At 46.5% G+C, this 71,236-nt stretch overlaps 3 protein-coding genes and 1 pseudogene across 4 annotated transcripts; 2 read left to right on the top strand and 2 right to left on the bottom strand.

Annotated features, from left to right (window-relative positions):
* Positions 1 to 19,934: 19,934 nt before the first annotated feature.
* On the top strand, positions 19,935 to 23,054 carry LOC136529157 (transcription factor LRL3-like). The gene is made up of 7 exons (XM_066522229.1): positions 19,935 to 20,433; positions 20,536 to 20,607; positions 20,694 to 20,861; positions 21,341 to 21,406; positions 22,095 to 22,160; positions 22,283 to 22,354; positions 22,523 to 23,054. Exons 1-7 carry the CDS (start codon positions 19,996 to 19,998, stop codon positions 22,925 to 22,927), a joined length of 1,287 nt encoding a protein of 428 aa, XP_066378326.1. The 5' UTR covers positions 19,935 to 19,995; the 3' UTR covers positions 22,928 to 23,054.
* Positions 23,055 to 35,503: 12,449 nt separating this feature from the next.
* Positions 35,504 to 55,674, bottom strand: LOC136529158 (uncharacterized). Of its 2 annotated transcripts, XM_066522231.1 has the most exons (4): positions 54,912 to 55,674; positions 36,750 to 36,847; positions 36,390 to 36,452; positions 35,504 to 35,551 (listed from the first exon to the last, which is right to left on the bottom strand). In XM_066522231.1, exons 1-3 carry the CDS (start codon positions 55,397 to 55,399, stop codon positions 36,403 to 36,405), a joined length of 636 nt encoding a protein of 211 aa, XP_066378328.1. In that variant the 5' UTR covers positions 55,400 to 55,674; the 3' UTR covers positions 35,504 to 35,551; positions 36,390 to 36,402. The 2 variants fall into 2 exon arrangements, with proteins under 2 accessions (XP_066378328.1, XP_066378327.1); XM_066522230.1 differs by lacking the exon at positions 35,504 to 35,551 and having other exon boundaries at positions 36,250 to 36,452.
* A 1,106-nt stretch (positions 55,675 to 56,780) lies between these two features.
* LOC136529693 (replication termination factor 2-like) lies at positions 56,781 to 57,777 on the top strand (annotated as a pseudogene).
* A 10,908-nt stretch (positions 57,778 to 68,685) lies between these two features.
* On the bottom strand, positions 68,686 to 69,345 carry LOC136525711 (uncharacterized). Its single transcript, XM_066518602.1, has one exon. It carries the CDS (start codon positions 69,343 to 69,345, stop codon positions 68,686 to 68,688), a length of 660 nt encoding a protein of 219 aa, XP_066374699.1.
* Positions 69,346 to 71,236: the final 1,891 nt, after the last annotated feature.

Here is a 71,236-nt window from a genome sequence, read left to right as displayed (position 1 = left end):
ATGGGTAGCATATGCTTGATCTAAGTCTAGGTAATTGACGGATATGATATGAGATGGTCTGAGCTATTGTTTATCATATTCCAAGTGACACTAAACCTCTGGAGATTTATCTTTTGAAAAACACAAAAAATGCTTTATCTTTTGAGGAATAAGAAATTACAACATTATTACTATTCTAAGCTAGGTACTTGAAAGAAATTACAACAGAGCAACTATTCATCATTTCCATTTAAGAGATTATTCAGAGTCCTCTTTATTTTATTTAGCTCTCAAAAACAAATTAAAGCAAACTAGACACACCTTTTTATTTTGTTTTTAATTTTACTAGATCACACATTATTACTATAGCTATATATATTTATTATAAAGATAACTTTTATTTTGTTTCATTTACCAATTTTTTTAACTATTGAAAAGAAACTAAAATTAAGACAAAAAGGGGAAAGAATACTTAGCTGAATACACGGGAGTGCTTCTCCCCCAAGCTAGCTCTTTCGGTGAGGGTTCGGTGTTGTAAGTCCTTCAATCCGGACTTCTCCTTGTGAAGTTCATTGATCAAGTAACTCGGTTCGCTCTGAAAATAAGGATTCTTGTGGTGGTTCCTCTAATGGTGATGTCACCATTTTTGCCAAACCCGTCTTGGTTTTGAGTTTTGATTTTGGCTTAGCAGGTTCAGAACCTTCACTTGTAGAAATTTGGGAATCGGCTGTCTTCCCCTATACTTTGCTTGAAGTGTGTCCTGCTCATTAAGACAAGGTAAAGATCAAGTGCCTAGGCTCTATTGGTGAGAAAACACAAACACAACCAAAACTTTACTTATTCTTCTCTAGCCTTAGGCACATTGAACAAGATGAAGTTAATGTTATGTGTTTTGTTCAATTACAACATGGGTGATAAGATCAAAAGATTAAGTATGAATGTAGCATTTAAGTTCTTTTGGCAGAAAGGGTTGAATTGCTTAACCCATGGAAGGATTGCCTATCTTTACATAATGTATCAAACTTTACATGATTATGACTATCATCTTCCAGAGATAGGATGTGCAATATTTTAGCTCAATTGGTTAAGACTATGAGATCAAGAAAGTGGTGCTAGGTACAAGCTTGAAAACATGTTGAGTTAATCAGGTTGGATCAAGTAAATTTGTAGCTCAAACATGTTTGATTCTTATTTTTATTATGTGTACTTTTTTAAAAATGGTCATTTACCTTAGGATGTTACCTTCGCCATTGAAGCATGATGACACCACATGACGAATGGTAGATGACTTGTAATGGTTCTTTTCTTTTGCTTGAAGTTTTCCTTGTTCGGCTGGCCTCACAATTATGAACTTCTTGTCGCCTAAATTGCACCCTTTCTTTCTTATCCTTTTGTCATGGCATTTTTCTGCTCTTTAATCTTTTGACACCTTGTTAGACCTTCCGCCTCACTCATTGTTTTATGCCTACAAAGGATTAGTGGGCAACACGTACCCAAAGAAAAATACAATTTTGAAACACGGGTTGTTTATCTAGAATTTTGTAATTTCCCTCTATGCTAATGAAAAGATAGTGTTGAATTATTTTAGCATAGTTTTTGTTTATCATGTTCTATGCAAGCATGGCTTCACGGCAAAGATAACTTGCAGCTAAAGACAAAGTGAATGATCTTTGATACTTATAGTTCTTTCATCCATGATGAATGAGTTGTGTCTTTTCTGCACCATGTTATTGGAGTTCATCATGTCCCTTGCTTCATCTTCGATTTGAATTTATCTCGTGACTTAACCAAATTGAATTGAGAGTTTTCTACTGGGGTTAGTCCAACAAAATATCTAGTATCCACTAAAGCAATTTTTAGTTTAATAACCAAACTGGACTGCATGTCTAATTTGATTAAGGAAGGCATTTTAACCTAAGCACCACGCTTAATTAAAAAAACCTTTGGAAGTATGTTGAGTACTTCCAATCCAAAACTTACTATGGTAGACAAAGGTAACATGAAAGCACTATAGAGATTTACTCAAATGGAGATGAAAGAACACGATTGTTATTTAGCAAATTAAGCATGTCTTAAAAGTAGAGATAATCAAAAAAATTTAGTAACATGGCAAGAGATATTTTTTAGGGAAGTATATCCCCTAGCTTGAATTTTGTAGAAAAATCAAGTTTGTACTTAAATGTTGCATGATAAATGGTTGGACATATCTTGGGTCATCATTCTTCATTTTTTTGCTTCAGACCTGGAATGGTTAGTGACCAAAAATACCCGAAGGAATATTTTTACAATTATATTTCTATTCTCATTTCACAAGGGCATCACAGGAAAAGGTGAAATCTCGTGTTATCTCCCGAAAGTGCTTCTTTTAGGACAGAAGCTCATCCTTGGAAACCCTTCGAATTGTGTTTTAAATTAGTGAAGTGGTTTCCCCTCCAATACCAACCTTCGTGTGCCTATCTCAAGATTCATGCCAACGAGATTTGCAATATATGTGATAAACATATGCATCTACAACCACCCTTTCAACAATTTTATGAATAGGAAGCATGAGGAAGTTAAAGATCTCGTGTGTGGCAATATTGGAGAGACCAATTAATTCAGGAGATTTCTCATGTGAGCATGGATTTGATGAGGTGCTCATGAAATAACTTCCATGCTCGTCGACGTCATCTTCCCGCTCCAAGGTTGTTTCTTCATGAATGTTTATAGGTGGAAACATTGTCTCCATCATTCCATGCCTATGACATTCATTGGTCATTTTGTTGTTCAAGATTTCCTATGGGTTGGTAGCTCTCAGGTTGATCTTATCTAAAGCCTCGTCCATCCATTCAATGGCAACGACACATAAGTTCTTAATATCCTCCAGCCATTATTGTTGCTCTTCTTGGTCATCCTTTTGGTCTTCATGACTTCTATGCTTCGGTTGTCTTAATGGATTTCAAGGGTCATCATGAGACTTAGTAGAAAGAGCATAAGAGGGATCATCGGGGTCAAGGATGGGTTGAGAGTTGGTTCAGATGAGACATCTAATATGGGTATAGAAGGAGAGAGAATAGGAATGGCTATTAGATAGCTTGGGTCTCCTTCTATGGTTTCACTAGACATGCCACCCTTGTGTTCTTCCCAATGTCTTATATGGGAATAAGGACACTTTCTAAGAGATCCCTTCTTGAGAGGATTTGAATTATGTTTGCTCGAATGTCTCTTGTGGAACTAGAAGTTTAAGCTTTTTCCAAAATCAGCATCTAAAAGATCGTCCTCATAAGAAATTTTAAAAGGTTAAATTTCTTCTTCCCTTGGAGGATTTTGGTGTAGTGATGGTTTGGCATTAACAACTAAATCTTGGGGTTGGAGTGGTTGTGATTTGGCTATCAAAACTCCCTCTTCTTGTTTGAGAGATGATGCCTTCTCTTCCTTGGGGAGTTCATTATAAATGCTAGTGCAGAGAGTCTTTCCACGAATTCTATCAAGCATAGATCTTGCTTCACTAACAGACAAATGAAGGAAAGCTCCTCTATAGGCTTGATCAAGGGTTTGGATAGAATCCTTCCTAAGACCCATATAAAAATGTTGAAGGAGCATTGGGTCTGAAATAGCAAGGTCCGGGCCAGTGATGATGAGGTCATTAAAACAATCCCATGATGTGTCAAGAAATTCTTCTTCTAGTTGTCTAAAATTTAGAACCCCTTTTCAAAGGCTGACTACTTTAGAGATGGGAAAGAAACATAAACAAAATTTAGAGCATAACGTTTTCTAATCTCCTTGCATACTTTCTATGGTTTGGCTATAACATTGTTTAGCTCTTTTTGTTAAAGAGAACAGAAACAACTTTCATCTTAAGGTCTTGTCAGACATGCCAGCGATACGCAAGCATGTACAGGTCTGTCTAAACTCTTGTAGGTGCGAGTATGGGTTTTCGTTGCCTTCTTCCAAAAAGGATTGATCCCGAATTAGTTTTATAAAACACAGGCATAGCTCGTAGCCAGGTGTTAGGATAGGCTCTCAAGATTTTGTTAGCTTTAGGCACGTGCTCATAGGTGCAACATATTGATAGATAGGAGTGGAATCCATAGTGAAAAGGAAAAACAAAAGAAAGAATACAAGATAAAATGTTAAGCTAGGCTTGTAGTTAATTCAACAACTGTTTCCCCGACAACGGCGCTAGAAAGCTTGTTGGTATATTTAACACACACAGATAAATTTGCAAGCGCACGGATACCATTGTAGCTTTCATCTGAAAGTATTCCAAATATCATATCCATAGGAAAACATGTGAGACTAACTACGATCTAACTTAACAAGGAGTAGCGACTAGGTTAAGGTTTAACTTAACTAGGAGTAGTAACAAGGCTAAGGATAAATAGGAGTGTAGAGAGGATAACTAAGGTTCTCTAATTCTAACTTGGGTAAGCTATGCCTTCTACTATCCAACTAGGGACATTACTAGGGAAACACACCAGTAGGGGATGCTTTTCTTCGCAACCGCGTCCTACGTGTGCCTACAAATGGGAGGTGGACTACAAAGGATCAACGAATCTATATAGTACAGGCTATATAAAACCTATGTCACTCACGTGATCTACCACCTTCTAGAATGCAGGGTGTATCCATGATTAACCCAAGTCTAAGCACTAAGCTTACACTTATGATTAATACTTTACTCCCCCTATTTAGAGAATAAAGCACTCAAAAGAGTCGCAAACCTGATGAACAATATAAACAAGATGCTTACTTGAATCAGAACTTGATTACTAGAGAAATCTAAGAAGCAAGCTCAGATAGAACTTGAATCTACCAAGGTACAAGCCATAGAGAGAGCACCCACAGACCGTCACCTCCTCCAAACTCTTCCCTCACTCTTTATCTCACTATTTCTATTTATAAGACAAGATTCTATGAAGGACTAATCTTCTCTTGATAGCTAGCTCTAATCCTCATGATATGAATTAGGGTTTTCGGGATCTACCTAGGAAGGGGGTATAGGGCTGTTTATATAGGTCAGAGCGTCCATCGTGAGCCCTCGTATCAAACCGACAAAAAAGGACGGCGTAGATGCAACCTAGGAGGAGGTGGGGAACTGACCTAGCAATGAGGGGCTGACTAGTGGACCCCAGGGGTCGGGCGACCTGCATGTGGGGCCGGTCGACCCCACATGTCAGTGTCTTAGGTTCTGCTTTGGTGGAGAGCCTCCTGGAGTCTTCTAGAGTCTTCCCACTTCGGTTATGCTATGGAATTACGCGATTTTCTTTGACGAATAGGTCCCCCTTGACAGTTTTCTAGATAAACCCTGCTAAAAACACAGATTCATCAAAACTCGTGGAATTTATTAGTTTAAACCCCTATGCCTATGTTTGGTGATGGAATTAAATATAAATATAGGTTATGTTGACGGTTTATAATTGATGTTAGTGACCGTCAACAGCATTGCAAGTGTGCTCTAGCTTTCTCCCTACTTATGAACTCCACATAAGCCTTAGTAGTAGGAAGAGAAAAGACATAACATCTTTATTGCCTTGGTGAGGATCTGCAAATACCACATATATTGAGAGACTTGAGAGTGTCATACAATGGAATCTCTGAGTTTTATTTTGAAAACTTATAAAAACTCTAGAACAACGGTGAAACAAAGGACTTGAGACATAGTGCTTGACTTGATCGTTCTATCTTTCAATTGTTCAAGACCCAAGTGAAGGTTAAGAAGCCCCATGGTTGAAGGTAATATGGGTAAGTTTGAAAGTCAGATTAGTTTATTCTAATCATGAGGAGAATTTTTGATTGAACGCATGTGTACTTTTGAGACGTGAAAAGCATTGTAGCAACACCTGATCCATTGTTGAGTTTAGCTTTGCTCAGGGACTAGCAAAGGTTAAGCTTGGGGGAGCTTGTTGACGGTCACTAACACCAATTATAAACCATCAACATAACCTGCATTTATACTTAATTCCATCACCAAACATAGGTATAGGGGTTTGAACTAATAAATTCCATGAGTTTTGGTGAATCTGTGTTTTCGGCACGGTTTATCTAGAAAACCATCAAGGGAAACCTATTCGTCAAAGGAAATTATGGAATTCCGCCGTGTAAACAGCGAGGGAAGATTCTAGAAGACTCTAGGAGGCTCTCCACTGATGCAGACCTCGAGGGGCTACCATGTGGGGCTGGCCAGCCCCACCTACAGGCCGGCCGACCTATGGATCCCACTAGTCAGCCTTTGCTTTGAAAGTCAGTTTCCCACTGCCATTGAGATCCAGTCTTCGCCATTTATTCAAATCAGTTTGATCTGACCTCTCAGGATTGATGCTACAACCTATATATCAGCCCCTACCCCCCTCCCTCAGTAGATCATTGAAACCGTAATTCATATCTTTAGGATCAGAGCCAACTATCAAGAGAATATTAGTCCTCCATAGGATATAGTCTTGTAAATAATAGTGAGATAGAGAGTGAGGAAAGAGTTTGGAGGAGATGCTGGCCTATCGGTGCCCTCTCTACGGCTTATACCTTGGTGGATCCAAGTTCTATTTGAGCTTGCCTCTGAGATTTCTCTAGTAATCAACTTTTGATTCAAGTAAGCTTCTTGTTTATATTGTTCATCAGGTTCACAACTCGTTTGAGTGCTTTATTCTTTATCTAGAAAGAGTAAAGTAGTAATTGTAGTGTAAGCGTGGTGCTTAGACTCTGGTTACTTGTGGATGCATCCTGCATTCTAGATTGGTGGTAGCTCACGAGGGTGACTCTTATAGCCTCATTGAATTCTCTGTAGTCCACCTCCTATTTGTATGGTAAGTAGGACGCAGTTACTATGGAAAGCATCCTTTGCTGGTGTCTTTCCTTAAGTAATGTCCCTAGTTGAATAGTAGAAGACATAGCTTACTCAAGTCAGAACTAGAGAACCTTAGTTTTCCTCTCTACGCTCCTATTTATCTCAACCTTGTTTCTACCCCTAGTTAAGTTAGATCATAGTTAGTCTCACATGTTTTCTTGTGGATACGAAACTTGGAATACTTCCGGGTGAAAGCTACAGTGATATCCATGAGCTTGCAGATTTATCTGTGTGCATTAAATATACCAACACACCCCAACCACATTCCACAACCGAGACACTTTCCCCTTGTTGTTGACCCGATCATTGGCCAAACCCGCCTATCTCGAGTCTGCATGGATGGTGGGAGCAGCCTCAACCTTCTCTATGTAGAGGCCTATGACGCCATGGGACTTTCACGGGCAGTGATACGACCATCTGGAGCCCCATTCCATGGAGTCATACCTAGGCTTCAGGCCATTCCCCTCAGGCAGGTCGACTTACCCGTAACATTCGGAGGCCGAGCCAATTTCCTCACGAAAACGCTTACCTTTGAAATAGCGGATTTTCACGACGCCTACCATGCCATCCTAGGCTGATTGTGCTACGCCAAGTTCATGGTTGTCCCCAACTACACTGTAAGGAAAATGGACCCTTAGCCTATTTACTTTGGATTTTGGTGTTTGATGACCAACACAACCAAATTGGACTAATAAATTTGCAAGTGTTTGTTTTGTAGTTCAATAGGGTGCAAGACGTAACTTGGACGAAGGCAACGTGATGATCCGATGATCAACACCTTAAGCAAGACCTTAGGAGCACAAGAGAAGACCCAAGAGATCAAGCAAAGTCCAAGCATAAAGATTAGAACCAAGCCGTACACAAGATCGTGAAGAAACGAGCTCATAGAGGCGACCGGACGCTGGACTAGACGTTGGTGGCTCGACAGTCGGGACAACCGAACGTGGGCGGCAAAACCGACCAGACGCAGGGAAGTAGCGTCCAATCAAGTACAGAGAGGTTCCAAAGCGGCAAATCTACGACCGGACACTGGCCAGCGTCCGATCAGCACATTGCCGGCTCAACGGTCGGGACGACTGGACGCGTCCGGTCAGGACGATTCAGCATCCGGTCAATAGCAGAATTACGGGAGTTTGACCCCAACGGCTACTTTCTCAGTGGGGCTTATAAATACAACCCCCAACCGGACATTTGAGGAGTGTGGAGCTGAGGAAACATACCAAGGGTGTTGATACACCATTTTAGTGATCTCCACTTGCATAGTGCTTAGTGATTCATCAGGTGATTAGCGTAGGTGCTTTGCGAAGTGCTCAGGTTGATTAGACCACCACTTATGTGCTTGCTCTAGGTTTAGGCCTAGTGTTTAGTGAGGTTTGCATACCTCTTACCACTCAGTGCTTGCGAGCACCATTGTTGTACATCGAAGGGGCTTGAAGTCTTACGAGATCACACCAACCGCGTTTGTGGTGTGGCTGTCACTATGTACCGGAGGGAACAAGGCCCATGACATTTCGGCCAGAAGCTCGATAGTGAAGACGACGGAGAGCATCCAAGAGAGGCTTGCCGAAAGGCACGTCGGAGACCCACTTGCGCATGGGGAAGGCTCGAGGCTATCCATGGAGTTACCCGACTAGGAGCTTGGCCCTTGTGAGGGATTTCTTGCGAGAGGCTCCAACGAGGACTAGGGGGAAGCTTGCGCGCTTCTCGATACCTCGGTAAAAATACCAGATTCATCGACGAGAGTTTGCATATCTCTACCTTGCTCTTTAGCTTCCGCATTTACATTGTTTACATTACTTGTTTTGCGGTAGAGATAGCAACTCACTAGCAAAACCGTAGTTGCACATTTAGATAGTTCATCTATTGCATAGGTTTTGCTAGAGTTAGAAAAAGATGCCATAGTTTTGGAGTTAGAATTTTAAGTTGCCTAATTCACCCTCCCCCCTCTTAGGCATCATGGTCCCTTCAATTGGTATCAGAGCCAGTTGGCTCATTTTGGACCTTTGGCTTAACCTCCGTTGAGCCGACGCTATTTAGAGTGGTTGGGATGGATACTGCTAGGCCTCCACACTTTGACGGCACTAACTTCCCTTACTATAAAGCTAGAATGGCTTGCCACCTTGAGACGGTTGATTTGGGTGTATGGAGAGTCACTCTTGACGGGATGAAACCCATCAAGAATCCCAAAAAACCCACAAAGAGTGATGAAAAAGAAATACACTTCAATGCTAGAGCTAAAAATTGCTTGTTTGAATCACTTAGTATGGATATTTTTAACCAAGTATTCACTTTAAATACGGCACACGAAATTTGGTTAAAACTCCAAGAGCTCCATGATGGCACAAGCAATGTCCGTGAGCAAAAACATTGTCTAGCAAAGCAAAACTATGATTCCTTTACTATAAATGATGATGAGCTTGTTCGTGATATGTATTCTCGTTTGAATCTAATTATCAATGAGCTCCATTCTATAGGATTATTAAAGCTAGATGATGCGGACATCGTGAGGAAGATCATCTCCGTGCTACCACAAAAAAAATATGCAAGCATCATCACTATCCTTCACAACATGGAGGACTTGAGCAACATGAATCCGGGCATATCCATTGGCAAGTTAGTGGCATATGAAATGTCACGTAAGATGGGTCAAGAAGAAGCTTCTTCATCAAGCAAAGGCAAAGCTCTCGCTTGTAGCAAGAAAAAGAAGATGAAGGGCAAGCAAGTTGAGACAAGCTCAAGCTCAAGTTCCTCAAGTGAAGATGAAGAAGAAGATGAGGACAATGATGATGATGATGAAGATTCAAGTGATGATCAATCTTCCTCCTCCACCTCCGATCTTGATGAAGAATCAATCAAAGTGATCAACAAGGTGGAGAAGATGATCCAAAGGCTCAATGTCAAGGGTGTGCCCATCCAAATTCAAGATTTCATTTTCACAAATCAAAGAAAGGAGCAAAGAAAGAGAAGAAAGAGAGGATGCTATGGATGTGGAGAGTTGGGGCACTTTGTGGAAGTTTGTCCAAACAAGCCCAAACCCAAGACAAAGAAGAAGGCATGCAAGAACCAAGCCCTCACATCAATAAGATCATGGGATAATTCTTCAAGTGAAAAAGAACCCCATCACAAGAGGCGAGGCCACAAGCACTCATCATCAAGCTCTTCCCGTGTGTGCCTTATGGCATGAGGTAACGAAAGCTCTTCCTCTAGTGAGAGTGATAGTGATGATGATATGCCTTCTTATCATGAACTTGTGCAAGAAAATCTTAATTATGCTAAAGCTTGCACTAGTCAACAAAAGAAGCTCAAAAGTTTAAAAGAAAAGCTAGATAGTTCACAAAAAGCATACAAAATCTTGCTTGAACAATATGAGAACTTTGCTAATCTCAATGTTGAACTATCTACTAAAATTGAGAAACTTGAGACTAGCGCAACAACAAATGCATGCACAATCAATGATGAGCAACTCTTAAAGAAAAATGAAAAATTAAAAGAAAAGTTAGCTAGCTCACAAGAAGCATATAATAGTTTGTTTGCTAAAATGGAAACCATGTGCAAACATTGTGATGAGCTAACTAATAAAGTTGCCAATCTTGAAGCCGTTAGCACAACCCCCACCAAGGCATCTAAAAAGAAAAGTTATATCTTTAACATGTCTAAAAAGGATGCCTCTACTTCTTGTAATGATTTATGTTTAGACTCACCTTTGTGCAACCAAGTTTGTGTTGAGAAAGTTGTTGTAGATACATGCACACAAAAGGTTGCAAAGGAGAATGAGCAACTCAAGCAAGAAGTAGCTCGCCTCACCATGGACTTGACTCAAGTGAAAGGTAAGGCGAAGCAAACCCAACTTCATCAAGATAACACCATCAAGGGAGTGAAGAAGCTTGATGAAGGACAAACCGTGGTTTGTTACGTATGCCACAAGGAAGGTCACAAGTCCTATGAGTGCAAGGTGAAGAATGGGGGAGGAGCAAAGAAGAAGGAGAAAAAGCAAACAAGCAAGCTCTCCAACACCTACACCAACAAGGTGGACAAGAAGGCCTCCACACCTTATCTCTTGAAGAAGAAGAAAAATGACAAGGTGGTGGCCATCAAGGTGAACAAGCAAGCCAACAATGGGGTCAAACGCTTTTGGGTGCCAAAGGAAATCATTTCAAACATGAAGAGCACCAAGAAGGATTGGATCCCGAAAGGGAAGTGAGAAGTTCGTCGGACTACGGGGAATTTGGAGACTTGGCAAAGTGTGGGTGCATTTCATGGGGTGCATCATGATGGACAAAATCATTGCCAAGTGGGTTATTGAATACTATGGACCCAAATTCCCCTTTCCATGTTAGGTAACTAGATGTTATTACTTTTTAATTGGTACATCTTGCAATTAGATTTTTCTACAATTGGTATCTTTAAGCATCTAGTTACTCTTCATGCCTAGGTTTGCATTTGCATGTTTTTTCTTTTGTCATGCATACACTAGATATTTCATATGGTAGGCTTGCTCGGTTACATTCTTATTCCTTGAAGCAATCCTACATGGTTTAAAACTGTTTAGGAGCATGGCACATAGCTTGTCTTACTATTGTTCATCTAATATGTGCCAATTGTAGATAATCTCTTCCGGATATCTCTTTGAAAATGATTCTCACATTCATGAGATGTCATCTTTCAAGTTGTATTTTTTATTCTAAAATCAATGTGCATGACTTCTACTAAGTATTCTACATTTGTGTGCACATATTTAGGGGGAGTAATTCTACAACTTGGATGCTTTGAGACTAACACTTTTTTCAAATGGTATCAATTTTTCAAACCTATCACATGTGTAGTAGTCTCATTGTTAGGAAATTGGAGTCTCCGGAGTTAAGCATCATTCTTCAATTGGCATAATTATGTTGATTTCATTTTATATTTATATGCTTTCTCTATGCATTATATAGATTAAACTCTCTTGTGCAATAAATTGCTAATTATGCATATGCTTTGCTTTCTACCATATGTATGCATACATTTAGGGGGAGCTTAGTCTATATAATGTGAGAGTCAAATTTTGTGATCCATTTCACTCTATACACAAAGGATCACAAAATTTGACCCTCCCTTGTGCTACTAATGTCTTCCTTTTCGGTGTTTGATGCCAAAAGGGGAGAATTTGAAGGACCAAAGACAAGCATCAAGTTGATGTCTACAAGTGGTAATGGTCTGAGAAAGGGAGGAAAGTGGATTATGGATTAGTCTAAGTAATGGTAAAATTTGTAGGAATCCATAATGCCACATGGGGATTTTTGCAAGGGCAAGATAACCTTTCATTTAGTTTTAATTGGTATTTTACAATTGATTTCAATTGGTATCCCTTAATATCATATATGATTTCAATTGGTATCTTTAAGTATCAAATAAACTTGCCCTTTGCATTTGCATCCTAGCAAGTAGGTAGTTTTTAACCTCCAAATTCTTATTATTTGCTTGCTTTGGTCATGTTGGCATCAATCACCAAAAAGGGGGAGATTGTAAGGAAAATGGACCCTTGGCCCATTTACTTTGGATTTTGGTGTTTGATGACCAACACAACCAAATTGGACTAATGAATTTGCAAGTGTTTATTTTGTAGTTCAATAGGGTAGAAGACGTAACTTGGACGAAGGCGACGTGATGATCCGATGATCAACACCTCAAGCAAGACCTTAGGAGCACAAGAGAAGACCCAAGAGATCAAGCAAAGTCCAAGCATGAAGATTGGAACCAAGCCGTACGCAAGATCGCGAAGAAACAAGCTCATAGAGGCGACCGGACGTTGGACCGAACGCTGGTGGCTCGGCAGTCGGGACGACTGGACGCGGCTGGCAAAACCGACCGGATGTAGGGAAGCAGCGTCCAATCAAGTACAGAGAGGTTCCAGAGTAGCAAATCTGTGACCGGACGCGTCCAGTGGTAGGCGACCGGACGCTAGCCAGCGTCCGATTAGCACATTGCCGGCTCAACGGTCAGGACGATCGGACGCGTCCGGTTAGGACGATTCAGCGTCCGATCAGTAGCAAAATTACAGGAGTTTGACCCCAACGGCTACTTTCTTAGTGGGGCTTATAAATACAACCCCCAACCGGCCATTTAAGGAGTGTGGAGCTGAGGAAACATACCAAGGGTGTTGATACACCATTTTAGTGATCTCCACTTGCATAGTGCTTAGTGATTCATTAGGTGATTAGCGTAGGTGCTTTGCGAAGTGCTCAGGTTGATTAGACCACTGCTTATGCGCTTGCTCTAGGTTTAGGCCTAGTGTTTAGTGAGGTTTGCATACCTCTTACCACTCGGTGCTTGTGAGCACCATTGTTGTACATCGGAGGGGCTTGAAGTCTTGCAAGATCACACCAACCACATTTGTGGTGTGGCCGCCACCGTGTACCGGAGGGAACAAGGCCCGCGGTGTTTCGGCCGGAAGCTCGATAGTGAAGACGGTGGGGAGCATCTGGGAGAGGCTTGCCGGAAGGCACGTCAGAGACCCACTTGCGCATGGGGAAGGCCCGAGGCTATCCACGGAGTTACCCGACTAGGAGCTTGGCCCTTGTGAGGGATTCCTTGCGAGGGGCTCCAACGAGGACTAGGGGGAAGCTTGCGCGCTTCTCGATACCTCGGTAAAAATACCAGATTCATCGACGGGAGTTTGCATATCTCTACCTTGCTCTTTAGCTTCCGCATTTACATTGTTTACATTACTTGTTTTGTGGTAGAGATAGCAACTCACTAGCAAAACCGTAGTTGCACATTTAGATAGCTCATCTATTGCATAGGTTTTGCTAGAGTTAGAAAAAGAGGCCATAGTTTTGGAGTTAGAATTTTAAGTTGCCTAATTCACCCTCCCCCCCCCGCCTCTTAGGTGTCATGGTCCCTTAATACACCTACCTAAAGCTCAAGATGCCTGGCCCTCACGGGATCATCACTGTAGGAGGCAACCTCTAGCAGGTCCACCGATGTGAACAGGAGAATTATGACATCACAACAGCTATGTGCCAGCCCCTAGGGGCTGAACCCAAACATGGCTTCCCTACCTAGTAGGGGAGCATGTGGAGGTTGTGCTCGGCGACCTTGACCGAGGCATGTGATGAGGCAGGCGACGACACGGCACGAGGAGGCATGATCGACGACCGCTAGGGCTCGTGATGCAGCACACTCCTTGATTCGACGAGCCACGTGCTCTAGGCCTCGACGCGTCAAGCACCACGGACAACGAAAGCCATGACCAGTGGCATGGACATTTGGCGTTCACGTTAAAACTACTATTAGCCCGGCGAGAGTTTGTACATAGTGATCATTGAAACATTCCTACGCCCAAAGATCGTATCATGCCTCAGTGAACGCACGCCGAAGCGACACTCTAACGACACGTGTAACCTCAAGCGACCCATGCCAATCAGTGCATGCCATTTGACACGGCTTGCTTGCGAGGGCTACACTACGACATACCACACATCGATGTTCACTAGAACAAAGATCGTCATGACCTAAAAGAGAGAGGATGATGAAAGGTGCGTTACCGCTAGACCTGTCCTACAGTGATCTAGTCATGAAAATGGAGTCACACTGAGCTAAGCTTCGTGGGTCGATCCGTAGGTGAGGTCGCACGACTATGACATTTGAACGATCGAGTCATCGGTAAGCACACAAAAGCAAAAGACCCTAGGTACAACTTAAGGTCTTAGGCCACCGCCATGGAGGATGTCCTCCATGTTTACGGCAGCCGCAGTCGCGGCAAAGCCACCGGCTAGCTCCTCCCGCACCGCCTACTAGGCATGGTCTGGGAACCCAGGCACCACCTAATGGAAGTCCTAGTCGGTACGGAGCTATAGGGCGGTGAGGGCGATGATAGCTCCCTACCGGATCCCGGCCACCACCGTGCGTTCGTGGTCCTCCAACAGGAGAAGCTCTCGGAGGCGAGCCTCCTCCGTCTCATGGCGAGAAGCCGCTAGCTGCTCCTCCAACGCTGGTGACAAGAAGACAGAAGGATTAGAAATGGCAAGCAACAAATGGGATGACAAGACGAAGAGGCATCCTCACCCATGATACGGGCCTGGGCACCGGTGGCAGCCACCTGCGCGACAGTGGTCTCCCTCTCTAAGGCCTCAAGGGCCACCCTGATGGCATCAAGGTAGCATTCTAGCTGACTCACTTCGCGGGTGGCGTCGGAGTAGCGCTGGTGGGCCTCGTCCGCCTCACGGATGAGCTCATGGAACTCGTGCTGATCATCCAAAGAGGCAACCCTACATACACGCGTAGTCAATATAGGTCAAAACCTCTAAACTTGAACATCATTCGAATGCACTTACCCTTGATCGTTGTACGACTACAAGAGCATTTATAGCTGCTAGGGGCACTCAAGGAAAATGCGCGTTCATTCACATTTGCTAACCACTTGAAGAACCTCATAGAGCAGGTGAAGTGATCGGAGGGAAGGAAAAATGACGATTGCCCACGTAGCGGCACGAGACAAGTAAGTCACACCCCCCCACTCTTTTCATATCATTTCGATTTGCGTGCCCACATTCCATAGTGCATGACCGCTTGCGAGTGGGAGCCATTATGCCACGATGTGACCGGGGAGGCCTGCAGCCCCCTGAGATAGTGTGCGGAGCGACCCACCGCAAACATGGCCCCATGTCAAGCTTAGGAAACCCACTCTTGGGCTAGTCCTTAGAAGGGCTCAAGGCCACAAAAGGGATAAGGGCAGGGAGGATATGGGCTCCTATGGCTCTAATAGGTGGTACGGAGCCACATGACCATCACTCTCTATTTCCAAGTCATCTACTTTGAAGTCTCCCGGGTTGACCCCCACTGAGGGAGGCATCTTGCCCCCTGGCCGCTGCGGAGGCGGTTGGGGATCGACAGGATTGAGGGCCGATGATTTATGAGACATCTCTCGATGAGGCACAACCGAACTCCACGTCGATTGTGGAGGATAACGAGTCCCGCTCGGATTACCCATTGACCCCGATGAGGCGCACCGCTCCGATCGTGTGGTTATGGTGGACATGCCTCTCCTTGCGTGGGGCGAAACCAAACTTGCCTGTAACAGGGCATCACGACCTCTCAGGGTTCGTAGGAGCACCGAGAAATGGGAGTCGGGTCCCCGTGACCCCATAAAAGGGTCAAAACCAAGACCGAGACCCCTTCCAGCACCTCCAGGTCTAAAGACTAAGGGCCAGCTTTGAAGACTCACAAACCGTCAAAGGTCCAAGACCTATTTGGGAGGGATCGGTGAAGCATACGGCCTAGGCAACGCAGCAAGTGACTTCCATATGAAGTGATGCGGAACCCAAAACGTGATCACGGCTCGGTCACATGGAAAAAGCAAAAAGGTCCAAGACCTACAAGCCAGAGCATGATCGTAGAAAACCTCATGAACGCACAAAGAGAGGTCGAGAAAACATTTTCTCACATTAAGCCAAAAACTGCGATCCCAACCCCATGACCCGGGGGCTCACGACAAGCTCAAAAGAAAACCCAAATGCATAAAAAAGAGCATTCTTTTCATTCAAATCCCCAGAAGTACAAGAGCGGTCGAGCCGCTTGGAAATGTATTGAATCATGACTCTGCTGCCTAGGCGGCGGCATTGAGGTCCATAGAGGCACCTGCTACAAATGTAGGAGGAGGAAGACGAGAAATTACTTCACTCCCCTTCTCATAGCATCACAACCTCTGGGGCAGAAAGGCGTGTGGAGCACGAGACAAGAGCGGGATCAAGCCCATAGGCCACCACCATCATGCTTCGGAAAGCTTGATAGGGATACCAAGGGATGGAAACGCCTTCCCCGAACCACGAGCAACTCCCAGGAGTAGCCCATGGGCTCTGGGAGCAGTTGATTGTTGCCCTTGGCGCTCGTGTTTCGGTGACCCAAAACCTACGGGTTTGGGGAAGCACTAAAACCATGAGGGCTTGTGGTTGGCCTGAACACCGCCTCAATCCTCCACCGCTCACCAGATCCCTTCTAGCACTAGTTGTCAAAGGGGCGCCACCAGGTTTTAGGCACTACCGGTAGGGACACAGGACGGGAACCATGCAGTTCTTCTCGAACTTTCCTCTCCCGTTCCTTCGCCCTCTTAGTGGGAAGGATGGGAGCAGTTTGTAGATATAGCCATGGGTGGTCCGAGTGAAAGGAAGGCACATATTTATAGGCCAAAGTGTAGACCGAACAGCCTAAAAGTCCCACGTCGTGGGGGCAAAACCATGGGAGGTCACGACCAACGTTAGATGCCTGCGTAAAGCCAGGAAAGTCTAGACCTCCCCGAAGGCACGGTCGGTGCAGTGTCAACGAGACCACATGGCCCCACCTGGGTCACGGACCCCGATGAGCGGCACACTGACATGGTAGGGCTCACCGATCGAGAATCACATCATTAGGACGCCCTAACGGGGTGGAGCACAACATACACCTGTCACAATGAATACACTAGTCCACAAGGGATCGAGCAACAAAGCTCGAAAATACCATGACTAAGAACTCATGCTCCAACGCACACACACATCAGCGCTTTCATGACCACTTCATGATCAGAAAAATGCTCGGGGGCAACTATCGGGGTTGTATCCCCGGGGTTCTTAAGGCACCGATTAGTTAGCAGGCCACATGGCCCACAACATAGCAGCTAACGAAGGCCCAAACAACTGAGGCTAAGCAAGAGCCGAGCAGAGCAGGCCAGGCGCTAAAGATGGGGTCAGCCCCGACCCCTTCCACCCACCTTAGTCACACAGCACTCGCAAGACGCATGACCTCTCCCCGTCATGACCCCTGAAAGGGATGAGGGGAGGTTGAGCGTAGCTAGACGTGCCTGCTCTAACGAGAGTAAGCATGCCACACTGACCCCACACGGACCGAGGGGACAACAGTCACCTCGGACTGGTCAGACGCTATTCATGTGCCATACCACACCGACGAGACAACACCGCACCACGGTGGCGATGGGTACGATACCCGCCGTCCAAATATAGACCGACTAGATGCTCATATAATCCCACCCACAATGGGATGGGATCCATGACAAGGGGCTCGACGAATAGGCCATCCAAACTGGTAGAGTGCCCCGACCCCAATGATCGGGCTCATGGCCCTCGGCCCCATGAAGCAACCAAGCGAACCATGACCCAGGGCAGCTACCTACTTCGGGTACGATGCCCCTAGGAACTAGGATATGTTGACGAAGGCCACGATGGACACCGCATTGCATAGGATGGCTGAGGAACCACCATCGAGGCTATAGTGCCGTCACGGTCGACATAGTAGCGCCACGTCATATCCTGCCGCAACGTGGCCAGAAGACCATGACGATGGCCATGATTGGACATACACCAAAAGACGGCGTAGCTTGCAAGCCAAGTTAGCTAGGCCCTCCCTCAGGCTCTCGACTCTTCAGTCGGGATAACCTCCTCTTTGTACAAGCCCTGATCTCGAACTCTATATAAGGGCAGCTAGGGCACCCACCTCGATGATTCACATCCTCTACCATTCCATTCATCCACCATTGTAGTAGGGCTCCTGGAGCTTCTCTTTGAGCAACCCTTCGCCTAGCATAGGACCTTTCTCCATTCTTGCACCTCAATTGTAAGAACTTCAAAGCATTCAAGCAAGGCACATGCACTCGATCATCTCTGAGACTGGACGTAGGGCTCTGACCTGAACCAGTATAAATCCTCGTGTCTATTGGATGCTACCATCGTCTTCCTAGAGCAGCGCGGAAATCATATAAGTTTACTAGTCTGGTTTACAAAACACCGACACGTGGTGGCCTTCGGGCGACTGGACCCTAAGGACCGGACCCTACTTGGAGTCTAGTCACAGAGTCCGGTTGACTCTACGAGTGTCCAACGGCTATTTGAGGTTGTGAACCTTCTATAAATAGAAGGGGCACGTCTTGGGCTCACTTTCTTACACATTTTCATCAGTGATATATCCTTGTGAGCCTAAGCAAACACCTCCGACTCATCTCCATAATTGATTCATCATCTTTGTGAGATTGGAAGTGATTGCTAGTGCATTTGCTTGAGTGATTGCATCTAGTGGCACTTGGGGATCGTTGTGGCTGCGGATTTCTTGTTACTCTTGGTGGTTGTCATGACCTCGACGGTTTGGAGCAACGGAGGAGCATTGACACGAGTTGGTGGTTGTTCGTGGCCATCTTTCGATGGATTGTGAGGGGTCTTGTACCTTCCTCGGTGGAGAGCCGAAAGGTAACTCTAGTAAATTACTCGTGTCATTGAGTTACCTCACTTGTGGCTAGGTTCTTGCGGCACCCAAATGGTGGGCTAGGTGTGTGATACCTATTAGCCGCTGAACCACCAAGTGTTGGTCGACACAATGGGAACTAGCGTGCCGACAAGCACGTGAACATCAGGAAAAAAATTGATTGTCTCTTGCGCATTGGATTTCTCCCTTGGGATTAATACTATGATTGATCATCTTTTGTCACATGCGGTATACCTCTCTCTACCTCTTGTATTTATATTCCTAGATATATCTTGTGTAGAGGTAGTTGAGTGACTAGTGTAGCTTAGTTGGTAATCTAGTTGTAATTAGCTAGCTCACTAGTGTAAGAGTAGTGACATAGCATTTGTGTGTGCCTAGAGATTGTAAAGAACTAGAATTGTGGTATAGGTGGCTTGCAACCCTTGTAGAGCTAGAGTAAAAATGCATTTCGTTATTTAGGTTACTAACCCTTTGCTCTAGTGTATTTATAGAGAATTTTTATAGACTATTTATCCCCTCTAGCCATTTAGGACCTTTCAGCAGCGAGTGACGCGGGCGGGCGCTTCTTTTGTTCCGTGGTTCCCTTACGTGGGCGGGGCAAGCGCTCCTTCTGTTATACTATTCCGTGGTTTCGTAGCTGAGATCGAACGGTTTCCGTGGCAAGTATTAGATGGGTCATAGCTGCGTCTGGACGGGTCGTGGGGCCGGACGTCCAGAAGGAAGGGAGTAGTAAGTTTGTACTCTACTGTTTGCCCTATATAAAGTTAAAAATGAGAAGAAGAAAAAGCAATCATTATACTGCCAACAAGGTGCTGCACGAACTAAGCTCAATTGTTAAAAAAAAAAAACTGGAACTGTCCGACTATTATAAAGCCGCCCAAAGCCGCTAGGAGATCTCATCCTAGTCTTTCACTCTTTCTTCAATCAATCACCTCTCCGTGAACTCGACAAGCGTCTTCAACGCCATGCAGCCGAGCGGCCGTGAGATGGCCGGCGGCGAGGGCGGGGGCGGGGCGCAGCAGGCGGACGACTTCTTCGATCAGATGCTGTCCACGCTGCCCTCCGCGTGGGCTGACCTGGGCGCCGGTGGCAAGTCGCCCTGGGAACTCACCACGGGCGCAGGCGCCGGCGCGGCGGCCGAGGACCCCTCCGCGCAGACCCACTTGGGCGACGAGTCGGCGCTGCTCGCGTCCCGCCTCCGGCAGCACCAGATCGGCGTCGGGGACATCAAGTCCTCCGCCTCCCCGGTCATGCTGCAGCTCAGCGACCTGCACCGCCACGGCGGTCTCGGGGGCGAGGAGAGCGGGGGCAGCGGGTTCTCCCCGCTGCCGCTCTTCACGGACCGATCCGCCGCGCCGGCGCGGGAGGAGATGGAGGGCGGCTTCAAGTCCACCAACTCCGCCGTAAGAATTGCCGTGTCTTGCTTCCTTTCCTTTCTCCTCACGTCGATCTTTCCTTAACCTTCTGACTGTTGGCATGGATTCCGCTTTCTCGCGCGTGTGCAGGGAGGTGATCACTCCTTGTTCAACGGGTTTGGGATGCACGGCGCGGCCGCCGTGCAGCCACAATTTGGCCAGGTAAGATCACCACTCACCATCTAGCTAGCTATATGGCAAGAACAAGAACCCTTCTTTAATTTCATGTACCTATGCTGTCGCCACAGAGTGGATCAATGTCGCCGCAGAGCCTGGGAGGGCCTGCGGCGAGCGGCGGCGCACCCCCAGCTGGCGGGGCAGCTTCATCGGCCGGCGGCGGGGCGGCACCCCCGCGGCAGCAGCGGCAGCGGGCGAGGAGAGGGCAGGCCACTGACCCCCACAGCATAGCGGAACGTGTATGCCACCTTTTCCTTTCTTGTCTGAAAGCTGAATTGTTCCCTTTTAACAAAAATCAACAAGCTCCTTACCAAACGCACGTACGTACGTCACAACACATTGCAAAGCTTCAACCTCAACATTCGCTGGGACTCAATTCCGCAACCTTGGAAATTAAGGCCCCCGTTCACTTGAACTTATCAGCCGTACCTTTTCAGCAAAATAGCAGTATTTTTCTCTCACAACAAATCAGCATAGCATGAGCATCAGCAGTTTTTTTAGCTAGCCAAACAGAGCCTAAGTACATAATTGTTTTTGTTCGAAGAGTTTTATGTCTTAAATTGAAACATACAGTTAACCAGTCATTGTTCATTAACGATCAGAGTGTCTCAGCCAGCTAAATCATCCCTTACACATTGCTTGATCCTAGTATGTATCCTACCACATGTACGACACATATGTTTTTCTCAAATTTTTTTGGAATCCATTTCGCATGCAGCTTCGAAGGGAGAGGATCGCGGAGCGGATGAAGTCGCTGCAGGAGCTGGTCCCGAACGGCAACAAGGTCGGCCCGTCTCTAGCCTGGCTCCTTAATTTCTCCTCTCTCGCGTCGTCGTCTTGGCTGCTTTACCACTTTATTTGCGCCCTCTCGTCGTTTCGCTCTCCGTCTCCGGTGGGCCGCGGAAAGCGCGAATCTCTCCCGACCCACGCGGCCATGCGCGCGTGCGGCGGTTGCCCGTTGACACCACCGCGACCGCGAGCGAGCGGCAGTGATAGGCTAGGCTAGGCCAGCAGCAGGTAGGTGAGACTGAGACTGAGACTGAGAGCAAGCGCTGCTCCTGACTTGTCGGGCTCATGCGATGTGATGTGCCGGATATACGCCGTACTGCAATGCCTGAAACTTTGATTTCATCCATTGGAGTATTGAACACACTTGACTAGAGTGCTATGTCTTGAGCCACAGGTTGCAGGGCTTCGGAGTAATACTGGTAGTAACTTTATGTTGATTGCAGTAAATGGGTATGTGGGCGAATTTCCATGCCTTGTTTTGCTCAATCTCTCCCCGAATTTCGGAAGGGGTGACGACGGCTTGTTTGTCACCGGATCGAATTGCCAATTTTGATGCTGTTATATATTACTGATAGCGTGTAAAAATATGTTAAGAAGAAGAAGAAATGGAGTGTGAAAATGTGAAATGTGTGGTGACCATTGACGCTGAAATGGCGACGTGTGGGGCGGTTGTGGTTTTGCAGACGGACAAGGCGTCGATGCTGGACGAGATCATCGACTACGTGAAGTTCCTGCAGCTCCAAGTCAAGGTGATGCTGCTACTTCTCAACATTGCTGCTGACGAGTGGTAGTTCAGCCAGCAGTCGTCTTTGATCCCGGCTATCCGATATCCTCATCAGTGCCAGTGCTGACTTCGCGCATTGCACTCCAGGTTCTCAGCATGAGCCGGCTGAGCGGAGCCGCCGGCATGGCGCCTCTGGTTGCAAGTATGGCTTCATCAGAGGTAACCAACTAGCAGCATTTGACACTCGGTCGCTCACCACCACCACCACCAACATTACAACATAACAGATGTCTTAGCAAGACATAGGCAGCTAGCGCTAGCTAATAATCCGTGAGTAGTCTGAATTCTGAGAAGCATCCATGCATGCATGATCACGTGCACGTGCAGGGCAACAGCAATGGAGGCGGCGGCGGCAACAACAGCGGCGGTGCTGCTAATGCTACCACCAAGAGCGGCAGCGGCGAGAACGGCAACGGCAGCAGCGGCGGGGTGCGGGTGGCGGAGCATCAGGTGGCGAAGATGATGGAGGAGGACATGGGCACGGCCATGCAGTACCTGCAGGGCAAGGGCCTGTGCCTGATGCCCATCTCCCTGGCGTCCGCCATCTCCTCCGCCACCTCGTCCGCGTCGCTCCTCTCCCGCCCGCCCGCCGTCGGCCGCCACGCCGCCGCAGCCGGCCAGATTCACGATGCCAACGGCGGCGCTGCCGCGGCGCCTGCGTCGGCTAACAGTGCCGGAGGAGGAGTAGGCGACGACTCACGATCCGCCAAGGACGGCGGCGGGAAGAAGTGAGGTTGCCTGCCTGAGCGACAACTGTAACCAAGAAAGGGTGTATCTAAAAAAATCATGGAGAGTGACGTAGGCAGCATCCTGCCATGCTATTGTATCATGCATTGCTTGGTTTTAATTTTCTTCCAGTTCCTGTTGACAAAGGAAATACTATACACACCACACACACACCGTCCTTTGAGGCTTTGACCTTTACTTCGTGCAGCACAGTGACTGACACCAGATCGACCATGTGCTGAGGACATCGTCGTATCTTTCCTCTAAGACGTACGCAGCGTTAACGATTGATTGAGGTGCCGGTGATTACGCTGTCCAACAATGATGGGTCGATCTGGACGATGATCGAGCGATGTGCAGGCAGCTGGCCAGGTCGTGCGTGCCACCGTCGTGGCGATGGCTGGCTGGAGAAACGGCCCGAAACAAAATGTGATCAATCGAGAGGAATATATATAAGTGCGTGCGGTGAGCATGGTTATTGCGAGCCGGTCCGTAGATTCTCATGCAGGCGAGGTGCACGCACGTTTGTGAAGCAGGAGTACGTGTAGTTCTCCTAGACCGCGCGTGCTAAAAAATCCATAAATGCTATATTACACGCGTGTGGTTCTGGTTGTGTTGGCACACGGTTTTTCTATTCGTTGGATGGGCATTGTGTGCTTGTGCTGGCCACCGCCGTTTGTTTCTCTGATTTGGAGGACCCACTCTGAACAGTACTGTTTCAAATTGGGAATCACGCCTATTCATTTCTGAGCGTTTTATTTCCCTTCGTCTTCTTCCCCTCGATGCTCTACCCGGCGGCGCGCGCCCAAGGAATAAAGCGGAGGCGATTTCATCGGCGATTGCTCCGGCGAACTCGCACTTCCCCGTCGCGCAGTGCTGCCGAAGGTGTGTACTCGATCCCCTTTCCTAATGTGGAGTAGATTTCGTGAAACTGTATTATGATGAGGGCATAGGGATAGAGATTTGGGCGGGGGATTTTGGGATGTAGCCTGGTGGCGGGGACGGAGTCGGTTTGCTTTCGCCTCACCTCGTCTCGCCGGAGATTTGGGTTGGATTTGCGTTGGATGTAGCCTGTGTGTTGGATTTGCCTTAGATTTGCTGCTTTGGCTGTTGTTCTTGTCGCCCTGGGCCGGCCTAGCGTCACGGCCTTGGCCTACTGCAGCGATTTGGTTGCGTCAGGGCACTGGCTGGGGGTGCGTGGCGTATCTGCTCTGTTCATAGGCAGGTAGATGATCGTTCGTGCCCGTGGTTCCTTGCTCTGACGGCAGGCATGGCGAGTGTGCAGGCGGCGGGGATCGATGGGGGTAGGAGATGGGAGGACCAGCACGGACGACGACGACGCGGCGCCCTCATCCGCATCGGTGACGCCTGCGTGGGCCATAGGTGTAGTCTCTTCTTCGCGTCCGCGGGAGAGGTTGTGCGATGGTGGTGCGAGCGGTTGTTAAGACTGGCGTTGCTACTTCTGCGCTCGGATCTAGCGTGGTGATTTTCTGGCAGGGGTAGGTGTGGATGAGGCTGCCAGCGCCACGGACGCAGCTGGCATGGCATTTTTGCGCCCCCATGTTCTGTCTGTAGATCTCGTTTTGATGCAGTGCTGGTTCACTTTCAATTCTTTTTCCTCTGTTTTGTGCGTGGTTGTTACTGCTGCATTAAGTTCATATGTGTCTCAACTGATTGTAGTTTGCTTGAACATTAAGTCCACTTTGTGATAGGACACCAGGTTGCTCACTGATGCGTGTTTGTGTCATGGTCTACTGCGTGTGAAGTAATTATCTAAAGAAGATTGTGTGCTTGTTGATGGCTAGTTGACATCCTAATTTTTTTAACTAAATTCAGGTGCAGAGATCCAAGGCTTGGAGGAGGGTACCCACTGAAGGCTGTCAGCAAGGAAACAATATTGTTAAGCATGCATGTTGTGTGCTCGAGGAGCAAGTTGAGGTCTGTAGTGTGTAGCTTGCGTATGTGATCAATTTAGGTGCTATGTTAGGCCTTATTATTGGTTACACTATATACTAGCTGATTTATGTTGACGTGTGAGTGCATTGTGCTGCCTACTATCATGCTCTCGTGGCTAATTTATATCAGTTCTCTGACTAACATTAAGCTTGGTTTTATGCTTCTGATGATTGTGTATGCGTCATTTCTCTCTTAGGCTATCGCTTTTTACTGAAGGATTTAAGCATATATTTTCGATTGGATTGCAGTTCCAGGAGTGAAATGGTCTGGAGTCAGTGGAGTAGTCTATGCTTCTGAACCTTTGAATGTCAGTGCTAGCGAGTAGCGATGAATGCCATGTCAATGTTTAGGACCATCTAGCTAGTTAAATTAGTTCATGCATTTTGTAAGATTGTGTTTTATTGCTCTGAGAATTTGTATAGACTTTGTCCTGAAATGACCTGGAATGTTCATTAGTAGTTCCAAGTCACACTCCTGTTTTGGTAATATTATTTTTCATGTGGCATGTATTGTGTTGTGACTGACTTTGTTAGTCTGAAGATATTTGTACCATATCTTTTTGGATTTTGAGAGAAAATGGCTGAAACACTACCCTTCATATTAAGGCTGTAGTTCACTGCTCTGTGTCCATTTTTACTCCTTGCACAATTATAGGTTGTTTTCTTGAAAAGTCTAGATTATTTCCTATGATCCAATAGGTTCAGTTATTTCTTAACCCATTTTATCCCTATTGTTCAAAGAAATATGTTGAGTGGAATCTGGGCTAACTAAATAGCCTTACTGTATCTGTTAAACCTTGGTACAAGCAAAAAATTGCTACCTGACACCATATTTTTTGTTTCAGCTTGATGGAGTTGTGTTAATTATTGTTAACTTTTGTTTTATGTGATGCAAACTAATTTGATCTTGCAAGTCTATCAATCTGATTCGGTTGTTAATTGGTCTTTTCATCTTCTTGTCATGAAAATTAACATCATGTGCAAATCTGTTCAGAGACATGGATGATGATGAGTTGGGTTTTGATGGTCAATCTATATATGGTGAGAGTGATGATGAGTTTCATATGAACTCTGAAGATGACAACTCTAACACAGGCGAGGTAATAAGTTTACTTGAGTATTATAATACAAAAATGTTATATGTTGTTATGGCACCTGTTTATTATAATATGGTATATCTTGTTTCCTTTTTTAGGATCCAAATTCCTCAGATGATGATATTGATCGTGATGAAATTATGAGGACTTTCAAGCATCTGAAAGAAGTCTTAGTATGTTCTAAAACTTGACATCAGTCTGTGTCTCTTTTGTGTATATCAAGTGTATCTGTTATTATTCTTGTCTTGGAATTAGCTAGCAGGAGCAGCAACATGCATGTGCTATTTATCTATTACTTGTGCATAGCTGTGTTTATGAAATTTTCATATGTATTTCATAATTCTTTTCAGTTCTCTAAGTCTATTCAGAAGAAAGGGAAATCACGACGTTCTGGAGTTCAGAAGCGTGTTGCAAAGGTAAATTCAGTAGCATGTGGTTTTTTTGACACCATGTTTAGTGAACTGATGATTAGTTTCATAACTAGGAAACTTATTTTTTCATCGGTTTTTAGAATACTAAAGATGTTAAAGGCACTGGTAAAGGAAAATCAACTGCTGGTGAGAGTTCATCCGGTAAAGCAGGAAGCATGTGCAATAACAAGTATTTTGGATAGATAATAAGAGATGAATTGGATGAGTGTAAGAAAAATATCATCAGGGATCATGGATTTGGGATCTTGCTTGAGTATGATGGATGTTCAGTGCCTAAAAACTTTGTCCAATGGATTACGGATCAAGTCGATGTCAACTATTGCGATATACTTGTTGGACGCAAAGTAGTCCCTTTTTTGCAAAATCAGTTCACCTTTTCTTAGGGATTCCAGTTGGTGGTGAAGACATTAGGCAGTAGAAAGATGAGTCTAGAAATGTCAATTTTCTTAAAGAAATCAATGAGACTTCTTTGCCGCTCATCAAGACCTTTGCCAAGAAGTTGGTAGGCAACACTTTGTCTGATGATGACATCTTCCGATAATTCATGGTTGTTGCATTGTCAACTTTCTATGCCCAAACTCAAGTACTCTTCCCAGCCCCAAGTATCTAGGTGCTTTGATTGATGTTTCGACTGTGAAAGATTGGGACTGGTCCAAGTTTGTATTTGAATGGTTGTTTGCTTCAATATCATTATACAGAAAAAAGCATAGAAGGACAATGGTGCCAAGTTGCATATACTTCTTTGCGGTATATCTTTTTTTCCATTGCTTGTTTTCCTATCAATTACTTTTTGTCATCTATATGTAATGTATTTACTGACCACTTTGTAATTTCTGGTAGGCTTACTATCTAGACTTCCTGAACTTTGGATCTCGTCACCAGCTTCCCCAAATTTGCCAAGACTTCTGTGTTGGAAAGGTTCTATGATCAAAAAATATGCTTCATATGATTGTGTCTCTGCTGATAAGTTTGGTAAGCGTCCGGTAAGTCTTGGTTTGAGGTTTTATGAGTGTTGTCATGTTTGTTTTGTTCTTGTTTAGATTACTGACTGACTAACTGTAATATATTTTGTGTAGGTCAAATCTATTGAGGAAACTTGTTAGGCTAAATCTTTGTTACTGGTTGATGCTTGTGCTTCTTTTAGGGATTCTCTGTATACTGATTGTAGATTATTTGATGAACAAGTAGGTGCCTTGTTCAGTATGTTCATGGGTATTTCATTTAGTTTAATTCTGTGAATAAATTATTGATTTAGTTCATTGCTATTTTAATATGCAGAATCCGCAATATTTTGTTACCCAGCCTCCATATTGAACTTTGCATGATTCATATGGTACTATTAATTTGACATGATAGGATAATGAAGCTTTATGTGTCATTTTCAAAGAACATCACACATCACATGGTTTTAGGAGCCCTGACAAACTTGTCATCTCAATGTTCCAGTACATGAAAAAGTGTCATGGTCATGCAGTTGATGATGATCCACTGCCTGAGAATTTTGCTGTCGAAATCCCTTCTCTAGCCAATGTTAGTGACAAAGATAATGATGCAATGGCTCATGACTATGAAGCTCCAATGCCTGCTGGTTCAACTCATACCATTGTGGAAGATGTTTTGGATACCACATTGCCTGCTGCTACTGCATTTAATGTGGAAGTTGTTGATCCCTAATGGCTGCTGCTACTAAAATTAATGATGAAGAAGTTTCTATGACTGAAAAAGTTGATTCAGATAGTGCATACAATGTTTTTGGTAGTGACAATTGTGGTGTTTCTCAGGCAACTGTAATTATTTCTTCCAATAACTCATCAGCTCAAGGTACATGAAGTGTTATGTAACATTGTTTCAGCATTGAGTTAACTTTGTATCTCTTGTTCATACTCTTATGAATATTTTTCACGTGCAGATTCAGGTACAAGGAAGAGGAAGAGGAAAAACTATGCATCACAAACTTCCAGTCCTAATAGTGTAGCTTCTAGGACTCGACATGGATTATCTCAACGTCTTGAGAAATCCCCTCTCAGTTGCAGAAAAGATGATGATGTTGAGGTCAATGTTCCTACATCTTATTCATTTTCCTTCAGTTTTGTATTTTCTAAATTGATAGATCATCTCTATTCAAAATTTTCTTTCTGTTGATTATGTTATTGTATTTAGAATAGTGATTTTAGTATGGAATTATTTTGCTGAATAATGTATTTTTAATTTTAGGCAAGTGTGCTAGATCATATTGGAACTGGAGGTACAATGGATAATCCTGTACTTGTTGAAGAAGCCCCAGTGTTAACTTCTAAAGCTGCAACCAAACGTCAGAAGCTCAAACTAAAAGTGAGTTTATGTGTTTCCTTGTTTTTTCTCTTCTGCGTGTGCACCTTACTGTTGTAGGTAGATAGTTTTGTGATCTGGGAGGACGAGGTGTAGTAGGGTAGTAAGGTTTCATTGTCAATATATATTAGATTCTTAATTAATTGTTTTTGTGTCGAATACACATCAGGTTTTTGCCTCCAGAACTAATATTTACATTCAAACTACTTAAAATAATCATGCTTCTGCTTGGTCTACGGCTGAATTGTGTTCTAGTCCAAACTATCTTGTTCTGATCATACTTCTGCTTAGTCTGCAGCTGTTGTTTCTTTGCTCATGCAGTCCTCAAATATCTCATGAGCTTCAATCATGCATCACCCATTTCTCTTGTATATGATTAGGTTACAGCCCTCACATATCTTTCTCTAGAGTTGTGTCACATACATGAGGAATTAGGGAAATAACTTTTGGTTAGCAATTTTGTTTGGCATTCCTTTGTGATGCTTCAATAGTAGGTTTGTCTTTTCCTTTATCGCCTCTTTGTGTTTAGAAGCTGGTTCACATGTATTCATAGCTTTTCTATGTTTAGAGCTATGTAGTGATGCCATTCATCATATGATTTACACAGTTGATGGTTTGGAAGAAATGCAAAAACATGTCCTGTGTGTCTATAAGATGTTGCCAAATATATTGTCACTGTCTAGGTCTTTAGGTTTCTGCTCTGCTATCCAAAGTATATGGTAGAACCCAAACTATTCTAGCTGTGGGAGAAATAAGTTTGTATCACCTCATATAATATAGGCACCAAACTGATTTTGAGTATTGCTGTGTCCCAAATAAGAAATAAGCAACTAGTGCTTTCGGTATATAGGCTCCTTGAGAGGGTATTACCTAATTTTTTTGATCTATTGTCTTCTGGGAGCATGTTATTGCACAGTTATAACTTTTGGGGTGATATTTTATAGTATTAAGAATATTGATTTGTCCACTATGTGACTTGCTTATGTTCTTTTTTAAAAGAAATGCTTTCAAAAAAGGTTGCAAGTTCGGTAGTTTTCGCTAATTCATCCCTGTTCCGATCATGTGTTAGTTGATAGCCATTTTTCCTATTTGTTTTTAGTCCAAGGACAATGTGAAATTAGATGCATTGAAAAATGTCCAAACTACTTCTAGTGCAAAGACAATGTTTTTAGACCCAAAAGCTATTCCTGCCATTCAAAAGAAACTCAACTAGCTGAAAATGCAGCTCCTGCTTTGGATCGTACTGGTTAGTACCTATTTCTAGATTGCACATTTATTAGCGGTTTGCACTTTTGAAATACTGCAATTATGGTATTTGACATGTACAATATATGTTCTTTGTCACATGTAAGTTTGAACCTTATTTACCAATTTAGTATTTAATAAAGTAGGGAAAGCACCTATTGACAAACCTTGTATGAAGAATAAGGCTCCCTACTTTTATAGTCCTAGCATGCCATCTTTTAGAATGTTTGATGATGAGGATGATTTAGAAAATTATGTTGAAGATCCTAAACTGAGGCGTCTTGTTGGTCTAGTATCTGGTATAGCTTGTACTTTAGATGATAATCTTTAGAGAGAAGCCCGAGTATTACCTTCTAAAGCTGCAACTACACATAAGAATGTCCAACTAAATGTGAGTTTTGTATTTTCTGGGTTTTTTTGTTTGAAGTCAATATGCTGGTGCTCTGTCATTGATTATCTGATAGAACAAAAAAAGAGTTTCTTGTAACTTGTCTTATTGTTCTAACACCTGATTTACTTTCACTCTTTGATAGGTTCAATCCGAGAGCAGCTTCTACTTCCAATTTTGCCCTGCATCAGAGGGTTGGACGTGTGTTGATTGGATGAGGTCTAATCTATTTGGCGGAGGCGGTAATGTGAGCAATCAGGAAACTGTTCAGACCAAAAGAAATGACGATGTTGAAACTGTAAGCTTGTTATTAGATTAGATCAATTTTGTATTGTGACATATCTTGTGTTCTCTTTTATTTCTTTTCTGTAACTAATATGGTAGTATTTTTTATTAGGACCTTGTCCATATGGAGTCTTTACCTTTTACTGATTATTCTGAGACTGCTGAAGATCCAACTGCTCATGTTCCTCTAGTTGCAATCAGCCCTTCTGGATAACACTATGCCATTATAAATTAGCATTTTTAGTTTTATCAATTTGGAACAATTGTCTTGTGAGATAACCTGTTGATTTTGCTTTTGGTGCAGCCATGGTAGTGGAAGGACAATTGTTACAAGTTGGCGCTGCTCTCAGTCATGTAATAGCTAGTATAAGTAGTTGTAGTAGTATCCATACTCTAGTGTACCTTAGAGGTACTAGTGTTGTATATATTGAGAATAAAGGCAATAGAAACATTTCTGTTGTCCCCTTCTTTATACCTCTTAGCCGTGTTTGTTTGTGTGCTTGTTTGTTAGGTATTTGGAGAATAGAATGAAATAGTATGAACCCTATTATGTCAATTTTTACTTTATAATTTTCGAACAACTTTATGTTTTTTTCTGATTTTGCAGGCACCTACACCTCTTCCATCCCATCGAGGTGGGACTTCTGTTTCTGCAAAAAGTATGGGAAGCAATGGTTTATCAGACGACTCTGAGTCCTTTTCAAACCAAGGTCCTTGGTACTCTTCTAGTGCAAAGTTGGTTGTTCATCGTCCTAGGAGGACAGCGATCCCAAGCAAATACAAGTTGAGCCCTTATATGATGCCTCATTCGAAGATAACAGCGTCTAGACTTGAAACTGACGTATATGAGGTTGTTTTGAAAATGGTAGAAACTAAACATTCCAAGTAAGTTTTAAATGTTTACAACCTCCTTAGCATTTTCACCACTCCGGAGTACACTTGAATCAAGTAATTATGAAATGGTTTCATTTGTTTCAGTTTTGCAGTAATCGATTATGGGCAAGTGGTTGTGAAATTAAGTGCACTTACAAGTTCTCTTAAGCCTCAAGGAAAGGTCCATTACTTTGTAGTGAATGCTTTGTGTAGATTGTTATTCCATAAGAAACACCCTAAGAATTCTTACCAGCATTATTTTTTCTCTAAAGTTGGTGTAAGTGTCATTTATTTCTTTTTTTTCTTAATTACATGTGGTAACTATATCAAATAAAATAATATTGACCAATTTGTTTTTTGTAGGACTATTTTATTGGAAATCACGGTCCTAATGATAGCAAGGAGAAGGAGCTATATGATAATGCAGTGAAATGCTTTAAGGTGTTGGTCGTGCAAGGTCATTAGCATACAGCCAATATGTGAGTAACACATCTTTTTAATTTTTTAAGCTTTAGCACATATGTTGTGTGCATTACAGTTGTGCTAATAATTCCTACTTTTCATTTTGTGTTATTTTATCAGCTTTATTTTCTGATTCTCTTTCATGATCGGTGATATGCGGTTGTTGTGTATATCACTCGAAGATTGATTGTAATCTTGGATTCCTGTACTCTATATTTTGGAGTAGACTTATATTTTCATAAAGTTGTTCGTGATGAATTTGTAAGTAGCAGCAACACATGGATTCACGCCATTTTGTTTGAATGCAATGTAAAATTTTGTTCAAATAAGAAAAAATATATATCTTGTGATTTGTGCTAACACTTCATGAACTTTGAAAATTCTGATTTATGCCAACGCACATCTCGTTTTTATCCTTGTCCTTACATAGAAAAAAAATGTTTAATGTGATTTGTGTTAACACATATTAAAGTTTGTTTTTTGTAATTTATGCCAGCACACACCAATTTTTTGTCCTCTGAGACAAATAAAACATTCGGTTACACAATTGCAATCACCAACAATGTAATTTATAGCTACTGGGCACTGCAATTTTAGTTCTCAGCATATGCAATTATAGTTCTAGGCATAATTTAATTTAAGAATATAACATCCTGTTCATTAAACAAATTACATAAATTAATTGGCTATTAAATTTGACTGTGTCCCTCCTTCTTATTGATAAATTTTGCGTTCCTTCTGTTGATCATCTTTGATTACCATGTCCTCAGTGTTCTGTTGCTTAGCGATCAATGCTACCATTTGATGTTTCCTTTATCTTCTTTCTTTTTGGCTTCATTGGGGAGCCTACAAAACATTATTAGTTCACATAAATAAGAATTTTTTTATTTGAATTCAAATTCTATTTGTATGTACTGAAATTCTATTTGTATGTACTCGAATTTTTTATCTGCCCTGTCTGTGTCATTTGTTTTCTTCTTTTTCTTCTTTTCTGCTGCCACCAGTTTCTTCTTTATTTCTTTTATATGTGTCTTTATTCTGATAGATTTGGGTGGCCTTCCTTTTCTCTGAATTCTTTCTGGATCATCTATTTCAGTATGTGGATCTCCTTGCTTGTGCTGCTATAGTTTCTCCTTCTTCATTTTCTTGCTGGTCATTTGTGCTTCACCTGTTTGCTGAGCAGATAACATTCTATCTAAATTGATTTATGTCTTGTCGAATTCTGCCATAAGGTATTCCATGGCTTCCTCATTTTTGATCCTTTAGAATTCAGTATTGTTGACTTCCTGGATAATATGTTGAATCTCAACAATAAGTTTGTTGCAACTGTTTCTTCTTATTATCTTTCAACATGTATCTTCATATTCTTTTTTCTCCACCTGTCTAAGAAGTATTTGTCTGGAATTGTGATGATTTCCTTTTCAATGACTATTTTCACTATATGAGAGCAGAGTATCCCATCTTTGCTGAACTTTGCACATACGCAGGTAAATTCTTCTTCGCCTTCTGTTAGGTCAGTGTTTACTGTATATCTCCTAAAGCTATGAGCCTCCTGAATCTGGTTACTTTTTTGCCACACCTTAAATGTTTTCCCATCTTCGGTTTCCCTGTAGTTCAGGCTTAATGTTGCCTTCAGTTGTAGCTGAAACTTTTTAAATATGTTTCTGTTGTATAGTTGTTGTGCCTGCTACTCTATTCTGTAGCCAAATATAAATTCCTTTGGCCTTTTCTGCTTGCTATAGCTATCCTCCAGCCTTTTTGCTTGATTTATGGTATCAACAATCCGATTGTATTGTTTCAGAAAGCTAATGATACTATTGGTTGGCCTTACATTGTCTTTGAACCTAGCATTTGTTGCCTCACTCCTGGATGTGGTTTGTATGAAGGGGAAGAAGTCATTTTTGTAGTAGACCGGGATAAACCTTTTCCTTATTTCCCACATTTTGGAAATGTAGTGATTCCCTTAAAGGTTTCTTTCCTCAATCATTCTCTTATAAAGTCGCTCAAATTCTTCCACTGTTAGACTATTGTTCACTATATCTTCGAAGTCTTCATATAATCCTTCGTTTGTTGCAAAGACCTTGACATTCTTATTGTAGCGTTTGGTCTTTATGTGGAGCAAGCAATTTCTGTGCTTTGTGTTTATGAAGACTTGCTCTATTGCTGATTTCATCGCCATGTCTTGGTCTGTGATGATCGTTTGAGGGTGTTTTCCTCCTATTGTTTCAAGAAAAGTTTGAAATACCCACTTAAAAGTGTCCACTGTCTCATCATATAGGAAAGCACATCCGAAAAAGGCAACTTTGCCCATGTCCTGTGATTCCAACAAATGGTGCAAAAGGTAAGTTGTATCGGTTGGTCATATTTGTCGTGTCAAAACTTACACATTCTCCATAATCTACATAATATTTCATAGAAGAATAGTATGTCCAGAACAAGTTTCTCACTCTCTTGTCCTCATCTAAATCAAACTTGTAAAAGAAAGACGGATCCTCAGTTTATTTCTTTCTAAAATAATCCAATACTTGTGTCATATCTGATCCTTTAACTTCTCTATTCAGCTTTGTCCTATAGTTGCTGATATCTTTCTTTTTCATCGGTAGAGCTATAAGCCCCCCTCTCAGATACGATAGAACAGAAACCATCTTCCTAGTCGGGATATTGTTCTCGTTCAAAGTCTTGATAAGTCCTTTTTCCATTTCTGTCATATACTTGTGACTAGAAAATAGCTGATCCTTGTCTCCAGGGCATAGCTCGTGATTATGCTCCAAATCAAGAGTTTTAATCTTCCATACAGCTCCTTCTTCTTTCACCATCATAACAAAAGGACAATCTGACTTCTGTTGAACATTTGTTTTCCTTTTCCTTACTGGTTTCTTTCCAATATCCTTGTCTACTTCAGCTTCTTTTTGCTCTAAAGACTTTTGTTCCTTTTCTGTTCCTCGACGATTGCATCTCATTGTCACTTTGACTACCTCATTATTTCTCTTCATACTTTGAGTTCTTGTCGTATGTGTTATGGCAACTTAAAATCTGGCTAGGAATGCATAGAAGTTGAAGAAATGGTGAGCATCATGCCTAGTCTTAAATTCCATTGATAGTTGTGGGGTATACTTGTTGTTGATTGGTGCATTGTTGCCTTCGGATGCTGCAACCTGTGCATTTTTTATGAATTATTCAATCTCTTCCTCCGTTAGTTCCTGGCTACCATTTACATGCTCATTATCATTTGTTATAGCTGATGTAATATCTAAACTTGTTGGTTATGTTGCTATGATCCTCAATTCATTTTCTCCCATTGTTTGTTGATCATCTTGATTTTCATGCTGCACCTGTAAATATATTAGCAGCAGTCTTAGTTTCTGAGTAATGTCATTTATAATACAAATAAATTTTTTCCAGTGTGGACTTAAATAGTTGAAGAGATCATTTTTATGTATCTCGTCAATGTCCATGTTATTGAATACATCAGTTTGCTAATGGTATTATTGAATTTCAGATCTATCATCATTAGCTATGCTTGTCGTTGCTCCATCATCATCAGCGACGATTGTCATTTCTCCATCCTGTTTTTGCAAAGATAAGTTTTACTTTGATGCCAGTACATATTTGCATTGCTTATAAATGTAATCAAATTGGCTCAGCTATTTGTATCTAGCTCATATGACAACCTTGACTCTGATATTGACTAGTTAGTTTGTGGTCCAAAGATTCCATCCAGATCTTCAAGGCTCATATTCTGTTTTATTTGTTTGATAATGAGAATGGTTATCATTTATAATATAACACGACTAGTTTGACAAGCACATATAATATAGTTTTACCTCATTCCTATCATTTCCAAGTATCATCTTTGTTAACGATCCTTGCATCTCTTCATGTTGCTGCACAGTTTATAATGAAGCATTGAAATTACAGTCCTATTATGATGAATTTACATTGTTCATATGTGTGTAATTTGCATGTCTGAATTGTAATTTTTTATACTGGTATTATAAATTTTACCTGCGTATTCCTATTAGTCTAATTATCCTCCTGAGAGTTCGTGATTTGTTCCAGCATATGTTTAGTGTAGCTTCCCAACATTGAAATATATTTTTGTCAAAAAATAACCTTCTTATCTTGGCATTTTTTAATCTAAGCAATGATTTTTATCACCTTTTTGTATGTGAAGGTATTTAAAAGGTCACTGGAATAATTTGTGCCTGCAAATATTTGATAAGGAGCTGACTACACTTCCTTAATTGCTCCTTGTGAGTTCATTGATATTGGATAATCATCACATCTGCTTGTTGTGACATACATATTATTCCGCTTCATAAAAAAACAAGCAGCTGAGTACTTATATAGCTTTTTATCAGATTCTTCTTTTTTTTCATTGCATCATTGAATTGTGTTTCTTACGTCAAGTAGTTGATCAAACTCGGCTGGTGCTTGTATTAGTTGCATAAGGGAAGTAATTGAAACCTGCAAGAAGATGAAGAAGCCATTAGTTCTCATTTATTTATTGTTTGTGTCAACTGTTTTGAATTAAGAGTAATTTTACATCATTGTTGCTTTCTTCTTGGCAAATCATTTCCCCATAATTCTGAATCTGATATTGTGCCTTTGATATTTCCTACTGCCTTGTTCTTCATTCTAGATTCATGTTCTGTTATAACATCCAGATTTCATGTTTTGACAGTTAGAAGGTTTCTCATCATTACATATTCCATGCATCTAATATACACAAGGAGATTGGATTCAAATGATCGGTGTACTAACCTTGGCTGTTGAGGTTTGTGGTTCCTCTTCGATCTGATTTCTGCCCCTTTGCCCTGCTTTGCGTGAGCAGAGCATGGCCTTTTCTCCATGCATTGAACCTAATATTGTGCAAAAGCTAGCATTAGGTGTTTAAATTTGGTCTGATTACAAAAGCCTTGTAGCAGTATTTCTGGTTGTATTTGTGAAATCTTGCCAAAACTGCTAATTGAATTGATAGTCCTAGTGGTATGAATACTTGCATGAGCTGGTTTTTTAAATTATATACATGTACAGAATAATTGCATTACTAGGAAATACTAGTTCCACTATTTTGAAATCTACAATTTTATCTTTTAGATTTTGTAATTCTTTTACAAGAGGAATATAGGTGTCGGTGCAGAAAGTGACCAACACGTAAATATTTATAGTTTTGTCGTACATTGTGATCGGATGTGGCCTAACACTCAATATCATAGGGTTTATACTGGTTCAGACAATGTGCCCTACGTCCAATTTGAGTCGGTCGGTGCCTTTATTCCTGAGCCTAGGTGCTCGAAGTTTGTTGTGGGGTTACAAACGAGAGGGAGTAAGATGGGGTATCAGAGGTCCGGTCGGACTCCGGACCAAAGGGCCAAGAGTGATGGGAGCCCCGACGTGCACTAAGTGTTGCTCCATTCGGCTTTAGAGTCCTAGAGCCGAGCAGAGAGAATCAGAATGATCTGTATGCTGTTTCGTTAGGATCCTTAGTCGTTCGAATTGATCATCTGGTGGTTGAATTGTCCATCCTTCTTTTGGAGCGAGCGCATCCCCTTTTATAGACGAAGGGGATGGCTTTACAAGAGAGAGTGTGAGAGAAAGAGTGTGTCTGTGTGTGCGCTACCTAGTCTTGTTGCCCACGCCATTGGGTACAAGGTGGTTTGTCGGCGCCCACAATACTGTTCATGGCAGGTTGCATGTGGTTGGTTCCACTATGATCTTCTGGTATGGCAAATATCTGCGCCTACTATACTGTAGGATAAATGTCAGTGTCCACAACATTGTTGGTGTTCTGACATGTCTGGAAGGTTATAAAGTACCCTTCTGACATGACCTGACAGTACTGTCGTGTAGGTGTGTAGGGTACGGTCCTTGATATTGCGGTTGACTGGAGTGCCTTGCCTTACTTGCTCTATCTATTTCCTAGGTCTTTACCGAGCAGCCGTCCCTGGTCGGTCGTTCTCCTGTCGACTCCGACCTCTCGGTCGAAGAAGAGCTATAAGCAGATGTTCGATGTACTCCCGAACGGAGAAGCGAGTCAGAGTCGGAGGCAAGCGTCGTCCCTTCTTGGCCAGGCCCTCCAGTCAGAGAGGCGGGCCGGAGTCAGAGGCGAGACCCGGTCCTCCTTGGTCACGCCTTCCAGTCGGAGAGGTGAGTCGGAGTCGCAGGCGAGCGTCGTTCCTTCTCGGCCAGACCTTTCGGTCGAAGAGGCGGGCCAGAGTCGGAAGCGACAGAAGCGAGCGTCGTTCCTTCTTGGCTAGGCCTTTCGGTCAAAGAGGCGGGCTGGAGTCGGAAGCTATAGAAGCGAGCGTCGTTCCTTCTTGGCTAGGCCTTCCGGTCAGAGAGGTGGGCCGGAGTAGAAAGCGATGGAAGCAAGCGTCGTTCCTTCTTGGCCAGGCCTTTCGGTAGGAGAGGTGGGCCAATGTCGGAGGCGAGACCCGGTCCTCCTTGGTTAGGCCTTCCAGTCGGAGAGGTGAGTCGGAGTCGGAGGCGAGTGTCATCCCTTCTCGGCCAGGCCTTCCGGTCCGAGAGGCGGGCCGGAGTCGGAAATGATGGAAGCGAGCGTCGTTCCTTCTTGGCTAGGCCTTCCGGTCGGAGAGGCGGGCCGAAGTCGGAAGCGAGCGTCGTTCTTCTTTGGCTAGGCCCTTCTGGTCAGAGACTGGATCACCCTTCTAGCCTGTTGTTAGGTTTTTGGGCCGGCCCAGGAGTTGCGCGTCGTTCGCAACGTCGTCTGCTGGGCCGAGCTTTTTCTAGGAAGCAGGTTCATGAGGGACCCTGGGTTTATGAACTCGACAGGAGCCCTCTAGCCTCTGGGCGATTTAGGTAGAATCATCTGGGTGATCTTTCGTTTTGATAGTGGGTGCGCGCGAGCGCACCCACGGGTGTAGCCCCCGAGCCTGCGTTCGACTGGTGAGTCGATTGGAGGATGAGCATCTTGGTACTCTTTTCCTAGGGCCGTAGACTGCCGTTTGGGATGTTCGCCCGTGTTTGTCCCGCTCGCGACCTACGCGGTCAGTTGATTTCCTGAGTTGGTGTCGGGCAACCTGAGCCCCTGAGCCCCATTGGGCTTGGTAGGGGTTGGTCTAGTTCCGTGCGTTACCCCTTCCGTGGTTTCCATAACCGGAGGGGCTGAGCTAACGTTGCTTGCCTCAATTGCTCGAGCGACGAGCTCGGTGAGCTCGCTAACAGGCATGTTCGAGTGGAATCTGGGTCCATCGTTCATGACGAGGTTAGCATAGCCCTCATGTGGCATTCCACTGCTCCTTAACCCGGGTCCTGGCAGATGCCCAGGTCATTCTTGAGACCGACCTAGGTGGCCCGCTGGCCTCCCCTCGATGGAGATTATGTGGGCATCGCTCGAGGTTAGGAACAAACGAGAAGGTTTGAGATGACCCTGTCTGCTCCTGGGCAGATTGGGCGAGGGCCGTTGGGGCTCATCTGCATTTTTCTCCCCTGGCTCTGTTTGACGTGAGGCGGCCTCGAGCACTTCGTGGACCGACCTTCAAACCTCGATCGGTCGTTGCTCATGTTGAATGAGGTAACTACCGCTTCATGACGCAACATGGAGCGTTGTGATGCATCAATTGCATATGCGATGCTTCAGATGTATGGGATGAATGAATGATTGTATGAATGAATGTGTGAATGTGTGTATGAGAATGGATGAATGATCATGCATCAAAAAAATAAAGTAGGAGGGTTTGGTAGAGTTACCTTGATGATCCGAGTGATAGGCTTGAGGAGTTTTTATCGAATATGTCCGAATGGGATCCGTGCTCGTTGTTCGTGACGGAGTCAGCACGGCCCACACGGGGCATCCCTCTATTCCTTACCTATCTCATGGCGTTTGCCTGAGCCATCCGATCGACTCAGGAAGCTCGTTGGTCTCTCCTAGGCGGAGATCCCGTTGTTGGGCCCTTCCAAGTCTTGCCTGGGAAGGCAGAGGGCCGCCTGTGTGTGGTTGCGCCTTATTTCTCTCGCCCAACGTGCGGTAGTGGTGGGCCATGCCCAGGCCACGTCTCGTCTAACCAGGTGCCGTCTCGTCGAGCAGGGCGCATCCCATCAGTTAGGGCGTGTCTCGTCGCATTCCCATCCACATTGAATAGGGGAAGGGAGAGGGTTTTTTGCCCCAATCCTTCGCCTTTCTCCAACTGCTGCGTCTTCTCCTTAAATAGGGGAAGGGAGAGGGCTTTCGTCCCATTCCTTCGCCTATTCTCCATCCGCCGCCTCTCCTTCTTTCTCACCAAGTGCATTTGTGCCGCGGTGGTTCCTAAGTGAGAGAGGGTAGAGCGAGGGAGAGGAGAACTCACAGATCTGTTTCGTGAATCCAGAGCGCAATGTCGAGCTAGAGGCCATCCAATGTGGATGAGTCGGTGCTGGCCGTCTTCGCCGAGAAGGGGCTATTTCCACCGAAGGAGGTGGCGCACTGGAGGGCTCCTACGGAGGAGGATTTCCTATGACCTCGGGCCAGCGAGGTCGTCTCCTTCCTCGCCTTCCTTGAGCGTGGGCTAGGATACCCCGTGCACTGGTTCCTATGTGGGCTCCTCAATGAGTGGGGCCTGGAGCTACAACACCTCAATCCGATGGGGGTGCTGCACGTCGCCGGTTTTGTCACGGTCTGTGAGGCCTTCCTCAGGATGGAGCCACACGTGGACTTCTTCCGATGGATCTTCACCGAGCGAGCTTTGTTGGAGGGGAAGCCGGTCAGGACTGCGCTGGTTGGTGGCTTCACCCTGCAGAAGAAGCCAAGCTCATCGGGCTCCTACCCCGCGTACACCCCCTGTGACTCCAATCGGGGGTGGCATGAGGAGTGGTTCTACATTCGAAACCCGGTGGAGGCGCCGTTCCTGCCGTTCACCGGAATGAGACCGGAGAGGCGGGAAAGCTGGTCGTGGGGCCCTTCCAACCGGCAGAACAAGCTAGAGATCATCGGGGCGGAGCTCCGAAAGCTTTTGCAGCACGACCTTGACGGGGTGAGGGTGTTCCACACCTTTTTCCACCATCGGGTCACGTCGCTGGCGGAAAGGACACGGCCGATGTGGTTGTACTCTGGCCCGATGGACCCTGATCGCGCGTCGTCGGTGGAGTTGGTGAAGGACGAAGTCTGGAGCCGACTCGACCGGATGCTGCAACTGAAGGCCCGGGAGACCCTTGAAGGAAAGCCCTGACCTCTCCACATGTAGGAAGTTGCCCAATCTAGTACGTTCTCCCTTCCTTATTCCATGTCCCTTTTGATCTCGCTCTCCTTCAATTTGACTTCAAGTTGTCCGTTTCGCAAGGACTTACCGGTTATAAATCTCAGCCGTACCTTCCGAAGGGGCCAGAGGGTGTGTCTCGACAAGCCGCCCTGAAGGAGGCGGTGGACGGCCGAAAGAAGAAGAGAGCTGAGAAGGCTCGGAGGAAGCACTAGGAGTAGGACATCGCCCAGCGCGTGCGGGTCGGCGAGAACAGGAGCGACGTCGAGGCGGAGCTCGAGTCGGAGGACCCCATAGAGATGGGTGACGACGTCATCTCCTCCGAGGATGAGGGAGGTCGGGAGGTCGCGACTTCGGCGGTGCTTCACGAGCCTGCGGCCACATCTGTCAGCGGTGGGCGTGAGGCAGAGAGGCGTGGCAACGTTCCCATGCCAAGGAAGCACGCCGCGAGCTCGGACGTCGTCGACGAGTGGGAGGAGAAGCGAACGCGGTCACCGTGACCTTTGGAGGCATCGCCGGCCTTGTCTCCACCTGCTCCAGGCACGGTGGGGTAGGCCAGGCGGTCGAACGAGCGGGCTCACACCTGCGCATCTTTGGGGCTGACGCCGGCACACGACCAGCAGCGGGGGGATGCCCCGGTAGTTGCTCCGGTCGGCGCGCCTCGAGTCGCAGTGACTCACGGGATGATCGGGAGCCAACCAGGATGACTCCCCCTCGGTCGAGGTGAGGGGGCATGGCTCGCGACCTACGAGTTGCCCTCGTCCAACGGGCCCATTGCCAGCGGGTCAGGGCTTTAGAGCCCTACCGCTTGCGTCCCGGTATGCTTTATCTATATCTTTTTTTGATCTCATAGTTTGACTTTTTTTAGCGTGACTGGCCTGCTCCTTTTGACAGGGGCTAGATACTCACGGGGTTGAGCATCGCCTCGCCTCCCATGCAGGAGGAGTGGAGGCCCACCTTGCAGCGCGTCGTGACTGCAGCGGCGGTGAGAGCAGGGTGGCGACTGGTGCATTCCTTCCCCTCCGTAGGGTGGCCTTCCCTGATCCGGTCGCAACGTATGGACAGCAGGCTAGCCAAGGAGGTGATGGCGACGATGCCTGGCACCGACGGCGGAGGCCCAGGGTTCGAAGTGTGACCCTAGTGAATCCCTCCTACACCGCTAGCGATGGAAGAGAAGGGGGAGGATCCGGGGCTCCCTGCCTTCGCCTAGCTGGAGGGACGCACGGGCTCAACCCTCACTGGTCGGAAGCATGTCGGGGTCGGAGCGAGACGCGGCCAGACCAGAGGCAGAACAACCATCGCTGCGGCCACGAGGTCAAGGTGGTGGAGATCCCCCTGCCTCGGCCGAGGTGGGCGCCAGGGTGGAGCCAGCGGCCATCCCACCGTCGCGGAGCTGGCGGTGGTCTGGTCGTCGGTGGGGACCTCCAGCGGGTTGGGCAGACCACCGACCTGGTGTGGCCCTGGCCCTGGCGACCTAAGGAATGTGTGGGTTCGTCCTTCGGGATGAGCAGGAGGTGCAGCTCTGGGATGTTCTTGGTGGGAGAGGACTCACCATGGAGTCTGATCTCGCCCAAACTAGGGTGAAGCTCAAGGAGGCCATGGAGTGGGTCAAGTCCGTCCACCAGGCGGTTACTATCGACTAGCCCCACGTCGTAGAGGTAGGTTTTCTGCATTGATCCTTAACTCCTTGGTCTTCCACTAGTTATCTCAGTGTGTTTGCCTCTTGTTTTGCAGGGTTTGGAGATGTCAAGCTGTAAGTCTTGTTTCCTCTGGGAGGAGCACGCCCGGGAGGCTACGATGTCGCGGTGGGTTGCTAAGCTCGAGCGCCAACTGGAGTCCGTCCGCCGTGAGTCTCAAGACTGAGTGATCAAGGCGACGGAGGTGCGGGCGACGAAACTGCTCATGGTGGAGCGGGCAACCGCCGCTAAGCGGGGGCTTGACGCGGTGAAGGTTTGCCAGGCGAAGACCAAGGCGATGCTCTAGAAGTCCCTAGCGGAGATGGAGGCGGTGCTCCAGAGTTCCCTAGAGGCCCTAGAGTCAGAGTGGAAGGCTCGGTCGAAGGTGGACCAGGAAGTGCTCGCGACTCCAGGGCCGGGTGCTTGGGACGGAGGAGGTGAACGCTCGGCTGCAGTGAGCAGGTGACTCGGTAGGAGGAAGGACTCTCCATCCTCGAGAACACCCGCCTCGGTATGTACTTTTTCTACTTTTGGTTGATGTATTGGTTTTTCCTTTAACTTGCTTCTGAGCTTGTCATCCTTCTTCCAGAGCTGGGCAGGAAAGGTTGGTTCGCTGGAGCGAGGACCTGGAGACGGCCAAGGCGATGATTGGTCGGAACTGCGGAAGGCGCTGGCCAAGTCCCTTGAAGAGCGACGTGCTCTCGAGGGGGAGCTCGACCAGCTCCGCAACGTCGCCTAGGTCGTCGTCTCGGAGGTGTTTCGGGTCGGCGCCGAGCACCAGCACGCCCGCCATCCGACTGGCGGAGGTCCCGGACGAAGTTCGGGCCCTCATCTCTGACGGGATGTTCTATGGGACGTCAGGGGTGCTGGCTTCGGTGGCAACGCATCACCCAGACCTAGACTTCGCCGCCATCTACAGCGGGTACTCCAATGGCTAGAGCCCGGTCGCCATCCACGTGCTCGGGGAGATCTTGCTGCCACACACATAGTTGGTGGCATAGCAAGTCTCTGCGTAATGGGTGATGGCGGCTCACCATGCGAACGCGGCTGAAGGCACGGGCCAGGAGGATGTCGCCCAGCCTATGGATGGAGTGGAGCCTAGGTTAGAAGCGAACGTCGCCCTGCCTACGACCGAGCCAAACGTCGTCTCGTCAGAGACCGAGCAGCCCCTATCTTCACCAGTCGAGCCGATAGCCGATGCCGCCGGGCAGCCGCAGTAGAAATTAGAGTTGAAGTACTTAGCATATGTAAAGGATAAGTTCGAGGGGGAGCCCCCTGTGTAAACGTTTTTGTGTATCCATGAATACAACAACTTTGTTTTTGTGATGAATCACTTCGTTCGGGGAAGCTTGTCCCATCTGTTCCTTGTTTTTACCCTAGCATAGCTCTGTTTTTATTCTTTCTTTTTCGCACATGCCCGTTCATCCTGTAGGTTGCAACCTTAAGAGCCTAGGCGTGGCCCATGAAGCTCAGCTGATCATAACCGTAGGTAGTGGCAGGGTGCGATCGGTCGGAATGTTTAAAGCAAAGTTACATAAGGTAATTAAAGGAACGGACTACCCTTTCGTTTGGGTAAAAAGGCATTTACCATATGATAGTAAAAAAGAGAGGTGGTAGCGCACCCTCGTGGAGCCCCCGAGCGACCTGGGCCTAAAGTGTTTGGGCCGAGGTGCTTTTGTAGGAGCGAACGTTGAATGAAATAAAACGGTAAGACCGAATTTTAAGGAAAGAAACAACGTAACTGTTCGATGTTTCAAGTGTTGGTGAGAACATCGCCGTTGTCGTCCTTCAGTCGGTAGGCGTCCGGTCGGATCACCTCGGTCATCGTATAGGGTCCTTCCCATAGCGGAGAGAGTTTGTGTTTCTCCTTGGTCGATTGAGTCCTTCGAAGCATGAGGTCTCCGACCTCGAGGATCCTTCCTCGGATTTTCCTCTCATGGTACCTGCGGAGAGTCTGCTGGTAGAGAATGGAGCGGATGACAGTCATCTCATGGGCCTCCTCGAGCAGGTCGACTGCGTCGTGCTGAGCTTCCATGGCTCGGTCGCAGTCGAAGGCCTTCACTCTTGGGACGCCATGGTCGAGGTCGGAGGGCAACACTGCTTCAGCTCCGTAGACCAGGAAGAAGGGTGTGAACCCTGTGGATCGGTTTGGGGTCGTTCTCATGCTCCAGAGGATCGCTGGGAACTCCACAACCCATCGCCTGGCGTACTTGTTGAGTCGGTCGAAGATGCGTGGCTTAAGTCCTTCGGAGGACCATGCCATTGGCACGCTCGACCTAACCGTTAGTATGTGGATGTTCGATCGAGGCCCAATCGATCCTGATGCCGTATCCATCACTGAAGTCCAGGAACTTCTTCCCGGTGAAGTTAGTTCCATGGTCAGTGATGATACAGTTAGGAATGCCGAACCGGTAGATGATTTCGAGGAAGAATTTGACCGCCTCTTCCGAGAGGATGTTGGTGATGGGCTTGGCCTCTATCCACTTGGAGAATTTGTTGATCGCTACGAGTAGGTGAGTGAAGCCGCCCAGGCCCTTTTTGAGGGGTCCTACCATGTCGAGGCCCCAGACCACGAACGGCCATGTGATGGGGATGGTTTGGAGCTCCAGTGCTGGCAAAAGAGTTTGCTGAGCGTAGAACTGACATCCTTCACACCTCTGCATCTCATAGTACAGTGGGCTAGTAAAAACCTTGATGAAAGGCTTTTTCGACTAGCGACCTCGGGGACGCGTGATGTCTGCATATTCTGGCATGGACCTCGAGGAGGAGCTGCTTGCCTTGGTCAGTAGGGACGCACTTCATGAGTACTCCCGATGAACTCCATTTGTAGAGTTCGTTACCGATCACGACAAATGTCTTGGCGCGTCTAGCGATCCATCGTGCTTCAGTCCTTTTGGGTGGGAGAACCTCCTTGAGGAGGTAGGCAAGTAGCGGCGCTCACCAATCGGCTTGATTGAGTGCCACCATGGCACGTCGGTGGCGATGTCGTCGCGGAGGTACTAGGGTCGGAGCCTCCAAGCATCGGGTCAGCATCGGGGTGTGTCTAGATCGAACCTTTCAAGATGCGGGCAGACGGTTTGTGAAGGTTGTTGATGAAGACCCTGTCCGGAGACAGAACCCACCTGGCGGCTAATATTGCGAGAAAATCGATGGCATCGTTGTCCTTTCAGGGGACATGGTGTAGCTCGATCCCCTAGAATTTGTCCTCGATCTTGCGCACCTCCTGGCAGTATGCCGTCATGAGGGGGCTTTTGCAAGAGGACTCCTTCATGACCTGGTCAACGACTAGCTCTGAGTGGCCATGGACGTAGAGCCGCGTAGCGCCGAGCTCGATGGCGATGCGTAGTTCGTTGATGAGGGCCTCGTATTCCGCGGCGTTGTTTGAGGCCAAAAAGTGGAGGGAAACTGCGTAGCGGAGCCTACTCCCAACTGGGGAGATCAAAACCACTCCAACCCCTAAGCCAGGTGCCATTACGAACCTATCAAAGTACATCATCTAGTACTTGTGGGTGACGCTCAGGGTTGGGAGCTAGACCTCTGTCCATTCGGCGACAAAATCCGCGAGAGCCTGAGACTTAATAGCAGAGCGGGGGATATACCTGATGTTGTGGCCCATTAGCTCGAGTGCCCACTTAGAGATTCATCCCACGGCGTCGCGGTTGTGGATGATGTCTCTGAGTGGGTATGAAGTGACGACCGAGACTTTGTGGTTGGTGAAGTAGTGTAGGAGCTTTCAGGTCGTCATCAGCACGGAGTATAGGAGTTTTTGTACCTAGGGGTACCGGACCTTGGGGTCGGTGAGTACCTCCCCGATGAAGTATATGGGTCGTTGGACCTTAAGGTGGTGTCCTGGCTCATCCCTTTCGACGACTAGGGTGGCACTCACCACGTGGTTTCTTGCCGCGATGTAGAGGAGGAGGGGTTCTCCCCGTTCGGGAGTGACAAGGATTGGGGCCAACGTTAGTGACGCTTTGAGGCTCTCCAAAGCCTGTTGTGCTTCCTCAGTCCAAACGAAAGCATCCATCTTTTTTAGAAGCTTGTAGAGAGGCATCCCCCGTTCACCGAGCCGGGAGATGAATCAGCTTAGGGCGGCCAAACAGCCGGTGAGCCTCTGTATGTCCTCGACGTTGCGTATAGGGCCCATGCTGGTAAGGCTGGACAAAAAACTCAAAGCTCGTTAGCTCGCTCAGCTCGGCTCGTTATGATAAAGAGCCGAGCCGAGCCAAGATTTTAGCTCGTTAGCTATAACGAGCCAACTCGAGCTAGCTCACGAGCTAAACGAGCCAAGATTTCAGGAAAAAAGTATCAAAACTTATATTAGTTTTTGTATTACTTCATGCCTTGCACTTTATAATTGACTGGTAATTGATCTAGACCCTATAAATTGACTGGTAACTGGTCTAGATGCATTTCTTTTATATTATTATTCTTCTCAAACTTTAGATAAATACAAATATTATATTTTGTGTATTTTTTATACCTGACTCGCGAGCTTAACGAGCTAGCTCGAGCTTTTAACGAGCCGAGCCGAGCCGAGCTGGCTTTCTAGCTCGTTAGGATAACGAGCCGAGCCGAACTAGCTTGTTATCTTAATGAGCCAGAACGAGCCGAACCGAGCCGAGCCGAGCCAGCTCGTTATCCAGCCTTACTGCTGGAGATGGCCGTGATTTTTTCGGGGTTGGCTTCGATGCCGCGTTCGGACACAACGTATCCAAGCAACTTCCCCTTTGGAACCCCAAAAACATATTTTTCGGGATTCAATTTGATGTTGAATCTTCGAAGGTTCGCGAACGTTACGGCCAAGTTCGCGATCAGGTCGTAAGCTTGAGCCGTTTTGACCACTATGTCATCACAATAGACTGGCGATTGTTGGTTTTGGCCGCTCGACTTGATCAGGCTAGGTCGAGCAGGTCGATTTGATCGGCGAAGCATTGCTGCATGCACCATTGATAGGTGGCGCCAGCGTTCTTTCAGACCGAAAGACATGGTTACGTAGCAGTACGAACCATACTGGGGATGATGAACGAAGTCGTGAGCTGGTCGGACTCTTTCATCGTGATCTGGTGATAGCCTGAAGTAGGCATCTAGAAAGGAGAGGATTTCGCATCCTGAGGTGGAGTCGACTATCTGGTCTATGCGTGGTAAAGGAAAATGGTCCTTCGAACACGCCTTGTTGAGGCCAGTATAGTCAACGCACATTCTCCATTTCCCTAGTCTTCTTTTTAAGAAGAACAGGATTGGCAAGCCAGTCGGAGTGGTATACCTCCTTGATGAAGCCAGGCTGCCAGGAATTTGCTGACCTCCTCGCCTATGGCCCTACGCCTCTCATCGTCGAAAGCGACGCAGGACGTTGCTTGGTGGGCTTAGAGCCCGAGACGAGGCGTAGTGCGTGCTTGGCGACCTCTCGTGGTATGCCTGGCATGTTGGAAGGTTTCCATGCAAAGACATCGCAATTGGCGCGTAGAAAGTCGGTGAGCTCACATTCCTATTTGGCCGGGAGCTGGGTCCCGATTGGCACCGTCTTGGTGGGATCAGTGGGGTCGATCCCCACCGCCTTAGTTTCCTCGAGTGGGCGGAAGGCAGTCGAGGAGGTTGGCTTGTTGCAGTCCAGGACTGCTGGGGTCGACAACTCTTCGAGCCATGGGAGCTCGGACGAGTTGATGACGGCAATGACGAGCTCGTAATGCTCGCGGCCGCACGTGTAGGCGTGCGAAAAGGTGCTACCCATAGTGATTATGTCGTTTGGTCCTGGCATCTTCAACTTCAGGTAGGTGTAGTTAGGGACCGCCATGAACTTGGCATAGCATGGCCACCCCAAGATGGCGTGGTAAGACCCTAGGAAGTCCACCACCTCGAAGGTAAGCACCTCTTAGCGGAAGTTGGCTCGATTGCCAAACGTGACAGGCAGATCGATCTGCTCGAGCGGGTTCGCCTGCGTCCCCGAGATCACGCCGTGGAAGGGAGAGCTCACTAGGTGGAGCTCCGACCGGGGGATGCGCATGGCGTCAAGGGTGTCGACGTAGAGGATGTTGAGGCCACTGCCTCTGTCCATTAGCACCTTCGTGAGGCGCTTCTTGTGGACGGTGGGGTCGACGATGAGTAGGTAGCGACCTGGTCTGGCGACGTGAGAAGGGTGGTCCCTCTGATCAAAGATGATCGGAGATTCTGACCAGTGAAGGAAGGTGGGTACGGCCGTCTCGGCGATGCATCCCTCTCTGTAGCGCACTTTGTGCTGGCGCTTGGAGTAGATGGCATCGGATCCCCCGAAGATCATGATGCATTCCTCGGGGTCGGGAAAGCTATCCTCATCCTTGCCCGTCGTGCCTTCTTTCTTGGCTGTTGCCTCCTTGCCCATTCCTTCTTTTGGCCCATCGGCCTATCGTAGGAAGCGCTAGAGGAGCTCACAGTCCTTGTAGAGGTGCTTGACAGGGTAGGCGTGGTTGGTGCATGGGCTGTCCATGAGCTTGTTGAAGTGGTCAGGCTAGCCCTGCTAGGGCTGCTTGACCGCTCGATCAGCCACGGCGACCAACGCGGAGTTGGCCGATCGGCGTCAATCCTTCTTGTTCTTTTTGCCCCTTTGTGTGGAGGGGCCCTCGTCTTGATCCTCGCGCTTGGCCTTGCCCTTGTCCCGGCCTCCGTTGAAGACCGCTCGGACTGCCTCCTGGCCGGAGGCGTGGTTCGTGGCGACGTCGAGCAGGTCACGGGTGGTCTAGGGCTTCAAACAGCCAAGCTTGTGAATCAAAGACTCACATGTTGTCCCAAAGAGGAACGCGCTGATGACGTTCGCGTCGACGATATCAGGAAGGGAGTTGCACCGTTTTGAGAACCTACGGATGTAATCCTGCAGGGACTCGTTAGGCTCCTGCTGGCAGCTCTTGAGGTCCCAGGAGTTCCTAGGGCGGACATACGTCCCCTAAAAATTCTCGACGAAGATCCTCTTGAGGTCCGCCTAGTCACGGATACTGTCATGCGGGAGGAATTCGAGACATGCTCGGACGTGTTCCCTCACGCAGATGGGGAGGTACTGAATGATGAAGTGGTCATCATCCACTCCTCTGACTCGACAGGCGAGCCGAAAGTCTTCGCACCATATACCGGGGTTTGTCTCCCCGATATACTTGACGATGTTGGTAGATGGTCGGAAGCGCTGTGGGAACGACGCTCTCTGGATGCGTCGGCCAAAGGCCGGGTCCCGGACCATCTGGGGTGGGACTCCGGTCGTCCGGTCAACAACCACACCTGGGGTGCGTCTCACCGATCCCCTCGATGGTCCGACCGGAGCCCGCGCTACCTGCTCTCACCGTCGCCCGATGGACATCATCATCATACCAGGTTTGACGCTAGTTGTTGATGACATTATGAGTGTCTCGGTTTGGCCCGAGCTACTCGCGCACAGGGGTCGATGTGTAGCAAGCGCCGGGTCAGGCTGTGGTGCTATTGCATCCTCCTGTTCCTCGCCCAGTGGCTGTAGCGGTGAGCAGATGGAGCGATTCGTCTGGTGCGTCCCCACTCCCCTGGTGGGGAGAGAGGCCGTGAGTCGATGTCGCGATGAGGAGCTCTCTGCCTGTTGAATGACGATGGTCTCCACCAGCGCTTAAAGGTTTCTATGGACCATCTGCTCCTGTGGGTCGATAGGCTCGGGAAGGCCACGCAAAAGCATCACAGCCGCGGCGATGTTCTGGCTGGCTCGAGTGAACTGTGGGGGATCGTCCCCCCCCCATCCATGATGCTGCGCAAGACCTGGTAGGCGCGACCCAAGGCGCCGCTCGCCGGGTTACGCACGCGTGGCGCAGTGTGCTGTGCCGAGCGCGCCGACGCAGGTGGCGGCTGGTTCTATCACCTTTGTCGTAGCTCCTCGTTGTGCTCCTAGGCACACACGAGAGCATCCGCGCGAGGGTCCGGAAGGGTGTAACACCCTAGGCCTGGCACATGGCATAGGCCCTTTCTACCAAGGCGTGGGCCCCACCTACGTAGCAACCTGCTTGTGCTTTCGTCCTCGCTTCACGTAAAACGGTTAACCGAAGGTTACTACACATCCTTGGCCTGGCTATTTAAGCTGGTTCGGTGAACTCAGAATGCACGGTATGGTACGTAGTGTTTTTCGCAGCCACAGAACTCGATGCTACAGTACCCGAATTCAGTCTGGCCTAGCTTGGCCCAATGGGCTGGGTCTCACATCCACCCACCCTCAGAGGATTCGACGTCCTCGTCGAACTAACGAACTAGCTTACCCATACGGGACAAATGTTCAGGATCGACTCTCTTGGCCACATTCATATTCCTAGCTCCCTAACCCAAGTGACATGCTCTTGTAGAGCCATGCGTAGCCTGTCCAAGCTTCCGAGCTATACGTCCATGAAATCGCGAGAGTTGGCTCTGAATACCATTTGTAACACCCCAGACCCGGCACACGGCATAGGCCCACTCTACCAAGGGGTGGGCCCCACCTACGTAATAACTCGCTTGCGCTTTCGTCCTCGCTTCACGCAAAATGGTTAACTAAAGGTTACTACACGTCCTTGGCCTGGCTACTTAAGCTGGTTCGGCGAACTCAGAATGCACGGTATGGTGCGCAGTGTTTTCCGTAGCCACAGAACTCAATGCTACAGTACCTGAATTCAGTCTGGCCCAACTTGGCCTAATGGGCTGGGTCTCATAAAGGGTGTAGGTCTGAAGAGACTCCACCACCACCGGCGGCTGTCCCGGAGCGTCCGCCAAAGTGCACTAGCAGGACAGAGGGTGGCTAGGTGCCACGACGTCGTCGATGCTGGAGCCGTCACTCTCAACATCATTATCTATGAGGTCGTGAAAAGAAGTAGGAGCATAGCTCGCCATCCCCACTAATTTGGATGTTAGAGGGGGCGGCGCCAGCATCCTTCGGAGCCCCCGAGCGTACGCGTCCGCAGGGGACACGAGGCTGTAGGGGAACTGATCGTATGGCGGTCACGGCAGGGACAATGGGGTCCCTTCGGAGAATCAGCGGAAGATAGTAAATAGCGAGTAAATAACAAAGCGTACATTACTCATAGTTGGGTTTGAGCCCTGTGTGGGCTTGGAGCGAAGCGCAGGCGCCTCATCGAAGAGGTTGCCGGGTGGCTCGGAGCCGACGAAGGGCGCTCCTCCTCCAATGGGCGCCAGGACAATTGCCTCCTCACAGAGGTGAAGCACGCCGAGGCGGTCAGCGACGAAGTCTAGGCTTTCGAAGAGGAAGGCCTAGGACGGCTCGAAAATGGGAGGAACCCACATCCCAACAGGTGGGAGTATGGGAAACTCTAGCGAGCCGAAGCGAGTCATATCATTTGAGCCCGCCATGTCAAAGATAGCGGAAAGGTGGGCTATCCGATGACCAAAAGCGTGAATGTACGGCACTCTCCCCACGGACGACGCCAACTGTCGGTGCAGAAAGTGACCAACACGTAAATATTTGTAGTTTTATCGTATGTTGTGATCGGATGTGGCCTAGCACTCAATGACACAGGGATTTATAGTGGTTCAGGCAACGTGCCCTACAGTCCAGTTTGAGTCGGTCGGTGACTTTATTCCTGAGCCTAGGTGCTCGAAGTTTGCTTGTGGGGTTACAAACGAGAGGGAGTAAGATGGGGGTATCAGAGGTCCTGATCGGACTCCTGACCGAAGAGGCCATGAGTAACGGGAGCCCCGACATGAGCTAAGTGTTGCTCCATTCGGCTTTAGAGTCCTAGAGCCGAGCATAGAGAATCGGAATGATCTGTATGCTATTTCGTTGGGATCCTTGGTCGTTCGGATTGATCGTCTGGTGGTTGAATTGTTCGTCCTCCTTTTGGAGAGAGCAGCATCGCCGTTTATAGATGAAGGGGACGACTTTAAGAGAGAGTAGAGAAAGAGTGTGTGTGCACGCTACTTAGTCTTGTTGCCCACACCGTCGGGTACAAGGTGGTTTGTCGGCGCCCACAAAACTGTTGATGGCTGGTTGCATGTGGTTGGTTCCACCGTGATCTTCTGGTATGGCAAATGTCGACGCCTACCATACTGTAGGATAAATGTTGATGCCCACAACATTGTTGGTGTTCTGACATGTCTAGAATGTTATAAAGTACCCTTCTGACATGACCTGACAGTACTGTCCTGCAGGTGTGCAGGGTACGGTCCTTGATATTGTGGTTGACTGGAGCACCCTACGTTACTTGCTCTGTCCGTTTCCTGAGTCTTTACCGAGCGGGCGTCCCGATCGGTCATTCCCCAGTCGGCTCCGACCTCCCGGTCGGAGAAGAGCTGTAAGTAGAGGTTCGATGTACTCCCGGTCAGAGAAGCAAGTCGGAGTCGGAGGTAAGCGTCGTCCCTTCTCGGCCAAGCCCTCCGGTCGGAGAGGCGGGCCAAAGTCAGAGGCGAGACCCGGTCCTCCTTGGTTAGGCCTTCTAGTCGGAGAGGCGAATCGGAGTCGGAGGCGAGCGTCGTCCCTTCTCGACGAGGCCTTCCGGTCAGAGAGGTGGGCCAGAGTTGGAAGCGACGGAAGCGAGCGCCATTCCTTCTTGGCCAGGCCTTTCGATCGGAGAGGCGGGCCGAAGTCGGAAGCGACAAAAGCGAGCGTCGTTCTTTCTTGGCCTGGCCTTCTGGTCAGAGAGGCAGACCGGAGTCGAAAGCGATGGAAGCGAGCATCGTTCCTTCTTGGCCAGGCCATCTGGTCAGAGAGGCAGGCCGGAGTCGGAGGTGAGACCCGGTCCTCCTTGGTATGGCCTTCCAGTCGGAGTGGCGAGTCAGAGTCGGAGTCGAGCGTCGTCCCTTCTCGGTCAGGCCTTCCGGTCGGAGAGGTGGGTCAGAGTCGGAAGCGACGGAAGCGAGCGTCGTTCCTTCTTGGCCAGGCCTTTCGGTCGGAGAGGCGGGCCGGAGTCGGAAGCGAGCGTCGTTCTTCTTTAGCCAGGCCTTTCGGTCGGAGACTGGATCGCTCTTCTGGCCTGTTGTTAGGTTTTTGGGACCTGGCTCAGGAGTTACGCGTCATTCGCAACAGTCGTCTGCTGGGCCGAGCTTTTGCTGGGAAGCAGGTCTATGAGGGACCCCGGGTTTATGAACCCGACAATAGGAAATGCAGAACATTTATATGTGCTGTGGCTACAAAAGTACTTATAGAAATTAGCCAAGAAAAATATGTTTTTTCTGTCTGTGTGTGTGTAATTCTGCTAGCTACATGATCATCTTATCTCACGTCAATATATGTTGGATCTACTCCTTGTTCACAGTGTGGCACCATGGAACTAGAGCCATGCCCTGTTGTTGGATGAAGTACAAGGTGTAGGCTATCCTTTTGCTCTCCGATGACCATAGATTCCATGGATGTAACAATTACAAGCAGATTGGATTGATAAGATTTGTGTGCTAACCGTGGTTGTTGAGGCTTGTGCTTTCTCTTCGATCTGATCTGCTGCTCATTTCCTCTGTTCTGCATGATTTCTCCAGCTTTCTCCTGCACTGCATGAGTAGAGCAGCGTCTTTTCTCACGCAGAGCAAATCTGATATCTACATAGATTCTTTCCCATGTTTTCTTTGCTTCTTTCTCAAGTATACCGGTATATTTCTATAGAATTTCTGTTTGTTGGGCTTATGGGCTGCTATATGTTTAGTGGGCCTCTCTATTTCATCTTAGTTATTGGGCTTTTCAATTGCACAAAGCTTACATCTAACAACAGCAACAGATCTACCCTTTTTCTGATGGAATTTGTGTGCTAGCTTCTCCTAAAACACATGGTTTTTTTCATGTTATAATTTGTGTATGTTTTAGACAGCCAGCAACCATGTACTAGCTTCTTCTAATATATATGATTTTTTGTCCGTCGGAATTCATGTGTGTTTTAGGCCGTCAATAACCCTATGCTAGCTTTAGCTGAAACATACGGTTATGTAAAAGACAGACCTTGGTTCTGCCCGGCCTGGCCGAGTGGCCTGGCTGTGGCCAGCCTAAGCTCGGCTCGAACGGTGCAATCGCTTGTTTGATCTCACGTTGCTTTTGAGCCAGGCCGAGTTGATCGTGTTTGATGTGTCTGCACAGGTGGATAGACCTTGCATCTGGAATAAGGTTACGTTACCTCCCATCTCTCTCTTGCCAGCATTCCGTCGAGCACTTGCCAGGCGTCGCGCTCCAGCAGCTCCTCCACGACGTCCCCGTCGCAGTCGCAGCCACAGCTCCGGTAGATACTCCACCGCATGCCCAGCTTGAGCACCGGCATGGGAGGCCTCGCCGGTGAAGAGCAGCGGGCCTCCACGTCGCGTCCTCCGTCACCGAGCAGGAGCACGAGCTGCGGGTCGCCGAGCACGAGCGCATCAGCGCCATGGACGCGCCCAGAAGCATTGATGCCACCCCGGCGGGCGTAACCTGCCGCGGCAGCAGCGGCCGCGCCACCGCCTCGATGTCCGGCGACACCCAGAGGACGGCGAGGAGGAGCTTGCAAAGCTCGTAGAGCAGCCGTGACTGGTGCGCGTCCTCCATGAACGCCATGGCTGAGTCCGTCTCCACGAACGCCACTGCCATGGTCCACATGGAGGCGAGGCGAGGCGGGCAGCGGCAACTCCACATGGAGGAGCAGCGGGCTCCGGTCGCATCTCGCGCCGTCGGCTGTCCGTGCCGCGGCTGCTGCTCCAGCGCCGTCAGCTCCCCGCGCTGTCAGCTGCTCGCGCCGTCAGCTGCTCGCGCCACGGCGGCTGCTCCAGCGCCGCGGCGGCGGACGCTGCCTCGGGCACCGCGCGCGGGCGGACGGCTCAGCGCGGCAGCGGCGGCACGGTGAGATAAGGGGCTGGGAGTCACGGAGAAGGTAGCGGTGGCCGGCGGGTGAGAGACAGAGGAGTCGGAGGTGACGCTATCTCGCCCACGCGCGCCCACACGAGCCGCGCCGTCAAAAAAAACGAACCCCAGGCCTCGTTCATTTTGCAAAAAAAAAAAAAAAAAAAAAAAATTGAACCTGATGAATAGTATCATTTTCGTCTTATTTGGCAAATATTGTCTAATCGTGGACCAACTAGTCTCAAAAGATTCATCTCGTGATTTCCAACTAAACTATGTAATTAGTTATTTTTTTATCTACATTTAATACTCCATACAAGCGGCTAAAAATTGATGTGATGCAGAGAGTGAAAAAACTTGGAATTTAAATAGCATCTAAACAAGGCCCCAATCTCATTTCACCAGAGCCTGGCCCAAGGTGCTTTAAGTTCCGTGCGGCGTACACTCCCAGACTGAGCCAGCAACACCAAACAGGAGCACTGTAGCTGGAACGTCGGACCACCCTATCAACACACGCCCTCAGCAACTCAGCTCAACAAGTTTAGGCCAAGGGGACGTAGAAAACGATAGAGGATAAGCCTGATAGGAGTAGGGCCACTGGGAATGGCTACGTTTGATTTGCACCTGTTTTCCTAATGGATCTGCAGCTGCTTGGTCACACAGGCTAGACTGGCAACAAACTCGGTTCTTGGCTTGAGTCGCTGGACTATCGGCGGCAGCACAACAACAATCGCATCTCCGCGATCGTGTGCTCTCCAACTGAAACCGTGTATACTACGAAGAACTGGAAAATCTCGTCAGCCTCAGCCAGACAGCCTGCAGCCTGCCTTCTGGCTTTTTTTTTTTTTTTTGAAACTTCCTTCTGGCTTCTGGAAGAAAAGCAGCTGGCAGGCCTCGCCGTCTCAGAGCCCAGGCGCAGTGAACCCACCAAATTCGAGTCACGTGCGCCGACTTCGCTTCCGCCGTGACCCGGCCCGGCCCGGTCCACTAGGCCCCACAACAACAGTCGGTTCACCGTTCACGAATCAGAATACGGCTCCGCGCCCAGCCCGCATCGATTTTGGTTCCCCTTTCGGGCTCTCCTCATCGTCTTCAGTCCGACCTCGCACCTTCCTATGCCCCCCCCCCCCCGATCCAGCCAGCCTCGCCGGAACCCTAACCCTAACCCTAGCCCGCCATGGCCGGCTCCGCGCAACCGGCCTCTGGCACTGCTCGGGCCGTGGTGCTCCACCTCGACTACCTGGCGCTGCCCCCGTAGTACCTCACCTGTCTCGTCCCACCTCCCGTCTCCGACCTCCTCGGCTTCCTCTCCGCTCCCTTCCTCATCCTACTACCTCACCGTCGACGGTCGCCCACTGTCGGCGTCCTCCCCGGTGTCGGCGCTCCCGTCCGTCGGCCTCCGTCCAGCTCCGCCTCCACGCGCTCCGTGGCGGGGGACAGCGACGGCGGCGCCACAGGCGTCGAGTCCCGCGACTGCTACCTCTCCATGTACCTCACCAAGAAGGCCGACAAGGTGGACCCCAAGTCCCCAACGAGGCCCGCCTCTCGCGCTTCACCTGTTGCGCACTCTCCGAGGAGCCCCTCGCCGCGCCCGCCATCGCCAACCGCCTCGGCAACCTCTACAACAAGGAGCCACTCGTCGAGGCGTTGTCCCACATTCCGGGGCCTACGCGACATGATCCCCATCCACCTGCACCCCAGGCCGGACGCCGACGCTGCAGGGGAGGAAGTCCGGTTCCAATGCCCCATCACCGGCCTCGAGTTCAACAGGAAGTACTAGTTCCTCGCGCTCCGGGTGGGTGCGGCCACGTGCTCAGCGTGAAGGCGCTCAAGGAGGTCGTCGACAGTCCGCGTGCTTGGTCTGCCACAAGGAGTTTGATGAGGCTGACAAGATGCCCATCAACGGGACCGAAGAAGAGGTGGCCATGCTGAGGAAGAGGATGGAGGAGGAGAGGGGAAAGGTGAAGGAGAAGAAGGATAAGAAGGTGGGGAATGGCCTCAGGTGGCATTTGGATACTCATGAGGTATGGGATAGGGATACGACGATGGATAGCATGAGGTGGGTTAGTGAAAGGGTTGCTGATTTTTTTTCCTTAACCCATGTTTGGGTTATTTGTCTTGGGATAGGGTTAGGCCGTGGGCCCCACTATAAATAAAAAAACAAAACAAAAACTTCCTTATCTTCCTGCTGTCCTGCACCAGTACTATCTCCGCTCCAGTACACGCCGAGAGACATGAGGCTCCCTTCTCCGCTCAATACTAGAACAGCTCCAGCGATACTTCCGCTCGTCGCGCGGAGCGACTTCCTCGATCCAGCAGGTTCGCGCTAGCTGAGTTCCGCACGCGCGCCAGCCTAGGTGCTGCCCCAGCTTCCTTCCTCCGTCGGATGTTTCTTGCGCCACCATGTGAGGCGAGAGGCGTAGCTTCAAATCTCCTCGTGAGACTCCTCCTCGCTGGTCGGTATGATAGGGAGGACACACGGTCCATGGCGCGGGGGTGGCAGATGATGACTCAGGCGCTGGCGCTAGGAGCTTCTATCTAGGTCATAACCACCCCTCACGGTGGAATAGGATCGGTGGGAAATAAGCACCTCATTTCCCTAACCCACACCCTCCATATTTCCCTTTCCATAAATCCAAACATGGGATCAGATTTCCAGCTAGTACTATTTCCCTATCCCCCCCATAACCCACCGATCCTATCCCACCGTGAGGGGTGGGTTATGGCTGGATAGAAGCTCCGAGCGCCGGCGCCGAGTCATCATCCGCCACCCCCGTGCCATGGACCGTGTGTCCTCCCTATCATACCGACCGGTGAGGAGGAGCCGTATGAGAAGATTTGAAGCTACGCCTCTCGCCTCGCACGGTGGCACAAGAAACATCCAGCGGAGGAGGGAAGCTAGGGGCAGCACTAGGCGGGCGTGGCGCGGAACTCAGCTAGCGCGGACTTGCTGGATTGAGGAAGTCGCTCCGCGCGACGAGCAGAAGTATCGCTGGAGCTGTTCTAGTATCGGGCGGAGAAAGGAGCCTCACGTCTCTCAGGCGTGTACCAGAGCGGAGATAGTGCTGGTGCAGGGCAGCAGGAAGATAAGGAAGTTTGTGTTTTGATTTTTTTATTTACAGTGGGGACTACAACCTAACCCTATCCCAAGACAAATAACCCAAACATGGGTTAAGGAAAAAAATCAGCAACCCTTTCACTAACCCACCTCATGCTATCCACCGTCGTATCCCTATCCCAGACCTCATGAGTATCCAAATGCCACCTCAGTGGGAATAAGCATGCTGCTACTGTTACGGCAGCGGCAGCCGGGGCTGACAAGTTAGAGAATGGGAAGAAGGGTGAGGACAGCTTCAGCAAAGCGCTTCAAGGCTGCTGACCATGTGCCAGCCCATGCCAATAAGGAAGTGTATGCGTCCACATTCACATTGTCCAGGAAGTCGGATTTCAAGGAGATACGATTTTATGGAGGTGATCCTCTTGTATTGATTTGCCTCACTCATATCTAATGTTGGTCGCTTTATCTGGCGGTGTTATTATCTTTGATTGGCGACCCTGATCATATTTTGGCTGTCAGAGCAGCGTTAAATTCATCATATGAATGATGTGTGGAATCTGCAATTAATAGTTGATCTTGTGTAGCAGCTTGTGTTGGAATAAAGTTGTTACTTGTATGCATTGCTAATGGTTCCCAAAAAAAAGACAAACGGTGGTCTTCATTGTTGTTGTTGCCACAGTACAGTTAATCAAAGTCCATATGTAATTTTTTTATGTATTGCCCACAAAAGATGTAATCCATGGAATTCAACAGTGAGGATGTGTGGACAGTATGCGGTTTTGTGGACATCAACATTGCCAGTTTGACATTCTTTTCCCAATACCATTTCCTGCTAATCGACGTTGCGTCCTGCTAATTGACATTGCAGAGCTATGGTGCTGTTATGGCACACAAACTTTTGTAGGTCTGCTAATTGTGCTGGTGCTGTACGTGAACTGCATCAGTGCAGCTCTGGTGAACCATTGGAAACACAAACCTGCTAATGCTCATGGCATACTGAACATCGATTAACATTGCTGGTTGTTGTTGTCCTGTGCTCTAAATTGATATACTCCGTCCGTCCCAAAATATTTGTCGTTTTCGATTTCCTGAGAAATAACTTTGATAAAATATATATTAAAAAATATTAATATTTATGGTACATAATTGATATCAGTTGGAAAGATCTTTGAATCTAGTTTTTTAATAAATTTATTTGGAGATACAAATGTTGCACATATTTTTTACAAATCGAGTTAAATTTGCGGCACAGAAACCAAAAGCGACAGATAATTTGGGACAGAGGGAGTAAGACTGATGTGGTCCATTCAAACCTTTTGGTTATTACACCCATATATTTACTCCAAGTTGGAATGGAGCACCCCTCAAAAAAAGTTTGAATGGAGCACATTATATTTTTTGTTTTTAGGATTTTTATATTAGATTACTATATGTTGCTTGAAATCTGATCTTGTTTAAATAAACATAGCTTCATATGCGATCTATGCGTATGTGACGATCTATTTGATCTTGTTTATCTGATGAGTGCACTGATTTATTTTAAAGTTGAAACTGCTGATGCAACCTCAGATACATTGGATTTCTAAGTGGCAAATATATAATTAACGTTACTATTAGTATTCTAACTGATACATCATTTCTTTTCATTGTTGACTGTTTTATAGACAAGAAATTGCTGAAGATGTGTATTCCATGATGCGAAATTTAGCGTAGAATTTGATACAAGGGTGTGGATTGAGCTGGATACGTGAGCATCCAAACAAGGCCTGAATTTGCCCTATCCATGTGACCTTTGGGATACTAGTCAGGACAAAATAACCACGGGTGTTTTCAGCCCTATCTGTGTACGACGGAGAAAAAAATGATTGTCCGCTCATGATTTTCTTTCCCCGTCGACCGCCGCTTTCGCTCGCTTATTCGCGTATCGCATTCGCCATCCCGGCGTCGTCTACCCTGCCAAGCACCAACTCCTTGTCGACCAACCGGAGCCATATCGTAGACCTTGTGGCGTCCTAACCGTTGACCTTTCTTTCTTCCTCCCTCACCTCTCGCTTCCTGCCCCTGTCGTAGAACCGTCCAATTTATAAGAGCACAAGTACAAAAACGATCGCCGAAACGATCAAATTCTCGCACTTGAGCCCATATAAACCCGGTAGTCAACTAAAACCATGAAGGATTTCAAACTAACTTGCATACAACCAAGATCACAGTAACTCAACATAACACATCACACGTTACAACATTTCACAAACAGTTCACTAGATAGATTACAACACATCAGAGTCATAGTTATTACAAACCAAGTCTTATAAAGTAGCGGAAGCAAATAGTTTAACTCACACACACGAGTTCAAATACAAGTACCAGCTTGCCGATCACATCCCACAAAAGCATTTGGATAAGATAAAATAGAGATCATGCCCATGATCTAGTCTTCGTCACCCGCCGGGTGGAGACAGTACTTACAGAAGCCCTGATAAAGAAGGTCATCTGCAATAAGAGGAAAATAAACCCTGAGTACGAGAATGTACTCAGCTAGACTTACCCATCGAAAACCAAAATAATTGATACCAAGGATCATGCATAGCATAATGTAGTGGATCTGACTGATACTTTCTTTTTATGGAAAAGCATAAATAGTAATGATCAACTCTTAACCTGAGCTAGCAGTGACTTTTAGCCACTAACCTGTCATCTATATTAGCACCTATACTAAGCAATCACTTAATTAAGATGCAAACATTATTAACCATAGAAGGTATAAACTGTGGACAACATTATCATCATTCTCTATTTAACCATATCGTTAAATTAAGTGAATTTACGTTGCCGCTGCTCAGTCAAGTTCTCACTATCTAGGAGAGACGACGATTCGAATCGATTCCTATCCAACTAGAGGGGTATTCCTAACACAAACCCTGCTTCCCCCGTCAGGGTCGCAAACAAGTCACCTTTGGTACAATTCAGGAGTCGCGGGTCCGATCAATGCCTACAAAATCAGAGAATCACTCTGCCATGAGTGCTCGATGACTTAACCTGCCCTTGGGCTTACGCCAATGGCTTTTCCGCACATCCTTACTACCATCTAGATTGCGACCAACTACTCGTGTCCCTGGCCTAAATCAAGCTACTAGGCTTCACGGATCGGAACGAGTTATCCAGCCAGCTAAGTGTTAAGTTGCGTTCAACATGACATGAGGACATACAGCGTATCGGTCCTTAAACGACACAGACAGAGTCACTATGTCCAAACCTACACAAGACCCCGCCCAGTCTTAATTCATTATTAACATGGTTTTTTTCCACGATAGCAAATATAGCCAACCGTGATCCACCTTATCCTAAAGCTTGCAGGTGACAGGAAGTCAACCGACTTCTACCGCACTAAGCATAGCTAAGCATTTAACCTATTCCTGAACTTAAATAGGATTCAAGTGCGATATCTAGGACAAGGATAGATATATAATGCAACAATTGGTTCCAACCAATTCCTATACTTAATGCTATCAACAATAATAAAAGATACTCAAGACATTTGTAAAAACATGGGAGACTTAATATGCTCCAGGGCTTGCCTTTCAGAAAAGAGGATGGGCAGTGGTCAGGGCACACGGGCAACTCCTCCTCGGCGGCTGCTTCATCGATTGCCTGAAACCTCAGGCTCCTCCTCCTGGCTTGCTCCCTCGAGCTCTAGAAGCAGTCACTCCCTCCGGCACACCTATTGTATGTATGCGCAAGATAAATATCATGGATGCACATGAACGAAGTTAGGGATGCTCGGGGAATGCACATGCTTACTGCAGTCCGCATATTCTAACTTAAGCTCTATTCATATCACTTTAACTTACCAAGTTTATACAAACTAATAGTACAATTGCTCATCTTCAGTTAAGGACCTAGCATCTGCACCTAAGCATATTCTCAAGTTAGGCTAGCACCTAAACAAGAACATTGCAACAAAGCATACACACAAATATTCGTATTTCAGCAAAACAGGGAACTATACAGTGGTATAGTAAACTGAATCATAACCGAAGATCTACAAATCGAAATGACAAGCAACAAGACAATTTGGAAAGCTTATGAAATTGCCTACAATTCATTTCCTAGACCATAAGGCTTGATTCCAACCTTTACCAGGTCGAATTTATAGAACCACATAATCAGGTCCAAAGATAGAGAGCAAGCAAAACTGTGATCCAACTTTGAACGACTGTAACTCCTAAACTACTTAGGCCAAATGCCACCAAATTTTAATAGGAGCTAGATACATAAGTTATTTACAACTTTTGTATTCACCACTTTCCTAGAAAACCAAATTATCATGGTGAACTTTGCAAAGTTCCTAGAACTATCCAGAAAGACATAATACAAGAGAATAATTATTAACTTACGTGGCAAACATATAAATGGACAAAACCAACTTTACTAACTCATCACACATATCAAAATAACACCAGAAAGTAAAGTGTTCACCACCAATTCATTTCTTTTAATGCATTTCTTAATTTATTTAATTATTTAAGAGGAATAATAAATATATATGAAAACTACACCATTTAATCTACAAAACTTATAGTAGGTACTACATGCTCCAAGTAGGCTACTATAAAAATTTCACATCATTTGAACAAGTATAACATCCTACACAAAAATGATAAGGCATAAAGGCTTAAAATAGCATAATTAGGAAACCCTAGTGAAAAGTGTCAAGCAATAGATTTTATATTTTTCTTAGCATCCTTAAGGAACTAGGACAACCTCCTAATAAATTTCATGAGCATTCGATTCATAGATAAATTATAAAAATTCACACAAGGATCACCTATTTATAAAAGGAAAATCTATAACTCAAAAACAATTCATGCAATGACTCTAAAATTTTTACCAGAGCTTATACTCATCAAGAAAAACTCACCATATAAATTTCATAATTTTTGGAGCACAGGAACTCTAGATATAAATTAAACAAGTTTGCATTCATTTAAAAACACATTTCAAGTATCAATTTAATTCTTCCAGAAACTCTATTATAAGTGCTAATATTATATTTTTCCTAAATACTACACTTCACCAAGATCCTAACAAAATTGGAACCACCCGATTTGGATCTACAAAACTAGAGATATAAATTTTACAATACAATATTCAAAACTGAAATATTTGAACTAGCTTTCAATCCTTAAGTCACTGACAACCGGGGTCCACCGGTCAGCCGGGTCCACGCGTCAGTGACAGAAAACAGAGCCACGGACACGAGACGATGCGGTTCGATCGGAGTTCACCGACGGCGAGGTTTTCCGGCGACACCAACGACATGATGAGCATCCCTATGACATTGCGTACCTACAGAGCTACCTAGCTCGGCCTATTGCCGGCGCTAAGCATGATGGCGGTGGTCATGGCGGCACGGCGGTGTGGCTCGATGGCGTGGCGCAGGAGCTAGGCAATGAGGGCTCGATCCAAGGGTCAGCCAAGACTCTAGAGACCACAACCAAGCTAGTGCACACACTACCTAAGCAAGTGGCGGTCGGAGGCGAAGCTGGCCACAGCGGCAGGATGCGGTGGCAGAAGAACGGCGAGGCCCGCGTGCGGCACAACAAGCTCATCGTGCGATTCAAACGAGCAAATGTGGGTGTGGTACGACGGTAAGAGTACAACGAAGCTACTATGGTGGTGATTGAGCTGACGAGGCACTGAGCGGGGGCCAGCAATGGCGACAGCGGCGTGCTCGCGCTGTGCTGTGCTACGGCAGGACGCTGCGGGGAGAGAAGGGAGGAGCAGGAAATGCAAATGGAAGCGTGGGGAAATAAAGGCAGACGATGGGGCATGTGTTGGCACACGGCAGCCCAACATGGCCTGGCCGGTCAGGCCAGCGGCGACGCACGGCGCTGAAATGCTGAAGTCGGTTGGTTACTGTAGATGCGATTCAGAGCTTCGAGTCCGAACCTGACAGGGCAACTTGGCATCGTCCATGTTCCAAATGCTGTGAAGAATTAGCGCAAAGTATATAAATAAAAGTTGAAGCCCTATATACCATCTACAATATCACTTAAAGGATCATAGTCTAATTCTCAAAGAATCATGAGTAAAATCATGCCAAAGTTGAGTACACGAAACTAAAATTATTGTTTTTGACTTAGAAAATTTCTGAGTTTCTAAATAGACCTCAAAACTGTACTTGTGGGCCATTTTTGAGCATATTCTGTACATTTTCATGAGATTGTCATAAAATAACTTTTGTTTCTTATATAATTTTCTACAACTTTACTTTAGGTTACTCAGACATGCAAACACTCTAAGTTGTACTTTTTAAACAGTCAAACAAAAGAGCTCTATGGGTCCACACTAGTCAAACCATTACTTGAAAGCATAATTAGGCAATATGGTCAACATGAACATTGTTCCTAATGACATTCTAAGTGTAGCTAAGTTGTTTAAGAGGATAATTAGCCACACCACACCTTGATCACACAAAACTCAAGCATCACATGTATTGAAACAAGGAAGAACAAGTGAAATGTTACTTTTGTTTCAAAGCCATGTTTCATATGTTTATGAGTTTGTTGCATAGTACTAACTAACCATGTTTCACTAAAGTATGTGACATGTTTCAAGAACGAGTTGCACAATGTTGCACTTGAGTGTTGCACACTATTCATTTCATAAAACAAACACACATGGAATATAAACATATGTTGCAATGTTTCAAAAGCATGTTCCAAACAATCAAAGCTCATGCATGGATGAATGATGCTCATGTTTATGAAATGCAAGTGCAAATGTGGAAGCCAAACACCAGGGGTGTTACAGCCCTCACCCCTTATAAAAATCCTATCCCGAGATTTGACAAGCGTACCATTGTTGAAGAATTCCTTATAACTTTCTCTCAAATAATCTTATCTTTCCCAAGTTGCATTGCATTCACTGCCCTGATGACTCCACATGACCTTGTAAAACTTGACCACCCAACTCTGAGTCACTCGCTCACGAGTGTCAATTACTCGGACTAGTTTTTCTTCAAAAGTCAAATCAGATTCTAACTTGATATCCCCCAGTGGAACTCTCTCTTTAGGGACGCGAAGGACATTTCTTTAACTGAGATACGTGAAAGACATTGAAGATAGCACTCATCTCAGGAGGTAATTGGATCTTGTATGCTACCTTACCACTCTATCCTATAATTTGAAATGGACCGACATATCTCGGCGCCAGCTTTCGCTTCACACCAAAGCGTTGGACACTCTTCATGGGTGAGACTTTCAGATAAACGAAGTCTCCAACTTCAAACTCGATAGGTTTTCTACGGCGATCGGCATAACTTTTCTGCCTAGCTTGAGATGCGGCCATATGGGTTTGGATAGTACAGACTTCTTCTTTGGCTTCTTGAACAAAATCAATTCCATAATATCTCCTTTCACCGGCTTCAACCCAATTCAACGAGGGTTCTACACTTTGGCTATACAAAGCTTCAAACGATGCCATCTTGATACTCTCTTGATAACTATTATTGTAAGAGAATTCAGCTAGGGGCAACCATTTTTCCCATGAACCCTTAGATGAGATTACACACGCTCTTAACATATCTTCCAAGATTTGGTTCACTCGCTCAGTTTGGCCAGAGGTTTGTGGATGATAGGTGGAGCTTCTTACTAACTTAGTTCCCAATAACCCGTGTAAGTGCTCCCAAAAGCGAGCAGTGAACTATGGTCCTCTATCAGAGACAATAGTGCGAGGTATCCTATGAAGTCGGACTATCTGATTGAAGTACAACTCAGCATAGTCAGTTGGACTGAAAATCTACGCGAATAGGAATAAAGTGTGTAGACTTGGTCAGACGGTCTACAATCACCCAAATAGAGTTAAAATTCCTCTGAGTAGTAGGGAGTCCAACAATAAAATCCATACTTATCTCCTCCCATTTCCTAACCCGAAATAGAGAGTGGCTTGAAGCAATCTAGCTTTCATGTGCACAGCTTTGACTCGACAGCAAGTGTCACACCTAGCCACATAAGTGGCTATCTCTTTCTTCATCTTGGTCCTACCAAAAATGAGGCTTCAAATCATGATACTATTTTGCTACTACCAGGATGAATAAATAATTTAGAGGAATGTGCTTCGGATATGATTTGATTTCTAAGCTCTCAATCCTTTAGAACCACTAACCTATCCTTGAACCATAACACATCATTCTCATCTACCCGAAAATGCTTGGTTTCTTGTTCTTTCATCTTGCGCTTGATGTGGAACACACCTGGATCTATCTTCTATAGCTCAATAATTCGACTCTAAAGAGTACAACTGACAATGATGTTGTGAAGGACTACAGGATGTAGGAGTTGTGACAAATCGAGGTCACTTTCAATCAAAGAGTGGCAATGAGATTTCCTGCTTAAGGCAATCTGCAACGACTGTTTGCCTTACCAAGATGATAGTGCACTTGGAGGTTGTAATCCTTGATCAACTCGAGCCATCTTCTCGGACGCATATTCAACTCAGGTTGAGTGAAGATGTACTTAAGACTTTTATGATCAGTATAGATGTGACACACATTGCCTAAGCAAGTAATGTCTCCAGTCCTTCAAAGCATGGACAACTGCAGTGAGTTCTAAGTCATGCGTAGGATAGTTCACCTCATTCTTCCAAAGTTGGCGAGAGGTATAAGCAATAACTCGTCCTTCCTACATAAGAACACCTCCTAGACCTATGTCCGGATGCATCACAAAACACATCAAAAGGTTTCTCGATGTCCTGATTGTGCCAAAACTTGAGCCAAAGTTAGAAGGGTTCATAGGGTGTGAAAAGCTACATCACACTTGAAAGTCCTAGACAAACCTCATGTCTTTTTGCAGCAACCGAGTCATAGGCTTGGCTATTTTAGAGAAATCCGAGATGAAGCGACGATAATAGCCAGCCAATCCTAGAAAACTCCGAACCTCATACACCAAGATTGGAGCCTTCCAGTCCAACACTTCTTGCACCTTGGTGGGATCCACCATAATTCCACCATCGGACAACACGTGTCCAAGAAAAGGTACCTCACGAAGTCAAAATTCACACTTGCTGAACTTAGCATAAAGCTTGTGTTCACGCAATCTAGTGAGAACCACTCGTAAGTGTTCAACATGATCTTCTTCATTCTCAGAATAGACCAAGATATCATCTATAAACACCACCACAAATTTGTCCAACTCGGGCATAAACACCAAATTCATCAAATACATGAAGTGTGCGGGAGCATTGGTCAATCCAAAAGACATAACAAGATACTCATAAAGACCGTATCTTGTAGAGAAGGCAGTTTTTGGAATATCCTTAGGTCAGATTTTGATTTGATGATAACCAGATCTCAAATCAATCTTGGAAAAGACTTTTGCTTTAGACAACTGATCAAATAAGATATCTATGCGTGGCAGAGGGTACTTATTCTTGATTGTGACGGTATTCAAAGGCCTATAATCTACACACATACGCAGGGATTGATCCTTCTTCTTCACAAAGATAGCCGGACACCCCCAACAACTAGCTTTGTGGGGATAGTACCACTGGCAGCCCTAATACAATAACCCTCACCCTCAACAGTATATGTTTTCTGCATAAACTTGGATGTAAATGCAGGGCTCATAAAAGAATGTGAAGCACCTGAATCAAATAGTACAACTATAGGGTGTTGATCAACTAGAAACTTACCAGCAGTTACTACCTCTCCTAAAGAAATATCAGCAATATTAGTATAGTTCACCTACCTCTGATGACCACCTTGGTTGTTATTCTTCCTAGGATAAGGACACTTCCTTGCCCAGTGACCTGGCTTGTTGCAGTTCTAGCATGGCATGTTGCTTGGAGGAACATTGGAGCTGCCTTGACTAGTAGTGCCCTTTGGAAGAGCAACTATAAAAGTCCTTACGAAATCCAGTCTTGCTTGGATTCTTCTTCAGCGGCGGGTGGAACTTCATAGCTGATGCCGGAGGACTGAAATGGAGCCTTAGATGTGACTAGAGCTTTGGACTATGAGGCACCCGCCTCATAGGCTCTCTTGCGATTCTTTGAAGCAAGCATAAATAGCATTGTTGTTTTCTTGAGATAGAGCATCACTAACAAACTCATTAAAGGTAGCACACTTACAATTTCCCATAGCCTTCATCAATTTAGGGCTAAGTCCCCACTTAAAACTAGTGATCTTCTTAGCATCAGTGTCAACAAACTCAGTAGCATACCTTGCAAGGTTATTGAAAGCCTGCAGGTATTCATTCAAGCTCTTGTTCTCCTGGATTAGCTTCATAAATTTAGTGTGCTTGATTGCCATGAGACCAGGAAGAACATAATTTCCCCTAAAAGCATACTTGAACTGATCCCAAGTGATTTGGGCATTAGCGGCCATAGTGGACTGATAATGACTCCACCAAATACCAGCTGGCCCATGCAGTTGGTGAGATGCGTACTCAGTCTTCAGCACCTTAGTCAAGCAAAGCAAACGAAATTTCTGCTCGAGAGTGTTCAACCACTCATCAGCTTGGAGGGGCTCTTCAGTCTCTTTGAAGATCGGTGGTTTAGTGTCAAGGAAATCTTTGAAGTCGCTATACTGATTTGGTTCTGGTCCTTGGCGTGCACCACGGCCATCATAATTTGCAATCGTGCGGAGAGCCTCAACCATAGTGTGCTGTCCTTCAGCAAGAATTTCCATCAATTCCGCTGGTGTGGGTGGTGGTGGCGGTGAGAGATCATCATCATCACTAGCCGCACCAGTGGAACGAGTGCGAGGCATCTACAACAATACGCAACCAGCAATTATTGGTGATGTTAGCACATTGGAGAGGAACAATGTAATTACGCCAAACTGAATTTACTAGAGAGAATGTAAAATTCATGCAATAAAATATAGGCAATAATTCATTCTCCAATCACCACATCATCAATTGATTACTAGCGCCATTCGCAGTGCATTCCAACATGACAAGTTTTAAAATTCACCAACTCAGATAAGCATCCTAAAGGGAGCGGATTAAGGTACATTACATGCCAAGTTTGAATTAAAAGGTACATCCAACATCTACCACAGTACTTGGTCCATTACACAAATGGCTGCAAAAGCTTAAACTAGTGAGACTTGCTAGCTAACTACTCATCGAAGTGGTCACTGTCCACATCGGAAATGCCCTGGACTTCTTTAGGATCTTCCTCTTCCTCTTCCTCTGTAGGTTCAGCTGCATTGACATCTATCTGCATGTCCGCTTCTTCTTCATCGACCTCAATCACTTGAGGTCCAAGATTTGGGTAAACTGGTGGAGGGTGAGGAATAGGAAATAGGCGGTTGTTTAGGTGATGGTATTCAACCTGAAGCTCCTCTAACTGCTCTTGGAGCTCATTCTCTCTTTGAAAAGCATTGTGGTTAGCCATAATCCATCCCTGATGCCTTTCATCTGCCAACTCTAGGGCTGCATCTCTATGACGGGTCACACGGTCCAATTCTTGTATTGCCTCTCTCTATGGGGTTCATAAGCTGGTTATGAAGCTCATCTCTCTCGCGTGCTGCTTGCCCCCACTGCTGCAGGCGATAATTTGCAATGCCCCATATCTCATCTACCTTCAGCTGAGCTTGCCCACATGCCTCCACCCTACGGTGATACTTGCGAGCACACAACCTAAACTTGTACTGGGCTGCCATTGCCTTACTAGCTTCTTCTAACACTCTAGAGAGGGTGTCCTGCCTAACTCGACAAAGCTTCAAGACAGCCATCATAGCACTCAATCCCACATTATCGCTCTGAACATGTTCACCACAGCCTCGAACCAAGGCCTAGCCAGTTTCTTGAGTCCACTCAACATCTGTAGGAGCCACTCGAAGAATGGATATAGCCGGTCCACCCACTAATTCATCTCCGAAACTCTATGCTATGTCCATAAGCACCTCAAGGGCAGCAACCTGCATGGCTTCCCATGGGCTTTGCCCATCAGACTCGGTGCTCCACCCATGCCACAGCGGTCTCGTGGGGTTCTGTGGCACCACCAAGGTCACATTGTACCATGGCACCTCTCCAAATGGCAATATCTGCACCCACGTGTAACGAGGTGCCTTGGGTACCCAACTGAGCTTAGCACCCTCCAAAGCAAGGTAGGCGTACCAAACTGGTCCAAAAAGGTGCTGCTACGAGGAGGAAACATGGGCACGGCCATCTGTATCAAAAGAGATGCAACTCTCATAAGAGGATTATTTTTCAAGGTAGGCATAAGTAAGTTATAAGGGAGAGAGTACTACAATATGAATGACATGAGTGAATATGATGCATGCACATTCCGTACGTCCTCACAAACCTAAGAAAAGTTAAGTTCTAGCAGGAATATGCGGTGGCATACACACGTTCTCTCGAATAGCGGTAACTAGTCGATCTACACGGTGCGTTGTTAGCGTACCTATAGAAAATTTCATTGTAGCCCAACCCAACAAGATATAATGCTAACAATGCAAGTAGTAAACTAAGATACTCTCCATATATACATCCCCGAAATATATATACTTTGATATCCAAAACTACCCTGACAGATATATCCACAATTAAGTACCTTCATATGTACAT

This window comes from Miscanthus floridulus, chromosome 19, assembly GCF_019320115.1.
Source record: "Miscanthus floridulus cultivar M001 chromosome 19, ASM1932011v1, whole genome shotgun sequence".
Taxonomy (NCBI): Eukaryota; Viridiplantae; Streptophyta; class Magnoliopsida; order Poales; family Poaceae; genus Miscanthus; species Miscanthus floridulus.
This window is presented reverse-complemented; position numbering and strand designations above follow the sequence as displayed.

What these genes read in the sequence shown, in the direction of transcription:
- LOC136529157 (XM_066522229.1), top strand. Translation starts at nt 19,996, where the DNA reads ATGCAGCCGAGCGGCCGTGAGATGGCCGGCGGCGAGGGCGGGGGCGGG. An exon ending in TCAAGTCCACCAACTCCGCC is followed by an intron (nt 20,434 to 20,535) that starts GTAAGAATTGCC and finishes GCGCGTGTGCAG; the next exon opens with GGAGGTGATCACTCCTTGTT. An exon ending in TGGTCCCGAACGGCAACAAG is followed by an intron (nt 21,407 to 22,094) that starts GTCGGCCCGTCT and finishes GTGGTTTTGCAG; the next exon opens with ACGGACAAGGCGTCGATGCT.
- LOC136529158 (XM_066522231.1), bottom strand. Translation starts at nt 55,399, where the DNA reads ATGTGGAGTTGCCGCTGCCCGCCTCGCCTCGCCTCCATGTGGACCATG. An exon ending in TGGCAAGAGAGAGATGGGAG is followed by an intron (nt 36,848 to 54,911) that starts GTAACGTAACCT and finishes GCACAATATTAG; the next exon opens with GTTCAATGCATGGAGAAAAG. An exon ending in CACAAACCTCAACAGCCAAG is followed by an intron (nt 36,453 to 36,749) that starts GTTAGTACACCG and finishes ATCTTCTTGCAG; the next exon opens with GTTTCAATTACTTCCCTTAT.
- LOC136525711 (XM_066518602.1), bottom strand. Translation starts at nt 69,345, where the DNA reads ATGGAAATTCTTGCTGAAGGACAGCACACTATGGTTGAGGCTCTCCGC.